At 47.0% G+C, this 71,325-nt stretch overlaps 1 protein-coding gene across 1 annotated transcript; it reads right to left on the bottom strand.

Moving 5' to 3' along the window:
- Positions 1–25,462: 25,462 nt before the first annotated feature.
- ATP1A1 (ATPase Na+/K+ transporting subunit alpha 1) lies at positions 25,463–54,478 on the bottom strand. Its single transcript, XM_044238992.1, has 23 exons — positions 54,249–54,478; positions 43,876–43,980; positions 43,118–43,177; positions 41,118–41,321; positions 39,958–40,071; positions 39,548–39,682; positions 39,339–39,456; positions 38,623–38,891; positions 37,940–38,138; positions 37,571–37,680; positions 35,572–35,706; positions 34,858–35,050; positions 33,355–33,530; positions 32,255–32,391; positions 31,294–31,444; positions 30,619–30,787; positions 30,327–30,481; positions 29,871–29,994; positions 28,727–28,872; positions 28,505–28,635; positions 28,135–28,236; positions 26,194–26,285; positions 25,463–25,819 (listed from the first exon to the last, which is right to left on the bottom strand). Exons 1-23 carry the CDS (start codon positions 54,258–54,260, stop codon positions 25,791–25,793), a joined length of 3,066 nt encoding a protein of 1,021 aa, XP_044094927.1. The 5' UTR covers positions 54,261–54,478; the 3' UTR covers positions 25,463–25,790.
- Between the last annotated feature and the right edge of the window lie 16,847 nt (positions 54,479–71,325).

Below are 71,325 nucleotides of genomic sequence, written 5' to 3'. Positions count from 1 at the left end.
GACTCTCCAAGGCTTGGGTGTAGGGGAGGGTCCCAGAATGGGGAGAGTGTCACAGCCAGGCAGAGTCGATTCAGAAGGGATGTTTCTCAGTTGCCTTTCTGCACCCTTATCCCTGCAAGACCCGTAGGCTCTCTCCGCGGCGAGGGATGGCTTGTCTGCTCATCACCTCCAGCTCTGCTGGAAATGATGGATAGAACAAGTGGTAGTGACATTGATCTGAAGATTCTGGACACCGAGTAGATTCGTACAGTGTAAACAAGAAGCTGGTCTGGGTTTTGGCTTGATTTCTCACTCCAGAAACCCACAGGCTGACGGCATGGTCAGCTCAGCGGTATTTATATGCCTTGGCAGCTGGGGTATATGGTGGCTGTTTGGGGGCATTATCCCAGGATCCCAGGTTATTACTCTCTGTTACCTTGTCATCTGTAAGAGGAAGGATATGGTTATTGGTAGTGTATGATTTGTGAATTATTTCACTTCTAGAGTGAACTGTCTCCCATAGGCCTTGTGACCCTTGGCCTTCATCAGCACTCCCTGCAGTGGCTGTGGGTCAAGTTTAGCCTTAGGCATATGAAGGACAGGTGGCTACCCACTTAAGGTCACCAGAAAAACTCTCCTACCCCCAACGAACTTGACTAACTTGCTTTTGGATGCCTGAAGGCCCACCATTAGGCTTTTTGACTTCAAGCTCTGGTGCTGGGTTAAGTGTAGATGCCCTCAGAAAAGGGTTAATGACATCTCAGTGGAAGTACATTTCAGAAGTTCTTCAGAAAGAAAATCCTGGGATGTAAGTGGTAGCATTCCAAGTGCCCAAAAGCTTCCATGTTAAGCCATTTGACAATAATACTGAAAGCCTTACAAACGTTCACACCCTTTGACCTAGTAATTCTGCCCCTGTGCATTAAACCTCAAGAAACTGGTCTGAATAGCAAGAGGTCTTTGTACACAAGAATGTTTATCACAGGGGCACCTGGATGGCTCAGTGGGTTAAGGCCTCTGCCTTCAGCTCAGGTCATGATCCCAGGGTCCTGGGATTGAGTCCCCCATCTGGCTCTCTGCTCGGCAGGGGGCCTGCATCCTCCTCTCTCTCTGCCTGCCTCTCTGCCTACTTGTGATTTCTGTCAAATAAATGAATAAAATCTTCAAAAAAAAAGAATGTTTATCACAGAATAATTTATAATGATATAAATTGGGAATGTTAACCTTAAACATCATTTTACCAGCAAAAATGAACTTATTCAGGAATAAGAGAATTGCAATTCAGGACATGCATGCTATGATAAAACCATAGGCAAGTTGAACAAACAAAGGAAAGGAACAGTTATTTTATGGAGAAGAAGGAGGAAGTTGGGAGGGTTGTTTTGAAGCAAAGTCCCTTGGAGGAAAGCCCAAGTCCAGGGTGATGACAGTTTCTCATTGGCTGGGTTTCAGGGTAGTCCAGCTCCTACAGAGATGCAACCTACACCTTTCCCTGTTGGGACCTGTAATGGATGACTCTTAACCTCAGAGGATTCTTCTGTGGGAGTTTGTAATTGACAGGCCTTCCTGTAATTGACCTGAATGGTACCAGCTCTCCCTGCTTGTGCTCTCTCTCTTTCTCATTCTGACAAATAAATACATAAAATCTTGAAAAAAAAAAAAAAAGATAAAGTGGAGTTGGGGATGGGAAGGGGGGAAGCTGAAAGGGGGAGCAGCAGGCAGAGAGAGAAGATGTCTCTCCCTCTCCCTGCTCATCAGGGAGGCCAGTCCCAGGATTCTGGGTTCATAACCTGAGCCAAAGGCAGCCGCTTAACCGACTGAGCCACCCAGGCGCCCCTCCCCACTCCGCTTTAATAAAGTTTCTTTTCATTCGATTCCATAGGAACCACGTGAATGCTAAACATTTGAAAATGCTCTGGTCAATACTAGCATATGTGCCCAATGAAAAACTACCCTGTCATTAAAAATGATATGACGGGGGGGTGGGTGCCTGGGTGGCTCAGTGGGTTAAGCTGCTGCCTTTGGCTCAGGTCATGATCTCAGGGTCCTGGAATCGAGTCCCACATCGGGCTCTCTGCTCAGCAGGGGGCCTGCTTTCCTTCCTCCCTCTCTGCCTGTCTCTCTGCCTACTTGTCCTACTTGTGATTTCTCTCTGTCAAATAAATAAATAAAATCTTAAAAAAAAATGGTATGACGGAAATTTTTGTTACAAAGGTGAAAATGACTGTGCATTCACATTTTTATGTGCATTTCATCGCAGCTCTGTCAAAATAAATCTGTATACATCCAAAAGGAATGAAACCAAATATAGGCAATTAACAAGAGTGATATGCTTGGTGGTAAAACTAGAGTAGTTCTTAAAATCATTGCGTCGTCCTCAGGATTTTCAAAACCTGTGCGGGCTCTGTAGGACCTCAGTAAGGCACTGGGTCAAGTTTTAAGCACGGTGCATGCAGGTCGCCTGAATCTCCTGACCGGCGCGTTTCCAGCAGGACTCTAGCTTTAGGACCAGAGACCGACCCTCCACCCGGAATATCCCCACCTTTCCCTGAAGCCTGGAGGCTGGGATGGCTCTGAAGGCCTAGAGAGACTTCCCGCAGCCCCCGCGGGAGGACCCGCCGCGAAGTGCCCGGCTCTGCGGAAGGACCCTCGGTGGCCGCCGTAGCGCAGCGCGTACTCCGCGGGTCCCCCTGCGCGGCGCCTATTGCGCGGTGGCAACCGCCGGAGGCCGCCGGGAGCATCCTCAGAGCGCGAGGAACGTGGCTTCCTCGCCTGTAAGATGGGCTCCTGGCCCACGGGGCGTGTGAGGACGGAGTGAGGCATGCGTATGCGGTGATAAAGCACTTATCACGGTGCGCGTTCCCCGGGTGGGTGGGCCACCAGCCCGAGGAGGCGTTCTTAGCTGCGTCGTGAGAATTCAGTGAGAAAAGTAACCACAAAGAAACTGCTTCTAATTAGGACTTGGGAAGCGGTAGCCATTCCTCCTGAAGTACGGTGATCTGCACGCTGCACCTGTGGAAGCACATGCCCGTAGCGTCTGCTGCCTGTAAGAGTGCAGGTGGGCTGGGAGAAGGCATTTGCCAGAGGGAGCCAGAGGGGAGCCGGCCCGTGGCGCCCAGGCAGGCAGCAGCACCGACCGGGACACGACTGCCCCGTCCCCGCCCCCCTCCCACCGACCCTGGGGCAGCGTGTCTGCTCTAGGCCCTGCCTGGTGTTTGCACGTGCTGTGCCCTTCAGTTCCCACAGCCGGACTCCGAGGCCAGGAGCACAAGTACAGCTTGTCCCGACTGAGCAGAGCGGGTGCCGCACACACTCCTAGTAGTATCCCTAACAGCTAGCTGGGGTTGGCCGTGCAGCCTCCGGGTGAGTGAGGCACTGTGAGGCAGCTTCCTGCAAATAGCCAAGTCCGGGGCCCGCCTGGCTCAGTCCACCCTCCGCTCGGTAAGCCGGGCCTTCTCCAGTGCTACAGAGAAGCAGGTTGACCTTTCTTCGTCGTTCAAGTGAAGGTGTTTCACTTGCACTGAAAGTGCATTGTACTAGCTATGTTTAGCCCTTTCTCTTTGCACCCATTGTACTGAGTGCTCTGTAATCTCACTTAATCCAGGAAGCCAACCTCACAGTGTTCTGTCCGCTTTACATGTTGCGAAGCTAAGACTTCGTTTAAGAGGCATGTTGAAGGTCATAGCAAGAGAGGAGCAGATCCAGAATGCGAATCTGGGCTGATCCTGACTCTTAACCCGTATGCTCTTAACAGCTACACTACTCTAGAGATCTACCCATACTTTCTGCTTTAAACAAAATGCTTTCTGAACCTTAATTTTCAGGGCCTGTAACGAAGCGTTTTTCAGAGCAGGTTTTCTAAGTTCTCCCCTCTTCCCCCCTCCCAACCAGGCTCCCTTCACTAACCTTTTATTCACTGCAAACATGTAATAAATGTGGGCTGAATTTGTGAGCTCAGCACTGGGCTTAGCCGACTTTGCTTAGAGAATTCAGCTGTAAGCCACTTGTTGCCCAGCCAGACCCTCAGAATGAAATCCAGGCGTTCAGGGACCTTGGCTGTGCAGCAGCAGTGACATTATGATATGGCCTCCTTGGGTCCTGCCTCAGATGCTTTCCATCCACCTGTTCTAAGCAATGCACTTGCCCTTCCCCCCAAGTTCTTGGGACAAAACGTCCTATGCTTTCACCTTTATGTGGCTTCAGATGTTGGATTTAATTAACAAAAATTCTGCAGCAGTAATGTGGTTATGAGTCAGGGATGTGTACGTGTGTGCTCGCCTGTGTGTGAAGCCAGTCTCTCAGCACCAGCTAAAAATGTGAAGCTGCCTGTCGGTGCCGAGAATTGAGGACACCATATGCTTGCATTTCTAGGTCTTCCTAAGAGTTACATAACTGCCCCCAAAGCCAGGGGGCAGGAGCAGGGCCAGCCGTGGGAGATGTTTCCAAAGAGGAATGCTGAGGAAGGACTGACCTTGAGAAGACCGGGAGTTCGCCAGGCCATGGAATGTTCCCAGCCTCAGGGCCTAAACAAAAACTGTATTCAGAGAGCGAGTGCTCTGTTGAGAACAAGCTCTGTCTGTCTCCCTGCTTTGTCTTGGGGGTTTATCAAGGTGAGCCCTTACTCTTTGGGGCACTGGCTATTGAATTTAGAGCTGGGCACAGCTGCCAGAGCAGAGCCCTCGTAATCCTCCCAGCCATCTCTAATTAGCAGGCTTTGGGGCCCAAGCATCTTTAGGGCCAGGCAGAGGTGAGATAAGAGCTCCAGCCTCATCTAGTCATAGAATATGGCTCCAGAAAGGCATTGTTGAGAGGAGAGCTGTGGGAGGGGACAGCCGATCAGCAAGGGCTTATCAGAGGCTTGCTCTGGTCATCTTTGCGGGAGGGAGGTATCCAATTGGCCCCTTGCCTTGTAGAGAACTTTCCTCACCACCCTCCCTGCCCTCTGTCGTGCTTGACTAGAGCTTATTTTTCTTTCAAGACTTCAGTTCTGAGGTCTGAGACCTAGAGCTGCATTTTTCAGACTCTGGGTCATGACTGTTAGTAGTGGCTCACACCCAGCATTAAAAAGAAGAAGAAGAAGAAGAAGATGAACAATAAAGTGGGCTATCCAAGCACGTCAGACATAATAAAGATCATAAGCCTCTGGTTAAGAAGCTAGCTATGTTCATATCCTTCTTACTACAACATCAGAAACCCTTGCTCTACCCAGTTTAGGCAAGAAGGGTGTTTATTATATCACTAAAAAGGATGTTTAGAGATGGAGCAGGCCCTGGGGTCATTGATAGAGGCTCTACCATGCGACCAAGGATGTCAAGCCTTCCTGGTGGGTTTTAGCCTCAGGCTGGTAGCAAGATTTGCAGAAGCTCTGTGTCTGGCTGTCCTTGTGTCTCTGCAAAGTGAGGACATCCTCCCTAGACGCCTTCTGGCTACTGTCTCTCTGTTGGTGGAGAATCAGTCACAGCTCTGGTCTTAGACCTGTCACTGGCAAGGAGGGCATGACTCCCATGAAACTCCAGTTGTTGGCAACCCAAACACACTGCTGGTGGGAGTGTGGATGGATGCAGCCATCCTGGAAGGTAGTCTGGTCTTCTCGTCAAGTGATGTAAATGTGTATAGTATATGACCAGCAGTTCTGCTCCCAGGGAAATTCTGACAGAGGCCATTGGGGATGTGTGTGACGATGTTCCCTGATGCCTTATCTGTGGTGGAGGGGATTTTTTCCACAATTCTGCCATCCATCCCTGAGAAAGAAAAGGTCAGGTGGGCACACCAACAAGGTACTATGCATCACTTAGGGGGGATGGATTAGACATATCCATGGCAACATGGATGGATCTCAAAAATGAAGTTTGTTGTTGTTGTTGTTTAAAGAATCTGGTCCTGAAATTTTTAAAGGTCATTTTTTTTTTTTTGAAGTGGGAGACATGTACTGGATTTTTCTGGGTGAAGTGACACGATGTCTGGAATTTGTGTTAAAATACTGAAAGAAAAAAATGAGAGCATGGGGAAGGGAGATCAGAGGGAACAAAACTGAGGAACGTGGGTAATTGTTCAGGCCTGATGATGGATACATGGAACGTTACTACATTGTCTCTACTTGTGTGTACCTTAGAGATTTTTCATGACAAGAGCTTGAAACAACACATTCAAAAAAAAAAAAAAAAAGCTGCACATTAAAAGGGTACCCGTAGTGCAGAAGAACATGGTGAAAGGTGGTTCTGGCAAATAAAAGACAAAATAGAGAAGATCTTTGGTGTTCCATCTGAGAGGCTGAGAAGACTTGCCTCCCTTGGAGCATGGGCCAGGGAATAGGGAAGGACATGGCATTTGCAGGCCTCCGAGATCTGCTCAGTGCCCACCTTTATTTTCTCCAGGAGCCTCCCTCTAATGCCCAAGGCTTGGTTAGGCTTCTCTTGTGGGTTTCTGCAGCACTGGGGGCTCTCCTATTCTGCCATTGACTCCGCGGCATCTTTGTGCACCCTCTTCCGCAGCAGATGTGTGTAATAGGGCCTGGGAATGTGCATTGTGTTTTGCTCAGTGGTCTGTCCCCAAGATGTGGCACAGGCTCTACTGCATTGGCTGGTCTCTGTAAAATCAGTTGAATGGAAAATAATAATCACGGTTTGTTGGTCATGATCTCATTTTATTCTCACAACTCTGCGAGTTCGGAAATCCTACTTTCCCTATTCGATCAGCAAGGAAATGGAAGCTCTAAGACATTAAGAGATGTGCTCAGTGTCAACTAGCTGAAGCAGGGCAGAGCCCAGGATCCAGTCAGACCTTCTGCCCTGAGAACTGATATTCTCCATCACTGTACTATACCGTCCTGGGGGAGGGATCACAGCCCCTGAGGTTGAGAGGAGAAGCTAACTTACCTGAAGCACTTTGAGAGCCCCGGAAGGTACTCCCAAACCAGGAGCCCGAGGGTGGTGGTACAGGCTCTGGAGTTAAAGGCATGGCTGAAAGGGAAATGGTGTGATCAGGGAAACGGGAAGCAAAGGAAGAGAGCTTGCTATAACAGCTGCTAGAGGCCAGCAGGTGATTGAATCCAAGAACACTTTTTCTAAATTGTGCAGGGCTTGAAACTGGAGGCCGAGATCCAGTGCTCCCAGATGGTGTGTCTTTCTTTCTAATAGTTTCTTAATCAGTGGTTCTCACTGGGGGGCGGGGAGGGGTTGTTGGCCCCAGGGGTCATTTGGCAGTGTCTGGAAAGAGAAGGGGTAATTAATGACATCTAATGGGTAGAGGCCAAGGGTGCTGCTAAACGTGCTATAATGGAAAGAACAGCCCTCCCTGCCCCCCAACAAAGAATTATCCAGCCTCAAATGTCAGCAGTGCCAAGAATGAGAAACTCTGCTTAAAACTATGGATTGCCCTTAACCTGTAGATAGTTCTGACCATTCACCCCTTTTGCTTCTTCCCGTCCTCTCTCAGCCTCTAGAAACACTGAGTACAAGGACTTGGCAAAGACAGGGCATTGTCAGGAGAAGCCTGCATGCTGGCAGGGCCTAGGGGGTTTCATGTGTTGGAGGCATCATCTCCCCTGATGGTTCACCGCAGTCCTGGACCACTGCGCCACGCTGCCTTCCCACGCTCTGATACTTAGTCCTGGTTAGTGGTTAACAACCAGCTCTGAGAAAACAAGTCTGGTTTGATAATTTCCACACTGTACATATTCCAACCTTGGCCAATTTCAAGCTACCTGTGTGAAGTCAGCTAGCTCACAAAGGACCTGAAAATTGAACTGTCAGATGAGCTGGAGGTTAGCTCTCACACACCACGGGTTAGACCAAACTTTGGATCTCCCGTATTCTCTCTTCAGTCACACAGACATGCACTGAGCCAATGGCTTATCAAAAGTTTCTTACTCTCCCAATATGGGTATTTCTTTCTTTCTCTCTTTTTTTTAAAATATTTTATTTGTTTATTTATTTTATTGTTTATTTATTTGACAGAGAGAGACAGCAGGGGGAGTGGGAGAGGGAGAAGCAGGCTTCTTGCTGAGCAGGGAGCCTGATGTAGGACTCGATCTCAGGATCCTGGGATCATGACCTGAGCCAAAGGCAGACGCTTCGTGACTGAGCCACTCAGGCGCCCCAGCTCGGGTATTTCTGATACAGCTCTCCTGTGTGGCCCTTCCATGCAGCTCAGGACCCAAGCTCTTTCTATCCTGCAGCTTACCTTCCTCTAGGGCAGTGGCTCTCAGCTAGAGATCTGGAGACACAGTTCCCTGGGGCCCTGATTCAGCAGCTGGCGGGGGCGGGGTTGGGGGGGAGTGCTGAGGAATTGGCATTTTCTTATCAGTCCGCAAGTGATGCTGCTGGATGGGGCACACCTGTTGAGAACCATGTTGGAATCACCTGGAGAGCTTTAGCAAATCCTGATGGCTCTGTTCCACGTCCTGACATCCTGATCTGATGGGTCTAGGAGGTAGCCAAGGTGTAGAGATAGATAGGAAAATTCCTGGGTGATTTCAGTGTGCAGCCAAGGATGAGAACCCCTGTTTTAAGGGCCTTACTATGTCTTTTTTTCACTCAGCAGATGGATGTAGAAAGAGAATGAGGACTTTATGGGCAAGGGCTTAGGGCCAGGCCTGGAGGTGATCTTTGTATTGGTCAGCTCATATCTCATTGCATGCCTGCATCCACAGGGGAGGCCGGGAAATGTGGCCTTACTGGGCCCACGGGTGGAAAGTGTGCATAGTCTTTGTTCAACAACTAACGAGTTGCTGCTGTACCTACCCATAACTACTACGTTGGAATGGTTATGAGTGGGCCCACAGGTGTCGGTGCGTCTATGTGAGCTGTAGTAGTTGCTGGCTTTAGGGTAAGGTGAGATGAAAAACTCCCAGTGGCAACATAGGGTGTGTTTGAGTCCCTAGAGGGAGGCAGCTTGATGTAGTGGAAAAACCAAGGCTTATGGATCTGTGCTCAAACCCTTCCTCCACCACCTTCTACAAGTTACTAACCTCTCCGAGTCTGTTTCCCCTCTGTAAAGTGGGAATAATTCCTACTTCTGACTGCTTCATAGGATTAAATGAAATGATCATTAAGCTGCAAAGACATAGTACAGGTCCCACAAATATCTGTTCCCCTTCCCTTAGAAGATACTGTTGTGTTGGCACCAGAGCTCAGGGCACGGGGGCAGATGACCTGCAAAGACTCTGGGCTTCCCTCCTGGCGCATGCGTGGAGAGCTGAGTGTGCTGTGGAAGGGCTAGCTGGCTTTCAGGGTTCTGCTCTGTTCTCTGGGAGAGGAGGAACCCACCCACAGGCGACTCTCATTGTAGCATATGTTTCTGGGACGACGTTCAGTTGGCACAAACATCCTGGGATGTCTCATTTTAGGAAGACTTGAAGACCTTGCAGCCAGTTTTAAATGGAGGAATGATCTGTATTACAGAAAGGTTCTTGACGTTACTGAACTACTTCTTTATAAACCGTAATGCTTTCCAATGCATAAATTACACCAAGGCAGCCCTGAATGCGGGAAGGGCGGGGAATCCTTGCTCCCTAGAGAAGGCAGAGGTAAGGGACTTGCTACCCTCCAGCTCACAGCCCTGCCACCTCCTGCATACAGGATCTGTGGCTGCATAGCTGGCCTGGGATGAGAGCCACCTGCCCTCACGCTTCCCAGTTCCACAAGCTGTGGGGTTGGTCACCCAGCAGTGCCTGGGGGGGGGGGGGCAAATCCACTAGAATTCAATGGCCTATGCTTAATTTCCAAGAAACTTTCCATGATCTTATGTTTTAACACTGACTCTGACCTTCCCTGTTCTTTTTCATAAAGCCACTGCCTTTCTCTGGTCCTCGGCCCCAGCGCCAGCCTGCTGCCGCTAATGCCAACGCTTGCCTAGTGTTTGCTTATAAGGTACCAGCCGCGAAGTTTTAGGAGGCTGGACTCTGAGCTCAGCTGTCTGGGTCTGAGGCAGATTCCCCTACTTCTGCCACTTTTTAGCTGTGTGACTTCAGGCAAGTCACCCCACTTGTCCGAGGCTCACTTTTCTTGTTTTGTAAACACTGGCAGTTTAGGACATTGCCTGGCACAAGTCACTGTTTATGGGACTGGGGAACACCGGGTAGGCTCTCCTAGATTTTATCTTCAGGGGACACTTGGAGCACAGCTGCCATTGAGATGTGTGGAAAGATGGGGGAGGTGGGGGCTTAGGAAGTAGGTCACCCGTTAATGAATCCTGATGAAGAGCCAGGCGCTGTGCCAAGCCCTTTCCACGAGTTACTTCACCTTACTCTTCACAGCACCCCATTAGGGAGGAATGGCAGAGGCTCGGGGAATATAAATGCCTTGCCCAGATTGCCCACCTATTAAACTGAGGAAGCAGGCTTTTCTGACCACTGCTGAGGCCACTCCGCTCTAGGCACATGGGGTCAGGGGCAGGAGGAGCGGACATGGACCCTGTACATGAAACAAGCAAGCCTGAGCCCAGCCAGGAGGCTCTCTACCCTATAAGTCTCTGAAACTGTACATAGCAGGTCGGCTTCCAGGAGGGCAGGAAACCAGAGCCCACCAGCTAGAGCCTTGCCTTCGGAAGCCACATGAGGTTGTGGACAAGTCCCTATGCCTCTTTCCCCTTCTGTTTATGTTTTTTATACAGTGATTTTATTGTAATTTTTAAATTGAGGTATAATCGAAACCCATATTCATTTCAGATGTACAGTTTTTGTATATATTTCAAAATGATCACAAGAAGTCTTGTCGACCTCGGTCACCATGCATAGTTACACATTTTTTCTAGATGATGACTTTTATGATGTATTCTCTGATCCTCTCAAATGTACAATACAGTATTATTAACTGTAGTCACCATGCTTGTATATTATATCCCTAGGGCTTATTTATTTTATAATGGGAAGCTTGTACCTTTTGAACTCCTTCAGCCATTTCGCCCACCCCTCCTCCACCCCTGCTTCAAGCAACCACCAAGATATTCTGTGTATCTGTGAGCTTGGGATTTTTATTTGATTTAGAATCAATGTAAGTGAGATCATATGGTATTTTTCTCTCTCTGATTTATCTCACGCAATAATGCCCTCAAATTCCATTTACTGGGTCTCAAATGGCAAGATCTCATTCCTTTTATGACTGAATAATATTCCAGAATATACCCCATCATCTTTATTCATTCAACCGTTTGATGGACACAGGTTGCTTCCATATTTTGGCTATTAGAAATAATGCTGCAATGACATGGGGGCAGAGAACGCTTTTGGAGTTAGTGTTTTCATATCGTGTGGGTAAATACCCAGAAGTGGGCCTGCTGGATCTCAGAGTAGTTCTAGCTTCTTTAGCTTTGTTCTTGTTTGTCAGGATTACTTTGGCTATTTAGGGTCTTTTGTGGTTCCATAGAAATTTTAGGATTTTTGTTCTAATTCTGTGAGGAACGTTATTGATATTTTGATTGGGAGTGTGTTGAATGTGTAGATTGCTTTGGGTAGTAGGAACATTTTAATGATATTCTTCCAATCTGTGAGCATGGAATATCTTTCCAATTGTTTGTGTCATTTTAAATTTCTTTCATCAGGGCTTTATAGTTTTCAGAGCACACGTCTTTTACCTCCTTGGTTAAGCTTATCCTCAGGTATTTTATTCTTTTTCGTGCAGTTGTAAATGGGATTTTTGTCTTAATTTCTCTTTCTGCTACTTCATCATTAGTATGTAGAAGAAATGCAGCTGATTTCTGTATATTAATTTTACATCCTGAAACTTTACTGAATTCATTGATTCTGATAGTTTACTACAGGAGTCTTTAAGGTTTTCTATGTATAGTATTATGTCATTTTCAAACAGTGACAGTTTTACTTCTTCCTTAGCAGTTTGAAGGCCTTTCATTCCTTTTTATTGTCTGATTGCTGTGGTCAAGACTTTCAGTACTATGTTGAATAAAAGTGGTAAAAATGGACACTCTTATTCCTGATCTTAGAGGAACAGCTTTCAGATTTTCACCATTAAGGATGTTGTTAGATGTGAGTTTTTCATATATGGCCTTTATCATGTTGAGGTGTATGTTCCCTCTCAACCCACTTTGTTGAGAGTTTTTTTTTTATCATGAACAGATGTTGAATTTTGTCAAATGCTTTTTTTTTTTTTGCATCTATCGAAATGATCATTTGTTTTTATCTTTCATTTTACTTATGTGGTGTATTGTATTGATTGGTTTGTGGATATTGAACCATCCTTGCATCCCCAGAATAAATCCCATTGGATCCTGGTGAATGGATCCTTTTAATGTATGTTTAAATGCAGTTTGCTAATATTTTGTTGAACAGTTTTGAATCTATGTTCATAAAGGATATTGGACTATATTTTTACTTCTTTGTAACGTCTTTGGTTTTGGTATCGGGTAATGCTGTCTACAGAATGTATTTGGAAGCTTTCCATCCTTTTCTATCTTTTGGAATGGTTTGAGGAGATTAGGTATTAAATCTTCTTTAAATGTTTGGTAATTCATCTGTGAATCCTTTTCATCCTGACTTTTGTTTCTTGGGAGTCTTTTGATTACTGATTCAATTTCATTGCTGGTAATTGGTCTGTTCAGATTTTCTGTTTCTTCCTGATTTAGTTTTGGGAGGTTATATATTTCTAATAATTATCCATTTCTTCTGTGTTGCCCAATTTGTTGGCATATAATCTATCATAGTAGTCTCTTCTAATCCTTGTGTTCCTATGATGTTGATTGTTCTCTTTAATTTCTGATTTTATTTATTTGAGTGCTCTTTTATTTTTTCTTGATAAGTCTGGCTAAATGTTTATCCATTTTCTTTATCTTTTCAAAGAACAACCTCTGGGGTTAATTTATGTTTTCTATTTTTTTTTAAGTCTCTATTTCATTTATTTCCACCATGATCTTTATTATTTCCTTTTTTCATACTTTCTTTGGGCTTTGTTCTTCTTTTTCTAATTCCTTTAGTTGTATGATCAGACTGTTTGAGATTTTTTCTCAGTTCTTGAGGTAGGCCTGAATCATTATAAATTTCCCTCATAGAACTGCCTTTGCTGTGTATATTTCCTGTTTGATTTCTTTGTTGACCCATTGGTTGTTTAGTAGTATGCTGTTTAGCCTCCATGTGTTTGTGTTTTTTCCAGTTTTTTCTTCTTGTAATTGATTTCTGGTTTTATATTGCTGTGCTTGGAAAAGATGCTTGATATGATTCCAGTCTTCTTAAATTTATTTTTTGTTTTGTGGCTTAATGTGTGATCTGTCCTAAAGAATGTTTCTTTTGTGGTTTAACCTGTGATCTATCCTAAAGAATGTTCCATGTGTACTTAAAAAGAATATGTATGCTCCTGTTTTTGGATGATGGAGTATTCTGTATGTATCCGTGAAGTCCACCTGATCTAATGTATCATTCAAAGATACTGTTTCCTTATAGACTCTAGGGCGCCTGGGTGGCTCAGTGGGTTAACCCTTATAGACTTTGTACCTGGATGATTGATCTATTGATGTAAGTGGGGTAGTAAAGTCACCTAATGTTGTACTACTGTCAGGTTCTCCCTTTATATCTGCTAATGTTTACTTTATGTGTTTAGGTGCTCCAGTATTGAGTCCATACATATTTACAGTTGCTATCTCCTTTAGTTGGATTGATCCTTTGATCATTCTGTATATATGGCAGCATAGATCGCTCTTGGGCTTTTTTTCCCCCATTCCATCACCCTGTGTCTTCTAATTGGAACATTTAGACCATTTACTTGTAAAGTAATTAATAAGGTTTACTTACTGCCATTTTGTTAGGTGTTTTCTGGTTGTTTTGGTAGTTCTTCTCTGTTCCTTTCTTCTCTTATTCTCTTTCCTTGTGACTTTAAGGTTATGTTTGGCTGTGCTTGACTTTCTTTCTCTTTATTTTTTGGGTATCTATTATAGGTTTGTGATTGCCCTGAGATTCCTATATAACATCCTAAGTATATAGTAGTCTATATTAATTGTCACATAAGTTAGAGCATATTCTAGAAGAACTTTATTTTTACTCCTTCCTCTACATTTTGTGTGCATATTGTCATATTTTACATCTTTCTTATTGTGTGAGTTTAAATTTTTAGATATAATTGATTTTTATTACTTTTAAAAATCTTTATACTAACCTTATAAGTGATTGCTCTGCTATCTTTACTGTATGTTTGCTTTCACTCATGAAATGTTGTCCTTTCTAATGTACTTCTTTTCTTTTTAAAGGTTTTTAATTTATTTCTTTGTCAGAGAGAGAGAGAGAGTGAGTGAGTGCGTGCACAGGCCAGCAGAGTGGCAGGCAGAGGCAGAGGGAGAAGCAGGCTCCCTGATGAGCAAGGAGCCCCATTTGGGACTCAATCCCAGGATGCTGGGATCATGACCTGAGCCGAAGACAGCTGCTTAACCGACTGAGCCACCCAGGTGTCACTCTAATGTACTTCTAATTACGGCCTTTTCCACTTAAAAAAAGTACCTTTAATATTTCTTACAAGGCCAGTTTAATGGTGATGAACTTTTTAGAGGCTCGTTGGGGATAATTCTTTGTCTCTCCTTCAATTCTGAATGATAACTTAGCCAGGTAGAGTATTCTTGTTTGTGGGATTCCCCCCTCCCCTTTCCGTACTTCAAGTATATCATGCCATTCTCTTCTGGCTTACAAAGTTTCTGATAGAAAATAAGCTGATAGCCTTATGGCATTTCTCTTGTATGTAACCACTTGCCTTTCTCTTGCTGTTGAAAAAAAATTTTTTTTTACATTTTAATTATTATGTGTTATGGTATGGATCTCTTTAAGTTCATCTTGTTTGGAACTCTCTGTACTTGCTGAACCTGGATATCTGTTTCCTTCTCCAGGTTAGGGAATTTTTCAACTATTATTTCTTCAAGTAAGCTTTCTATCCCTTTGTCTCTCTCTTCTCCTTCTGGAACTTCTATAATGTGAATGTTTGCTTGCTTGATGTTATCCAAGGGATCCCTTAACCTATCCTCATTTTTTAAAAAATTCTTTTTTCTTTTTGGTGTTCAATTTGGTGCTTTCTGTTCCTGTTTTCCAGATCACTTACCCATTCTTCTGCATTCTGTAATCTACGGTTGCTTCCTTCTAGTATATTTTTCATTTTGGTTGTTGTATTCTTCAACTCTGATTGGTTCTTTTTTATATTCTCTATCACTTTCTTGAAGTTCTGAGTTCATCCACTCTTTTCTCCAGTCTGGTGAGCATCTCTCTCTTTTTTTTTTTTTTTAAAGATTTTATTCATTTATTTGACAGACAGAGATCACAAGTAGGCAGAGAGGCAGGCAGAGAGAGAGAGGAAGGGAAGCAGGCTCCCCGCTGAGAAGAGAGCCCGATGTGGGACTCGATCCCAGGATCCCAGGATCATGACCTGAGCTGAAGGCAGAGGCTTTAACCCACGGAGCCACTCAGGTACCCCTCTGGTGAGCATCTTTATGACTATTACTTTGAACTCTGTTAGATAGATTGGTTATCTCCATTTCATTTAGTTCTTTTTCTGAGGTTTCATCCTGTTCTTTTATTTGGAGCATAGTCTCCTCTGTCTCCTCATTTTGGTTGACTTTCTGTGTTTGTTTCTATGAATTAGATGGAACAGCTACTTCTAAATTTGAGCCCCTATGTGTGATCATCCCATGTATGAACTGTGTGTCCATGGTGACTTTGGCTGGGTGGCTGCTTGGAGATGTGGCTGACATTGGTTGAGGGTCCTAGGGCACCCCATGCTGGAACTGCCCTGGTGGGATGGCTAGAGCTGAAGTGGGCCTGGGCCAGGGAAGTTTCAGGGCTCTTTGTGCAGAGGGTACCCTGGCAGAATAGCTGAAGCTGAAGTGAGTGCAAGCTAGAGGGCCCTGGGGCACTCCCCACAGGGGCACACTGATAGGGCAGTTGGATCTGAGGCAGGTGTGAACCAAGGTTTGCTGAGGCACTCCATGCTGGGGGTGCTCTGGCAAGTCATCTGGAGCTGAAGTGGTGCAGGCCTAGAGTGTTTCAGGGTGCTTTCTGCCTGTGTCACCTTGAGGAGATAGCTGAAGCTGTAATGAGCTCTGACCAGGGATATCCTCATGTGTACTACACTGGGACCACGTTGGTGGGATACCTGGGAGCCTGGGGCTCCCGTGGGCTAGGGGCTGAGGCTCACTAATGTGGCAGGCCTGGGGCGCCTGGGTGGCTCTGTTGTTAGGCATCTGCCTTCAATTTAGGTCATGGTCTCAGGGTCCTGAGATTAAGCCCCAACTTGTGCTCCCTGCTCAGCGGGGAGCCTGCTCCCTCTCCCTCTGCTGCTCCCCTGCTTGTGCTCTCTTGTTCTCTCTGTCTGTCAAATAAATAAAACCTTTTTTTAAAGAAAGATTTTTATTTACTTATTTGACAGAGATCACAAGTAGGCAGAGAGGCAGGCAGAGAAAGAGGAGGAAGCAGGCTCCCTGCTGAGCAGAGAGCCTGATGCGGGGCTCGATCCCAGGACCCTGGGATCATGACCTGAGCCGAAGGCAGAGGCTTATTAACCCACCGAGCCACCCAGGGGTCCCTCAAATAAATAAAATCTTAAAAAAAAAATGAGCAGCAGGCCAGCTAAGGTGTTGGATTCTGCTCCTGTCCATGTTATCAAGGTAGAATAGAATATATCCCTCTGACCCAGAGGGATTACCAGCAGCAGCCCTGTCATTTTGGGGCTGCTAGGCTAGTTTCTTTATATTCTGGCTGCACTTTTAAACCATGGCTTTTTTTGTGCCCCAGAGTAGACAGATCTGCTCATGGCCTCTCTGTGTTATCCCTCCCCCGCTATAATTCATGGTGGGCTAGAAGGGCTAGAAGTTCCTTTTGTTACCATGTTTCCATCTCTCTTGTCATTCTCTATGTGGGCTTTCGGTTGTGGTGCAGAAGCTGTTCAGCCAGCCCTCAGTTCTTTTTCAGGGGGAATTGCTCTATATGGGATGGTCTATATTTGTTGTGTCTGTGGAGGAGGTGACTTCTGGACCTTATTTGTCACCATTTTGGACCAGAACCAATCTTGTTTCTTTTTCTTACCTAATTGCCCTGGCCAGGACTTCCAGTACTATGTTGAGTAAATGGTGAGCGTGGGAATCCTTGTCTTTCAGCTCTTGGGTTTGTGATATATGGCCTTTATCATGCTCGGGTATGTTCTCTCTGTACCCACTTTGTCAAGAGGTTTTTTTTCAAATCATAAATGAGGGCACCTGGGTGGCTCAGTGGATTAAGCCTCTGCCTTTGTCTCAGGTCATGATCTCAGGGTCCTGGGATCGAGTCCCGTATTGGGCTTTCTGCTCTAGTGGGGATCCTGCTTCCCCCTTTCTCTTTGCCTGCCTCTCTGCCTACTTGTGATCTGCCTTTGCCAAATAAATAAATAAAATCTTAAAAATAGATAAATGCATAAAAATAAAGTAATAACTGAATGTTGAATTTTGTCAAATGCCTTTCTGCATCTATTGAGATGGTCATATGGTTTTTATCTTTTATTTATTAATGTTGTATATCATGTTGACTGATCTGTAGGTGTTAAACCAACTTTGTATCCATGGAATAAACCCCATTTGGTCACGGCATATGATCCTTTAATGTATTTAATGTAATACATCATAGTTAATGTACGTAATGTATATTTATTTTTTGCTAATATTTTACTGAGGATTTTTACTTCTGTATTCATCAGGAATATTGACTTGTAAATTGTTCTTGTGGCATCCCTGTCTGGTTTAGGTATTGGGGTATTGCTGGCCTCATAAAATACATTTGGAAGTGTACTCTCCCTTTCTATTTTTTGGAAATGTTTGAGAAGGATTAGTGTTAATTCTTTAATGTTGGGTAGAGTTCATCAGTGAAGCCTTTGGGTCCTGGGCTTTGTTTTATGGGAGGTATTTGATTACTGATTCAATCTCCTTATTAGTAATTAGTCTGTTCAGATTTTATTTCTTTATGATTCAATCTTGGTGGTTTGTATGTTTCTAAGGAATTTATCCATTTCTCCTACATTGTCAAATTTATTGGCATATGATTGTTTATAGTAGTCTCTTATGATCTCATCTATTTCTGTGGTATCAGTTGTAATGTCCCTTCTTTCATTTCTGATTTTATTTAAGACCTCTTCTCTCTTGTTTTTCTTGGTGAGTATAGGTAAAGTTTTATCAATTTTGTTTATCATTTCAAAGAACCAGCTGTTGGTTTCATTGATCTTTTCTGTTGTCTTTTTAATTTCTGCTCTGATCTTTGTCATTTCCTTCCTTCTGCTAACTTTGAATTATGTCCCTTGGGGTAAAGTTACATTGTTTGAGATTTGTTTGTTTGTTTTTTTAAAAATTTTATTTATTTATTTGACAGACAGAGATTACAAGTAGGCAGAGAGGCAGTCAGAGAGAGGAGGAAGCAGGCTCCCCGCTGAGCAGAGAGCCCGATGTGGGGCTCGATCCCAGGACCCTGGGATCATGACCTGAGCTGAAGGCAGAGGCTTTAACCCACTGAGCCACCCAGGCACCCCTTTTTGTTTGTTTCTTGAGGTAGGTATTTATCGGTATGAACTTCCTTCTTGGAACTGCTTATGCAACATCCTAAGTTTTGGTATGTTGTATTTCCATTCTCATTTGTCTCAAGGTAACTTTTTTTCATTTATTAAGTTTTTTATTTTAATTCCACTATAGTTGACATAAAGTGCTATATTAGTTTCAGATGTACAATATAGTGATTGAGCAATTCCATACATTATTCAGTGTTCTTTATGGTAAATACACAGTACTTTTTGATTTCTCCTGTTTTCTTTCTTGATGTTTTAAGTAGCATGTTGTTTAATCTCCACCTATTTGTGATTTTCCAACCTTCATCTTTTTTTTCTTTTTTAAGATTTTATTTATTTATTTGACAGAAATCACAAACAGGCAGAGAGGCAGGCAGAGAGAGAGGAGGAAGAAGGCTCCCCATGGAGCAGAGAGCCCATTGTGGGGCTTGATCTCAGGACCCTGGGATCATGACCTGAGCCGAAGGCAGAGGCTTTAACCCACTGAGCCACCCAGGTTCCCCCTCAAGCCTTCATCTTATACTTAATTTCTAGTTTTCTACCATTTTGGTCAGAAAAGATACTTGATGTGATTTCAGTCTTTCATTTTTTTAAGACTTGTTTTTTGGCCTAACATATGATCTGTTCTGGAGAATGTTCCATGTGCACTTGAGAAGAATGCTGCTTTGAGATCATATATTCTCTAGATCAGATGAATTTTAACAGATACATAATATGCCATATGAGACTGATGTTTCCTTATTGATTTTCTGTCTGGGTGATCTGTCCATTGATGAAAATACAATATTGAATTTCCCTACTGTTACTATGTTACTGTCTGTGTCTCTCTTTAGGTCTGTTAATATTTCCTTTATATATTTAGGTGCTCCTACACTGGATGCATAAATATTTACAATTGTTAAGTCATCTTGTTGGACTGACCCCATACCATTATATAATGCCCTTCTTTGTCTCTTTCTACAGTCTTTGTTTCAAAGTCAGCTGTGAGTATAGCTATACCAGCTTTCTTTTGGTTTCCATTTGCATGGAATATCAAATATCTTTTCCATCCTTTCACTTCGGTCTGTGTGTCTCTTATAAGCAGCAATAGATCGGTCTTTTTTTTTTTTTTTTAATTGTTTCAGCCACTCTGTCTTCAATTGGAGAAGCTAGTCCATTTATATTTAAAGTAATTATAGACAGGTATATACTTACTGCCATTTTGTTCATTGTTTTCTGGCTGTTTTGTTTTTGCTATTTTCATTTGTGATCTGATGAGTCTGTTTAGTGGTATGCTTAGATTTTTTTGTCATTGGTGGCTCTTCTGCAAGTTTTTGCTTTGTGGCTACCGGGAAGTTTACACATAACAACTGATATTTATAACAGTTTATTTTAAGTTGATAACAACTTAAGTTTGAGAATGCATTCTAAGGCTCTATATTTTTACTCCCCTCCCCACCCCCATGTTTTAGGTTTTTAATGTCACATTCTATGTCTGTTTATCTTATGCATCTGTTAAACATCGTAGTCTTTTAACCTTCATACTAGCTTTAAATTGATCCACCATCTTTACATTAGATTATTCTAAATTGTACTATATAATTACCTTTACCAATGAGATTTATATTCTTATATTTTTGGTACTTTCTTATATTTTCTATCTCTTGTGAAGTTCTCACTGTGTTCATTCATTCTTTTCCTGAGTTTGGCGAGGCTGTTTCTTGACCATTACTCTGAACTCTTTATTGAATAAATCATTTATTTCTGTTTCATTAAGTACTTTCTCAAGGCTTTATCTTGTTTTGTTTGATAAATGAAACACATTAGATAAAACAACCCTGTCTTCCCATCTTTAAGGAGTGGCTTCATGGAAGAAATGAACCTTAGAGTTCAACCCTGCCCGAGCCTTGGATTATCTCAGACCTTTGTGACTGTCTAAGCATTATTTTTGGTGGCTCCCAGTAATTGAGGGTGAGCCAAGGTCTGCCAGTATCCAAAGGGGAGGAGTTCAGTCAGCACCTAGGTTCAGGCTGATTGGAAGCTAGACCCTTAGGCAGCAGCTTTTAAAGAATGCAAATACATACGGTTCTGTGGAACTGCAAGCTTAAGTCCTCCTGGGCACCAGGGCACCAGGGCCAGGCAATCTTGAGGTGTCCTCTGGGTAGTAGTCCCAGACATTAGGGTGCCAGACAAATGTATGAGTTCCTCTCTGGGAGATACTGACAGTTTGGAGCAAGGCAGGGGGACCGTGCTTAGATGATCTGTCCACTGGCCTCTATCCCCATAGCGCATCTTAGTAGACCCCTAGATATGTACCAAACTGGAGGTCTGCCCCTCAGGCTGAAGCTCCTGAATGAGCAAATGGGTCTGTCACAGAGAGACCTGGTGTGTCTTTCAGTTTGCTGTCTGTGCAGTGCCCTGCTGGTGACAGCCAGACAGGAACCATCCCCCGAATTGTTAAGAGTCCCATGGGATCCAGGAACACATGCCCTGCGGGTCACCAAGTGCTCAGTGATTGAGGGGCTTCCCCTGGGTGACAGCCATAAAAGCTGGAGCACCAGACACATGGACAAGCTCCTCTCCAGGAGCTACTGGCACTCTGGAGTGTGGTGGGGGTAGAGGGAAGTGAGAAGTCAGCACCAGCTGCTGAGGTCTCTGGAAAGGATGACACTAGGGTGTTAACTGTGGCTTAATTAGAAGGTGGCCCCTCAGGCTGATGATTTAAGATCAGCAAACAAGCCTCTTTCCCTGAAAGCCTGGGTGCCTCTGAATCAGCTGTTTCCGTGCTGGTCCTGGGGCAAGTAAGTCTGGGCATAGGCTTTTGAAGAGCAGTTTTACAGTTTGCTCTATAGCCCTAAGGGTCTCGTGAACAGAAACCCATTATTTTCAATGTTCAGTGTTTGGGGGGCTTGTGTTTTAGAAGCTGGAGTTGCCCAGTGTAGAGTACAAAACATTTGCTTCTCAGGAAAAGCTCTGGGTTTTGAGTATCTGCCTTTGTGGGTGCTCCTGCCAGGGGTGGAGTTAATGGCCAGATTGTGTTTCAGCCTCCCATAGCTGCATCAGTGTGGGTTTTTCTTGTTTGCCTGATATGTGTAGGCCTCACTTTAGCTTTTAGGGTTGTTTTTCCAGAGGAAACTGTTCAAATGCAGCTATAGATTTCATGTGTCTGTGGAGGGAGGTGAGTTCAGGATCTTCCTGTGACGCCATCTTGAACTGAAACCTGCTTTTCTCCTTAAATAGGGAGTACTGGCCACTGTGCTAAATGCCAGCTTCTTTTTAAGGCACTGAGCCGAGTGTGCAGGATGAAACAGAAAAGGTAGGTGCCTGGACCTAACAGAACTTACAGGTTAGCAGGGGCAAGTGAATATGAAATTAATAATTACCCAATAGAACAGCACTGTGAGTTCTGTGAAGGAATAGAGTACTAATCAATTATCTAATAGGAGATAGTGACCAAGTTGGGGTGAGGGCTGGGGAGTTTTGGAGATCATTTGAGGCCCAGGACAGGGATTCACATGCTCTGGGATGCAGGCATGTCCAAGGACCTATGTCCTTGGTGTCTCTTTGTCTGTAGATCTCTTTGCCTTCTACCATCACTGGCCATGGTCTCCCACCACTTCTTGACATCTTGATTCTATGCATGTCCTCTTCTGAATCTTCTTAATTTCCAATTTTAAAGTTTTAGGAGAGGCAGAGGCCCTAACTCATAGATTGCTGGTAGACCTGGGCATGGATTTCCCTTGGGCGAAGTGTCAGCCCTGATTTAAGAAACTGAGATTCAAGGTCAGGGTGAAATGTTAAAAATATGGGGGTGGGGGTGAAGTCTGGTCATGAACATTCATTCACTCAACAAGTACTGAACGTGCCAGATGTTGGGGAGGATATGGCCTGGACTGTACAATTACGAACTTGTAGTATACCAAGGAACACACTAATACATAGGTGTAAGTGCCAGGTGTGCAAAAAACAAGGGCCCACTGAGCCTTCCTGAAGAAAGAATTGGGCCTGAATGACATCCAGAAAGTTGAGTCGATTAGCCAGCAGAATGCAGGGTAGGCCAACACGGGGATGGGGGTTACTAAGGGGACTTGCAGGATGCTGGGGGCAGCGTTGTATAGCCGAGGAACTTCCCGGGAGCCTGAATGGGGGAGCAGAGATGTGCGTATGTGCTAGAGTCGAGGGTGAAGACATGGACGGCGGGAGAGGCAGCCAAGTGGAGCTTGGAAGGTGGGGCAGAGCCATGGTTCTCAGATTCTGGCATGCATCAGAGTCACCTGGAAGGCTTATTGAAACAGATTGCTGCATCCCACCTCCAGTTTCAGAGTCAGTCTGTAGGAGAAGATGCATTTCCACAAAGTTCCTGGGTGATACTGGTCCAGAGACAACATGCAGAGAAGCACTGGGTTAGAGGAAGGCCAAGAGTGAGGGGACTGGCCAGGAGTGAAGGGAGGCACCTGGAGAGAAAGGGATTTATTGGCAGCCACTGTGTTCATCTTTTTACATATTATCACAGTCTTGAGATGTCATCCTTATTCTAGAGTAAAGGAAGCACAGAGGCAAAAATCTGTGCCCATGGCCAGTTAGTCAGTGACTGTGTCTAGATTAAGACACAAAGCCTGTTCCCAGCCACACTGGAATGGACAGTGAGTGGTGACTGACAGCATGGTGGCAGGGGCCACAAGTAAGGGAGACAGAAACTCCATGGGACTTCCAGCTTTCTGTTTGGGCAACAGGGTGATAGACAATTGCCTAGAGCAGGTTCAATTTGGGAGACCTCAAACTCGGGTTTGCCTTTGGGGTTAGGACTGCTGTGTTATGCTTTCTAAGTACAGATGTCCGATAGCCAAGTGGATGCAAGAGTCTGGGGACTCGGGAGAAGGGACCAGACTGAGGGGTTGGAAAGCATCATGTGGGTGACATCGTGTTGGGAAGGCCCAGGAATAGGAGGTAGGCAGAGGGAAAGTATGGGGACCTCCCTGAGGACATGAACAGCCAAGGAGCAGGCGAAAAGGGGGCTGAAAGCTAAGGGCTGGGCAGTGATGTTGATGATAGTTTCAGGAAGTGTGTGATGGAAGCATTGCTGCTGTAGAGGTCAGGCAAGGACTGGGATGTGCTGCTGGATGTAGTAAGCAGGTCAGTGGTGACCTCAAGCAGGCCACTTTCAGGGGACAGGTTAATGGGAGGCAGGAGGTGGCGGAGGGATGATTGGGAGGTAAGCAAGTCACGGGAAGAGGCCAGTCGGGATGGTTCTATTGCAGATTTATAGGTCTGAACAGGAGCTGGGGTCAGTATTCAGGAGCAGTTTCTGTCACTGTTCTGGAGCCTTCCTTAGTGACTACGAACAGGGCTTAAGGGAGAAACCAAGTGCAACACAGAAATGAGCCCAAGTGTTGTCTTGCTTTTAGAAAGCTTAGAAAGATCTGGCCCCTTAGGAGGGCTGATCTGGGTCCTAGTTTTACCTATCCCTTAGCTGCTTCCTCCAGAGCAAACTTTGGGCTATAAAACTTTTTATTCAGAGGATTGTCCGAAGGTAGAAATATTTTGGTGGGAAGGGGACAGGAGGTTCAGAGCCTCCCCTTGTCCTGCTCTGTTCCACCCTCCCTTCAGGTGTCTCAAAGCCTAGGGCTGCTTAGAGCAGTGAGAAGCCCCAGCCTGGAGGCCACCTGGGGTCACCCCCAGCCTTGACTATGTCAGGTCACTGACCATCATCATAGTAGTGTGTGTGTTCCCTGCTCAGTTCTCGGGGATGCCAGAAAGCAGACACGTGGCGATTAGGGGCGGGGATAGCAAGCCTGCCAGGGCTGTATGGGTTTAAGCACATGGCAGGGGTCTCTTGCCGCCATCACGGCAGTGAAGCCCAGCATGTCCTCCAGCAGCTAGTTACTACCTGTCTCACGGTCCAGTAATCCTGACAACTCTCTCTGTAGCTTCCTCCTGGTTTCCTTATGTCGGGCTGAGCAGATGGCTGTCTTTAAAGATGGCTGGCTTACAGGTGCAGAGCTCATCCCAGGGGAAGGGGCCCCGAGAAAGGAAGAGCTGCTGGGTTAAGGGCAGACCACCCAGCCCTCCCAGTCCCTCCGACTGGAGGGGGTAGGGACAGTTGACAGCCAGTATGTGGGAATGGTCTGTCTCCCTTCCCCACCCAACTGCACAGCTTGGAAGTGAATCGCAGGCAAGAGGCAGGACCGATGAATTAAACTTCGGAGGAGAAAAAATACTTGAACAACTTCTCTGATCACACGCAGAGCGGGATCAATCTGGGGCCAGTGGTTAAGGACTCCGGACTATTACCTGCTTGAAGCAAGGACAGCCTCGGAGCAGGGCTAGCGAATAGCACTCGGGCTGGAGTATGGAGCAGGAGACCGAGGAGGGCGTTTTTCTGCTCCCTCTTTGAAAGCAGACCTTCTCAGACTTGACCCCGAAGTAAACAGATCTCTTACCTCTTTTCCTTAAGTGCCTTCTGGCACAGAAGGGCTTTCTGAAATGGAGCCGTTCGCTGCCACACTGGGAACGTGCTATGTGAAAAAGGAAGCACGTGCAGAGACACACATGCCGCTGAGACAGTGTGCACGGGGGCTTCTGCCGCTCAGACCCACCGAGGCCTCACAATGCTTGAGGCGTTGTGGCGGGGACCCGAGAGACAGCAGGTGTGGGCTGAGGGCTGGGACCAGGCTGGCAAGAGTGTTATAACACCAAGTGACTTCATCTTTCACAGAGCTTGTTTTTCCACCAAGAAGCAGAGGATCGGCAGCAGCTGGAGTTACACCACCCCCAGCCCCCCCCCCCCGCCCTAAGGTGGCCCCTACAGGAGAGAACAGGTTGGGTAAGGCCATTTCCTCACAATGAGAGGGAGCCTGGGCAAAAAGTGTCCCCTGAACAGTGGTTCTCCACTGTGCCTGGGACTCCAAATTGCCTAGAGAGCTGAGGAAGCTGCTGGGAGCGGGCTGTGTGCTCGGAGAGTGGCACTCAGATGTCCAGGCCCCCAAAGGGAGGAGGGCACGAGACAGATTCCGTTATAATAGCCATCTTTATTTGTAAAAATCCAGATATAAAATGTATTCTTTCAGTCTTTCCAAGTTTTCCTTTTTACAAAAACAAAAAGGCACATAAAAACCATCCCCGCTGTCATTCCCATAGACGAGGTTTTTCAGGCAGCCCTCCCCCCTCCCCCCCATAGAGCTACATGCTTCATTCCGGGACGTCTCGCTCCCCCACATGCTTCGGTGCTTTCCTACCAGGGTAGAGTTCCGAATTCCAAGACTGAAGTACACAAAGGGGGTGGGGGTGGGTGCGAAGTGTGTGGCGCGATGCTCCGCGGCGTGCAGGACACAGGGTCTAGTAGTAGGTCTCCTTCTCTACCCAGCCTGGAGGCAGCACAGACAGACAGACACATGGCAGTGAGGCCTCCCAGCTCCAGCGCAGTGGGAACGACAGGAAGCGACTGGGGGTGGGGGTCACCCAAATTCAATACTGGGCTTCAACTGTTCTTATTGCAAATCTTTCTAGAAAGGACTTGTTAATTGGGAAGATGGCTCCAATTTCTGACCAGCTTTCCACTCTATCATATTGGGTTTGAGTTCCATTCAAAATAGGATTGCTTCTGAAAGCCTTTGGGGATGGTAACTGTGGCTGTAGGCAGTCTGGGTTGCCTTAGCCCACCCGACTGATGCAACAGAAGCCACGGAACTAACTACAGCCTCCCCCACACCCCAGCTGAAGCTAAAAGGTCTGGAATTACCTCCAGGGCGTCGCCTGATGATGAGTTTTCGGACTTCATCGTACACGAAGATGAGAAGAGAGTAGGGGAAGGCACAGAACCACCAGGTAGGTCTGGAAGGAGAAGCAGGTACCAGTTTAACCCATAAACACAATTCAAAGGCAAGAGAAGGTATATCACACAGTGGAAGAGTCTGGAAGGAGCCAAGCACGGTCACAACTAACCACTAAGCCCTTAGTGTGGACCACACAGGAGGGTCTTAGGAACAGAACGCTGCTCCCTGTGCCCAGGGCCTAAAGAGAGGCAGGGCAAAGCCAACCACAGACTTTCTTCATAAGTCCCCTTCCCACCTTCAAGTCTGGTTTTTGTAATTTGGTCTGTAGAAGGAGTTGAGATTTTTTGTTTACCATCCCACAGCAAAGGCACATTTTCTTTCCTCCCTTTCCAAAGTTTAAGAAGCCTGAGTGTGACCTGTGTCTATGTCCTGGTCTATGTGCAGATCAAGACTGCCAATGTGGGTCAAAACCAGTTTCTCTATCCCTTGCATTTAGTCAGCTGTGTGTTGAATCCCTGTGTTGGGGAACGAAAATAGCCGAGCTCTTAAGAGAGAGCAGAGGCCTTTGGGAGCCTGGCGGGCCGTAGCCACAGTCCCCAACCTGGAGACAAGGCGGCTGGGGCAGCCTCGTCAGAAAGCTGTGCTTTCCTGACGACCAGCTCCTGCAGTCAGTGCGTGAGGGAGGCTGTCCCAAGACAGAGGCCTGGCATTCTCCTTCTTCCTGGTGCTAGGCATCCTCCTCCCCAGCTAGGAGAGGACCTCCTGTGACTTAGCCACAGAGTAACTAACCCACCTTTCGAACTGAACAGAACCTGTTCAGGAACAAGCTCCCTAGTCAGAACAAAACATGGCCTGAGGCACTACTCCATTTCAGTGACTTTCCATCTCAGCCTTTTGGAGAGCTGGGTTCTCCTACCCTCTTCTCAACAAACAATGGCTCAAGTTGATGGGGCAAGCCTTGTCTAAGTTGCATCCTCCTAATGTACGCCAGCTCTTTGTAAGGTGCTGCAACAAAGATCCCATAACCCATGCCTTAAAAGATTACAACCTAGTGGGGAGCAGAAATAACAAGTAATAGCAAAGAAGGGTGCAGATGTACATGTCCAAGAGGGCAAGATCACACAGGGCTAGCTCCAGGAGATAGGCCCTCAGGGACTCTCTGGTGTCAGGAATGGGAGGGAGCAGCCTTACCAAGGACCCATGCAGGGAGAAAGAGTCCTGAATTCTAACAGAAGCTTGGATGGCTATAAGAGAAGGCTGAAAAGACAGGCTGGACAGTAGCAGACAGACCCCTGGACGCCCGGCCACCCTTGCACAGAAGGGATGTCTGTATAGACCCAGCAAGATGCTGGTGAGGCCCATGGGGCTTGGCTCCTTCGGGGATGGGGTCAGGTTACTGCAATTCACGCTTCTGATAAACCTGTGTTTTTCACCTACAGGGTTTACCACCAAGTCCCTCACTGCTCCGGGCTGGTAGGTTTCCTTTGGTCTACCTCTACCTATGACCTACCTCCAGCCTGCTTCTCCCGCCTCCTTCCTTTGAGAACAGAGGATTCAGGGGCCCACAGAGGTGGGGGCCTGACAGCACACACAGGGGCTAGGTAAGTAAATCAAGATGTGAACCCCGTCCCCAAACCTCAGAATACCAATGACAAGTGGGACTGTTGCTGTGAGGGACCCGAGCACTCACACAGTTAGCTGGTGAGCCATCCCAAGGTACCAGAGCCTGTTGGGCCTGATCTCAGCCAAATCCTAAGCACCCTGGCCAGTCCTTCCTAATTTCCAGTGCAGAGGAATTCTCATACAGGCCACCCCAAACTCCTAAAAACACCAGCTACTAGTGCATGTCACGAGGGAAGTCCCACTTCTGTTTCACGCTTTGGGGAGCTGGGTGAGGAGCGACTTACTTGAGGGGGTACATCCTCAGGGCAACACCCATTCCAGGGCAGTAGGAGAGGAAAGCAGCAAGGGCCGTCTCTTCAAAGAGGCCAAATATTAAGATCTTGTTCCTAAAATCAAGAAGACAGAAAGCTTAAGAACACAAACAGAAGTTTATGTTCTAACACTGTTCAACAGCAGATCAATGTCTTTATGTATTCGTTGCACTTAGGAACTGGAGGGCAGATGAAAAGAAAGGCTGGAAAATGACACTGGCTCCTAAATTGTGCCAAAGGAGAGATTCCAGAAACTGCCATGTGCCTCGGACCTGGGTCTTACAAAGCACTGAGAGATCACCAGAGCCCAGGGGTCTGAGGGCCCCAACTGTCCTCTACTCACTTCATCCCCTGTTGGAAGACAGAGTTCCTCCTGGTCTTACAGATGACCAAATCAGCCCACTGCACCACGACGATACTGACAAAGAAGGCTGTGTGGCAAGTGAACTCCACGATCTTCCTCTGTTCATAGGTCTGAAACACAAAAGGCAGACAGATGAGCCCGGCTCTTGGCCCTCACGGCTGGTGGCCTGAGGAGCTCCCCATTGGTTAGGCCCTCACTTACCCACTGCTGCCCGTAGCTGTCCTCCACATCGTTGATCCAGCGGTCATCCCAGTCCACGCGGATGCCCAGCAGGTGGGTCGGGAGGAAGCCATTCTCAGCCAAAATCACAAAGTATGTGAAGAAGCCGCCCAGGGCCTGGATCATACCTGCAAGGGTGGGAAACAATTCTAACCTGGTTCCAGGGCACCCGCACACTTGTCTGACTGCCACAGCAGGCCCGGGATGGTACGTATTAGGGGCTGTCTTTGGCACTGGCTAGGGGAGGAGTGGGAAGATGGAGGACCCCAGGGACACAGCCCTTTCCCAGCAGCCTCTTCTTGTTTCTGAGCCACTGTTTTAGAGCTTTAAAAGGGGAAGACACACAGGCCTTGCTCTGAAACACCCACTGCTGTCATATGATCATGTATCTACCAGGGCAGAGTCTCTTTAGGGGAAAAAGGCTTCCCTATTTTTTAGATTTCTGCTACAATGTGACTTTTCCCATCTCTGTTTTCACATTCCTGATAGTCAGTGTGGCACCTTCTGACCAACCGCTGCCCCTCACCCCCTTCAGGACCCTTCTCCCCTGGCATCTGATCCCACCACACCACCCTGAGTTCCTCAGGGCCAGGTTTCCATCCTACGCTCTGGCCCTTGTCCCCCTTAGAGTGAGGTCTTCCTGGCCATCAGCCAACTCCTTGTCAGCAGCTGTTAACCAGTCTCTGCCGTATTTCCACCAGACACTCCTCTGTTCCGCTTCACATAAGTTGAGTGATGTAACCCATTGATCCAAAGGCCTGGGCTGCTCCTGGTGGCCTCACTGGTTTCTCCTGAAGGCCACTAGGCAGAACACGGAGGATCTAAGGGCATTTTCACGGCCCATCCCCTGAAGACCACCTGTTAGCTGGTCATGCTTCAGGTACCGTGGGAATCAAGTCTTGGGGTGGGGAGATGGGGGTGCAAGGCCCTTTGGTGGTGACCCGCCCGCCAAACCTTCAAGCTCGTGCAATTTCTTCAAAGCCTAACTCTCTACCCAAATTAGTGACCGACACTCGATCCCCAGGAAACACGGCCTCTGAGTGGACTGTGCCTGGCATGAGAAACCAAGCCCATTTGAGGCCTCCCCCCATGCTCCCCTCTCAGGACCGGGGGCGCGGCGGCTCACCGATCTGCCCGTAGGCCATGCTGATCAGCCGCTCATTCACAAGCTTGTCTGTTTTGGGGTTTCTGGGCTGTCTCTTCATGATGTCGCTCTCAGCTTGCTCGTAAGCCAGGGAGATGGCAGGAACCTGGGGGAGAAGTATCAAAGTTGTCAGATACCAGGAAGCTGACAGCGTGAACGTTTTATTATAAAGTCCTTGCCACCGTCCCCTTTAAAACTGGTTTTCATACCATGAGATGCTATAACCAGTCCTATTATAAAACAAAACAAAACAAAACTTCCCTTTCATATAATGTTGCTATCTGATAGTCGGGTGTTGCCAGCTGCCTCGAGGACTGGGGAATGCTGCTTCCTGGGGGCTGAGGCCGTGACACACGCCGGGTGCCCATACGCCCAGCCTGACTGGGTGTTGCAGCACCAGGTGAGCGAGGGCCTGAAGCTGCCACGCCAGGCACTCACCATGTCCGTGCCCAAGTCAATGCAGAGGATGGTGACGGTCCCCAGTGGTAGTGGAATGTTTGCAATAATAAATATCAGGAAGGGGGTGATCTCCGGAATGTTACTGGTCAGGGTGTAGGCAATAGATTTCTTCAAGTTATCAAAGATCAGACGACCTGGGAAAGCAAGAGGTTGGCTTTTTTATTTTTTACTCTAGAGGATCAAGGAATGGGCCGGCTAGGAGTAGACACAGAAGGGCAGTACTGGGATGAGGTTTTGGTGAACACTGTTAACCACAGTGCTGCTCTCTCACCTTCTTCTACTCCAGTCACAATTGATGCAAAGTTGTCATCCAGAAGAATCATGTCGGCAGCTTGCTTAGACACATCGGAGCCAGCGATCCCCATAGCAACCCCAATGTCTGCCTTCTTCAGGGCTGGAGAGTCGTTCACGCCATCGCCAGTTACAGCCACGATAGCCCCCTGCCAGAAGAAGGGGGGGTGGGTAAGAGCCCCGAGGTCCAGGGATGGAGGCACACCAAGCACACACCTCAACTTGCCTCTCCTCGCTACGACCCTGCCCCTTTCCTCGGAGACCCTCAGTAGGCGCAGAACCAGCTTAGCCACCCACGGAATTAAGGAGTGCTGACGATCAGATCCCCTCCCCATACCAACAAGGGCTTAAGGACTTCTCAAGGGATGGGACAGGAGTCTCCTGCTGTTCACATCCTCTAGAGACACAGCAAGCCTGGACTGGTCTTCCAGGCCAAGTGTGGAGCCGGACTCTGGGCCACAGTGAAGACGTGTGTGGCCAAGTACGGGGCTCTGTTGGGTCGTTATCAGGTTCCCCTGCCCCGAAGGCACCCGCAGCCTCTTTCCGGCACACAGGCAGCGAGTCTAAGAAAAGCTGGGCCATGTTTCCGGCCCTGGCACTGTGATCACGGAGGTCAGCAGGGCCTGAGAGAGCCTGGCCCTGGCTGCCTGCTAACCTGTCTCTGGCAGCCTTCCACGATGATAAGCTTCTGCTGAGGAGAAGTCCTGGCAAACACGATCTCCGTGTGGTACTTCAGAATGTCATCCAGCTGCTCAGAGGTCATGTCCTTCAGGTCGCTTCCATGAACCACGCAGGCCTTGGCGTCTCTAGGATTGGGATGGGAAGAAAGGTCCCCCACTGCGTCACCTGTGTGATGCTCCTCACCACAAAGGATGTTCTACTACACGGGAGGCTTTGTACGACAGCCCAGGGTTAGACACGATCTTCCCCATCGCGTTAGAGCTACCATCTGGGCAGTAGTCCGCAGGTTACAAGCATGATCCTACATACTAGATCTCGTTCAAGACTCACCACCACCTATGGGGCAGCCTGCCTTCACCTTCCTTATAGAGGACATGTTGAAATGATAGGACCAAGTTCTAGACAGGAGACCAAACCCTCTCGTAGCCCAACGCTGGGGGAAGGGGCCCTCACACTCCAACGAAACACCAGAACAATAATACCGCTTTGTCTCTGTTGCCTTCTGTACTATACTGTCCAAAATCCTTTTTGGCCTGAACTACCTGGACAAGTTGGCGTGGCCCAGAAAATGAACTTGGTGCAAGGTGGTGGGTCGCATGCTCTGTGGTTAACAGCATGAAACTGAAGGCTCGACTACAGAGTATACCGTATGACAAAGCTTCAGCTTCCCTGCTCTGCAGCGTGGGACTGATGCCCACCTTCATAGGTTACTGCGTCAGTGCTAAGAATATGGAAGCACCACCCAAGTGTTGGCTACAATGACATGCTCTCACCGAAACCTTCCCCTGGAAGGACAGGCTGCCTTCTGGAACGGCAGGGGCCTTTCCTATTCAGAGCAAGCCCAGAAGCACACCATCATGGAACCAAGCTGATGATCCCCAACCACCATCATTTGCACATTCAAGGCAGAGCAGATTCTGAGTTTCCTGCCTTACCTGGGGTTCACCTGGCTCACTGGGATGTTGAGGCGGGCGGCAATGTCTTCCACAGTCTCATTGCCTTCTGAGATGATGCCCACACCTTTGGCAATGGCTTTGGCTGTGATTGGATGGTCTCCAGTGACCATGATGACCTGGAACAAGAAACAGGGCAATTTGTTTGAATGCAACTGCCTAAGCTGGCAAGAAGAAATATTAAGGATGCTTCATCTTAGAATATCAAGAAAGCAGGAATGCAAACCTAAAATGGGTAAACGTTAACCAAAAATACAAACATGCACCTGTTTATGAAAACACAAAGCAACATCCAGATCCTATCTTGGTATATGACAAGATGTGTAACGTCTGTTTTTCCTTTTATTACACAGTCACAAGAAAACTCAAATGTACTAAAAACAGCCCCCCCACCAATCTGATGCTGATGGGACCGTAGGGCAAAAGTGCCACATACTGCCTGGGGAGCATCCCCAAAGTGGCTCAATTTGGGGAGAGAACATAAATACGTAGAAAGAATTCAAATCTTGTTACTGCTTTTCTGACCTGATGATTATATTCAGAAGACTACACTTACAAGTATAGTCAAAGTGGTGGGGGGGGTATTTTTACAAAGCTTTTCAGGGTGGTATTACCAACAAGAATGAGAGAGTGGAAACAAATCAGACAGCCAGCACCAAGGCAGGCTCAAAAAACCACTTGAACAATGTTCCGTGACTTAGAGAGACAGATACAGAGGACACCAAACATTCATTAAAAAACCAGTTAACTGAACACGGAGAAGATCTCCTGCTCGCTACATGAAGCAGATCAATTTAGAACGGGAGTATTTCAAATTTAAGACCTTACGCCAAATCTTTTTGCTCTTTTCAATGATTTTCAGGCTTCCGGTTGTTTCCCCCCAAATGTGTGTTTTTTAAATTTTGAATCCCTCATCTGCTGTGTACACCAACATTTTAATACCATTTGGCCTTTTCTAGTGGTAACCAAAGCTTTAGAGGTAAGAAACTCATCCTTCCAGTGAGAAAACAAGCTGGCCACATGGCTCCTGTGGGGCCACGTGACTAAGACAGGGATGTTAAGGAAGCACACTACACACTTACCTTAATGCCAGCACTGCGACATTTGCCCACAGCGTCAGGGACAGCGGCCCGCGGAGGGTCAATCATGGAGATGAGGCCCACGAAGCAGAGGTTTTCAACAGGGAAGTTCACATCATCTGTGTCAAACTGGAACCCTTCAGGAAACTGTTCATCAGGCAGAAACAGGTGGCAGAAACCTGCAAGGGGGGGTGGATGTCTGTGAGGACCTCACTGCAGGCGACAGCCCAGGACAGTAGCCACCGTCATTCGGATGGTCTACCCCTGGCTCCAAGCGGAGTTTAGAATATTGTTTCGAGTTTTAAAGCCGTGAGGTTTTATTTAACAGGTACAGATGCTACGGAGTCAGAAAAAACGTGCAAATGACAGAGGCCATGACCAAACCTCAGCGGAAGCACCCTGTCCAGCGCAGAGAAGACGGACAAGGACAGGACTGCTAGGCACTGGGACTGCAGGGTTCTAGACCTGCCACTCAGGTGCTTGTATTGGGCAAATCATGTAATTATTGGTCTCTGCTTCTTTCTTTAGAAAAATTGAGCTCCCATCTCTGCTTGCTGTTCATCTAACCACAATACATCACTGCCCACCAGCAAGGTCCAGCCTGCCAGCCAAGCTGAGGATAAATACGCAGCAGACACATTCTGCCCGAGGTGCTTATCACACAGTATCACTCCTGCAAGATCAGGACATTCCAGAGGCTCCCGCAATGTGGTATGAAGGTTACAATGTTCCTTAAAGTGGTAGGAGGTGGCAAGTAGGTTCGAGGAAGAGAGAACACTTCTACTCTGGGCCCGCAGACACAGGGAATGGGGAAACAACACTGGACAGTGATTTTTCAGTGAAGAGAGACTTATAAGAGAGATACCTCAGATCGGATGAGGGAACCAGAGGACAGGCCCAGGCAATCAATTCTGAGTTACTAAGCTAAGCGGAACAGGAATACATCAATGATGGCTTTGTACCTGTCCACCCCCAAAAGAGTGAAAATGTCTCTTTCTCAATTACATCGTACAATGAGTGCAACATACTTCTCATCTGCCCTCGCTGACCTACTCGGAAGGACAGGTGGCTCTCTAGATGAAAAGTTTGCTGCCAACATCATTTGTGAGCAGACACGTATGGTCCAGTGTAAATTCACAACAGTTGGGTCAGTCAGGAAATGATTTTACTCTAGGCATTAATTTTAATTTCATTAAGTTTGTAGGTCATAGTCCTAGCAACAAAGGTTTGGTAATAAAGCTCTTCCCTTTTTATCTTTTCCCAGGCAAACAGAACTGACCAGCCTGAGACCAAAGGTCTAAGTACGAATTGGAAGCAAACCAACAGGGTTTTGTTGCTCCGAGGCCCCCAACACACCAAACATCTCTCCAGCCCTTCCTATTTTCAGAATAGCGGAACAGATCGAGGAGGAGGAGGAGGAATCTTCTGGAAAGGCTCAGGGGAGGTCAGGACACTGCAGAGGCGGACCAGACCAACAGCCGTGCGGCTGGCTGTCCACGTCCGTACCTAGCACACGCTCTCCGAGGCCGCCGAGCTCCAGGTAGGCATTCTGGAAGGCATCCTTCAGCTCCTCATCCAGGGGCTGCTCTTTGCCGTGCAGGAGGATGGAGCTGCAGCGGTCCAAGATCCTTTCCGGGGCACCCTTCATCACCAACAGGTGTCGGGGCTCAGACGTGTTGGGGTTCTTGTGGATGGACAGCTGTAAAGGACGGTGGAGACGTGAACACCGGTGGCTGCAGGGAGCTCAGCTCACCTACAGCTGGAGAGGGTCAGGACAACCTACCCAGGTCCCCTACTTCTTAACTTTGGTGTCCCACACCTTGTAGCATACTTTGAATGCTACCTGAAAAACCAGAACGGCGATGTCGCCCTAAATCCCTGGCCTGTGTTCCTACGGAAACCTTTCCTGAAGGGAAACTGGGAACAAAAGGACAGCCCCTACGTGGATGCCTGGCCCCCTCCCCACAACCCCTCTCCAAACCATAAGTACACCAGAAGGCCCCAACATGTTAGGAGAGGGTTTGTTTTTCCTACCGAAACACAAATTAGCATTTTCTATACCTAATTCAGGGTCAAATGTAAAAGCTCACAGAAAGCTGGGAGAATTCATTTTTTGAAGCCATTTAAGCTTCTAACATTTCAAATGGGCAAACAGCTCTCCTTCTGGCTTCCAGCCCTCCCTGCCTGCCCCCTGGGCTGCCGGTACCACCGCTAGGCCACCTGGTACTTGTTGGTGGAGTTGAAGGGTATCTCCACGATCTTGGCGTATCGCTCTCTCATCTCCTTCACAGAGCCGCAGCACAGCTCGATGCATTTCAAGAGCGCGGACTCCGAGGCGTCGCCTGCCACTGCCCGCTGTGCACAGAGATGTCACCTGTGAGTAAGCCTGCAGCGCACCACTGTAAACACCTGCAGAGTTCTGCGGATGTCCTCCGCGCTTGCTCGAGGTGGAGGACAGGGCAGGCGAGGGGGAAGCAGTGGTGGCGGCAGGGACCAGCCTCCCTCTGCTCAGACACACCCCAGCCTTTTCCTATCTGCCCTCCTGCCCCACCCCAGTTCCAGCTCCCAGTAGAAGGGGGGTGCCTGAAGGGGTTACCCACCCTTGAGAGGAGCATAACACACTCTTCTAACCTACTTTAGCCTGTTTTTTGTTTGTTTGTTTTGTTTTTTAAAAATCTTCCCCTGTTGCAAGGTCTCAAAGCCAACACTATTCCGAAGGATGGACTCCTGGTTGTAAACCTGAAAATACCAAGTGAGAGTCCAAATATTTAGAGCACCTACAACTTAGAAGAAAATCCCTTCAGTTCCCAGGACTGAGGGCATACTGTTTGTGTCAAGGGCAAAATAGAGGGCTTTAAACATTATTCAACTGTGCAAAATTATCTTGGCCTGAATGGTGTGAATGGAAAGCTATTATTAGCTCCAACAGTCATATAATCAGCTAACATTTTAAGTTAAAGCCCACACTCAAGGTAACACATACTTCTCTTCTGTGTGATATACTGGGACCCACTAAGAACATTTTTAGGTGTAGCCAACTTTTATATAAACACTTGCGAACTCCAACTGCTTTAAGACTGCACAGGCAGATGAAAAGATTAATGCTCACAAACACAGTAGCCCCATTTAATAAGAAAGGTGGTTAGGTTTGTCAAGGAATGTGGAATCAGTGGGATCATTTTTAACAAAGGCCAGTAGAGCAGTATGCCTTTTGTTGCGGGGGGGGTGGAGGAGGGACAGTAATAATGCCACTGACTCGGCCCCGTCCCCTGAAATAGTCAAATACAGGCCATGCTCCCTCTCTGGCACTTTTAAGTGGGGAAAGATCTGAAACCTATTACATCCTATACTGAAAACCTAGAAATTTCCACTTTGAGGTAAGGAAATACATGAAAGCAGGCATCTCAAGTTCTATCCCAGGATAAACAATATCTTCCTCTAATCAACATTAATTCAATGCCAAGAATGCCTCCTTCAAAGGATACAGGGGCCCCATCTTCCCAGGAGAAGCCCTCTCAGTTCCATCTAAGTGCGCCTGCCTTCTCTCAGACAGCCTGGTCTCTACCCAGAACCACCCCCAGCAGCCCTGCTGAGAACAGGAGCCCAGAGGGCCTCTTCACACGTCTTCCGCAGCCTCAACAACCCTGTGCAGCTATGACCTTTCCAAGATTGTCTCCACAGGCAGCACAGTGAAACCTCAGTCATTTCGCATTTCACATGAATTCCATGAGCCTGAGCTTATTTTTGCATCATTAGTAAGCAAGCGGAGAACAAATAAGATAAGAGAAATAGCTGGGCTATTTTAAGAAAATAAATGGCTTAAGGGATTTACTGGAATCTACTGTATCCTAATATGCAAATACGATTATCGAGTCACAAAAGCAGCCCTCACTGTCTGCTAGGTTAGCAGAGATCATACTCAGAGTGGCAAAACTGGGTTTTTACTCATTCGGTTTCTCACAGTAAAGACTGCTTCCCACTTCTGGTCAGTTCTTAGAGCAAAGTCCCTCTTCTTGAACCTCTGCAGACTGAAGGTAACCCTCAGGGCTTTGGGATCCCCAGACAACACTTCACAAGGAGGGTGTCCCATGAGGAGCAATCCCCTTACTGAACCCAGAGGGCACATGCTTTCTGAAGGAAACACTCAGGTGGTGGTTCTTGTGGGGTACCTACACCCCCACACGGTGGCCTAACAGTAAACAGGAACTTCTGAGCATACCTTAAGGATAGGTAGATTTTCCTGGTTTGCCTGAAACACCGCCCTGTTACAGAGGCCCGCAATTCTGGACAAAGCGAGCCAGGTGGCTGAACTCTTGTCAAATGAGACACCTGGCGGGGGCAGGAAAAAAAAAAAAAAAAGAAAAACAATGCATTACCTTTGTGTTAACATCCCATAAAAAGGTAAATGTTTCATCTCATTTCCCAACTAATGAAACTAGTCAGGTTTCAGGGCAAAGTCAAGAGAAATCTCAAACCCATTCCCTTAACTCCTTACCAAATGATAAAAAACAAAAACAAGAACTTTAAAAAAAAAAAAAAAAGGGCCACATGAGGTGAGGCTATGGTGTGGGGTGGGCCTGGGCCTTACCACTCTGATTCTCTGTCGTGTCGGCTTCATGGATTTGATTGTCGAACCACATGTGGGCCACTGTCATCCGGTTCTGAGTCAGAGTTCCAGTTTTATCCGAGCAGATGGTAGATGTGGACCCCAAGGTCTCCACGGCTTCTAAGTTCTTCACTAAGCAGTTTTTCCTTGCCATGCGTTTGGCAGTAAGGGTCAGACATACCTAAAAACCATTAGGAACCAGATTATTTCAATCTCAACAAGAATGGAATTCTATAGAAACTCTGGGTACTTCCTAATATGAAAGATGCTGGTCTAAAATTAAACCTCTCTGGCCATCCTCTGAAGTCTGAATAATAATGGGAACATGTATAGAGGGCTCCCCGCTTCCCATAAAGCAACAGATTAAGAAATGTGAAAATAGCCAGGATTTACTGAATTATAGTGCCCCTGCTCACCCCCCTAACTGTCCTCCTCTGTTATACTGCTGTGGATCATGTGATCAAGTAAGATCAAGACTTTGGCCTATTTAGGCTTTGGGGTTACTATCTTCCATGTAAAAAACACGCCACGCCTCCCTGCTATCTAACCCTACCACGCACAAGCACGTGGCGATCAACCCTGAATCAGCGGCCACTTGGGGGGAGGGGCGGCTCTCAGGTGCCAGCTGATGGAAGAGTGTGCGCGGTTTTCCCCGAGCGGCTTACCGTGACAGTGGCCAGCAGACCTTCGGGCACGTTGGCGACGATGATGCCGATGAGAAAGATGACGGCCTCGAGCCAGGTGTACTCAAGGATAAGAGAAAGGATAAAGAAGGACACACCTAGGAACACGGCCACACCCGTGATGAGATGGATAAAATGCTCAATTTCAGCAGCAATGGGAGTCTGTCCTCCTTCCAGCCCGGAAGCAAGTGTGGCAATTCTCCCCATCACGGTGCGATCCCCGGTGTACACGACAATGCCACGCGCGGTACCTTAAAAAAGGAGGGAGGGGGAATTGTACCATGTTTCATCAAAGAAGTCACAGATTTGGACGATTACCTGTCGCAGTTAAAAGAGACAAAACTACACGTTTCCAAGGGCCAGCTCTTTGGTGGGTTATGCAGTTTCACAGCACGGAGACTCTGGTGAAGGGCATTATATCCAGGAGCAGGACAGCAGCTCCCAAGGCCACTGCCAGGTCAGCACGCCCAACGGTAGAGGCGTGTGGGAGGTGGAGGTGAGGACAGCCAGCCAGCCAGCCCCCAGGCTTCCAGAGCCTTCCTGCCAATGAGTGAACCGCATCTGCTGTTCTTGACCACAGCAGTCAGACAAAAGGCCAACAAAACCAGAACAGGAATTGCGTTTCTGGTTTTTGTTATTAATGCCCAAGATAAACAGCACGCTGTGAACACAACAGTGCCTTAAAATGGTCTGCTTACCTTCCACACAGTTGGTTGAAAAGAAGGCAATGTTCCTCGTTTCCAGGGGGTTTTCATTTGTGAAGTCTGGAGACCTAGTCTGGGGCTCTGATTCACCAGTGAGTGAGGAGTTGTCCACCTGTCCGTGAGACAAGTAAGAGGGCTGTGTGAACACACGCCGGGCTGCCCTGCGCACTCCGCCTAAGCCCTGGGGACCCCGCCGAACCCACCTTGCAGCCGTTGGCAGAGATGATTCTGAGGTCAGCAGGAATTCGGTCCCCTCCTTTCACTTCCACCAGATCCCCAACTACAACTTCCTCTGCGTTAATGCTCATTTTTTCACCATTTCGAATCACCAGGGCTTGCTTTGGGAGAGAACAGTTTACATTATTCAATCAGAGAAAAGAGGCTGCCAACAAGGACTGGACAGTGTTGAAACAAGAAAGCCACTCCAAAGGGATCTCTAATATGAATTATACAAGTACACGACAAGGAGATTATTGATCTATTTATACAAGTTACAAAAGCTTGTTGGGTATTCTGCGAGGTGGCCCTCCTGCTCCCATCAACTCAGAAACCTTAGCTCCACACTAGCTCTCATCCCCGGGGGTCTCAATGGAGAGGGCAAAGCAATCGGTACCTGGGGGACCATGTTTTTGAAGGATTCCATGATCTTGGAACTTTTAGCTTCTTGATAGTAGGAGAAACAACCAGTTATGATGACGACAGCTGACAGTACCACACCAAGATAAAGCTGGAAGGGAACAAACAAGTTAGAGCCGCAGGCTTGTAGTAAGGAGCTGGGACCATTCACTTTTGGCCAAATAAAAACCAAATTTTTAACAGGTCAAGGCTTCAGAAATACAGAGCTAGTGTCTTCAGATTTATCTTCCTAGAGACTGAGTACAGGCGGGCCAGAAATGGGGGTCCCAGGGACACTTGGTCACAACACCTTGACTGACTTTTGAAATGTTCTACATGAATCAGTTTCTCCCACCTTATTAAAATAAAGATCTTTTGAGGTGCCTGGGTGGCTCAGTAGGTTAAGCCTCTGCCTTCGGCTCAGGTCATGATCTCAGGGCCCTGGGATCGAGTCTGGAGTCGGGCTCTCTGCTCAGCAGGGAGCCTGCACCCGCCCTCACCTGCTTGCCTCTCTGCCTACTTGTGATCTCTGACAAATAAATAAACAAGTAAAAAAAAAAAAAAAACCTAATATAAATAAAATAAAATAAAGATCTTTTCAAAACAACTTGTGACATCCGAAGAGGGGCTACCAAACGCTTCAGGATGTGTGTTATGGGCCAACAATAAAAGCCGTGCTCTGCGGTGTACATGGCAGCTGGTCCCGGGCCAGGACCTGCACAGAGCTGCCTGTTCACTGCAGCCACATGTGCAGTGATGTCCAGCTTTGAAGAGCATCTAGAAGGTGGGAGATGGAGAGACAAACTGGAAACGAAGAAGAAAGAATGGATGGGCCTTGAAGGCCATAGTTGCTAACACTGCTTTCCCTCGTGTTTGTTTGCTTCTAAAGACTTCTGTGAGAGAGGGAGAGAATCCTAAGCAGGCTCCTTGCTGAGCATGGAGCCCAGTACATGATCTCATGGCCCTGAGGTCATGACTTAAGTGGAAATCAAGAGTCGGGTGGATGCTTAACCAACTGAGCCACCCAGGTGGCCCTCTCCCTCCTGTTTAAGATGATCAGCTAACCAGTGGTAACCAGTGGAAAACAAGGGAGTGGCAAGGACGAGAAGGATACCTCATGCATACTTAGTAATCTAAATGAGGAGCTACAGAACTCACATTATCATTTTGAGGTTCCTCTTCCGTGGCAGCCTGGATGCCGTAAGCTAAGAAACAAAGAATTGCTCCGATCCACAGTAACATCGAGAAACCCCCAAAGAGCTGCCGACAGAACTTGACCCATTCGGGAGTGGTGGGAGGCGGGGTGAGAGCATTGGGGCCGTCTCGAGCCAGGATCTCTGCAGCTCGAGCAGTTGTCAAGCCCTGAGAAGCAGAGGAATGGAAGTTAGACACACTGCCCCAGAACGTACAAGCGCATATATCTACCTGGTGGCTTGAGAGCCCCAGTAATGGGTTTGGGAAGAAACAAAATCCCCCAAGCTAGAGAACCTAGAAAACCTGGCAAGTTCTGATAAGGACCCTCTCCTGGTCCAGGCACACAGCTGTCCAAACTTCCTGAGGATCCTACGACACCCAAGACTCGTTTTACGTTGATCCATGGATAGATCTGCATCCAGTCTGATCTAAGTTAGGTAAGGGACACAGGCCAAATGGTATTTTTACCAAAAAGATACAGCAGTGTTAACTCATTGATTCAGTTTTGCAAATTAAGAGCTTTGGGTTCTTTTGCATACTCAATCTGTCAGGGACGGGAAGGAAGAAACCCTCTGTAGGCATCAAAAAAAGAGAAAAACCTTCTCTGTAGGAATCCAGCCTCTGTAGGAATGGTTTAATAGCTAAGGTTTCAGTATAGAAGTCTATCCTGTGAATGGTAACTAAAAGGACGGTCTGGCTGGGAGGGTTCACACAGGTGCACATTCCAGCCCACCCCCAGGAACCTGCCAGCTTCAAAGTATTCACTGAAAAAACCTCACTGCACTAAAGCCTCGTGCTGCTCTAAATGGGCCTTAAAACCAAGATATGTGGATGGCACACGGTAGATACAAGGCTCCTATGATAAGGGGAAGAAAATGCGATTACTTTTGTATTATCAAAATACCCAAGCGGGGTGGGGTGGGGGGGAGAAGACAAAACCTATGTCTGCCCAAAGTATCTATTAATAAAGAATTTGTATTCATGTTATTTTAAATATTGGAGTTACCTAAGGAGTATGAAGAATAGGGAGATGAAAGCCAGGCAGTTAAGAGAAAGTGAGGACTTGGCTGGGACCCTCCCTCAAGTTCCTGGCGGAACCCCAGGGCAGAGTAATGGACACCCACCATCCGAGCGCTCCGTGCGTGCCGGGCACGGAGGCCGGGGCTACCCTCACTCTCCTGAGGCCCCCTTCCCAGGCATCACTACAAGGGAGAACACGGGCTCAGCCGCCCAACAGTGAGCGGCAGCTCCGTCAGGGAGTCAGGCCTCCCCTCCGAGCGCAGGGCACCCATGCCAGCAGCGCTGCTGACAACTTCTTGAGGATGCGTTGAAATAATGGGTGCACGGTGGCTGGCACCCATGTGAATCCCCAGAGTTTTTACATTTTGCACAGAAATAACAAACTGCACCCTTCCCCGACTGTTTACTTTTATGTCATTCGTGCGGCAAATTTAACACCAGGTTACAAGGACCCCCAACACAGGCTTTGCGGAAAGATTACTTTAAATGGGGTAAAAAGACAAGTTTTGGATGAATACTAGAATAGCCACGGTTCTGGAGCAATGGAGCTAAATGGCAAAAGTGCAAAAACTGAAGTGCTGAAGATTCATCTCACTCAAACATTCAACTTCATGTCATGAACGCGGAAGAACAGGGACAAAGATCTGTAATCGAAAGGTCAGGGAAGGAGCGCCGCTGTGGAGCCACTCCATTTCAAACCCGGATGCTTCCCCTGGTTAGATCTCACCTGTTATAAAACGGGGACGATAATGTCCCCTTTCAAAGTGTCAGGAGCCAAGAAAATACTAAAGAAGAATCCAAACGCCTGAGCGTCACCTGGGGCACAAGGGATACTCAGAGGGTGCCTGTCACCCTACTCCTCCCAGAGGCTCCAGGCTTAGGTCTGTGACATGGGAGAGAGGCCCCAGGGAATGATCCCATACGAGCGAGACATGACAACATACTCGACTCAGGTCTGTTCCGTATTTGCGATGAAGTTCGTCAAGGCTAAGTTTATGGTCATCCTAAGGGGAAACAGAAAATCAAAGAATTAAACACTGTTCCACAAAAAAAAAAAAAAGGTCGGAGGAAAGCATTAATGTCACTCCTGGCAGGTAATGACTCAGCTCAGCTAACAGGCTTTCCTTCCCTTGCAATGCGGGAGACCTCTCACCGATCCCCAGTGGCTTGGCAGCCATACAGCCCTGTGCCGAGAGCCCGCCCCGGAGGATGGTGGAAGCTGTGGGACAAGCCCCTTGCGACCCTCCATGGCTTCAGGAAGGCCCAGGAGTCTCGGCACTGGACAGAAAGCTTGCCGGCCTTCTCGGATGACCAGCACGTTCTAGACAGGCTGTGTCGGCGGAAGCCTCCACAGCTGGAGGGGCTCGAGGTCTCCCCTCGGTCTGCTATCATCCAGAAACAGAGAAAAGTGGAGGCCCCCCTGATATCAACCACAGTTCCTTCTGTGGACCTTTGGTTATGCCAGGGCGGTGGATAACCTTCCCAATGCTCCAACAGCCTGGAAAGTGAAAATGTTCCATATTGACCTCTACGGCTTGGTAAGGTCTGTAGAAACAACCACAGTCATGGCTTCACTTTTCAAATAAAGCCTCTGACTGAAGGATTCAGGGGGCAGTGGGTGGGTGGCTATCGAACACCCAACAGATAGGGTTCAATTAACTTAACAAGGAAAACAGAAAGCAACCTGCCTCCTAATACTCACCATAGAAACTTCTTTCTTCAGTTCATCCATATCCCGCTCTTTCTTGGCCTTCTTCTTGTCGCCGTGCTCTGAAACGGCTGCGGGTTCATATTTATCTCGTCCGACCTACAGGAGATGTGGGAGAGGCGAGGCTGTGTATGATGAACACACGGGAGATTCTGGAGCAGGGGATTTCAACAGGTTTTAGGACGGCCAACAACAAGACAGTACTCGTGGAAACGCACGGGAATGTAGGTGCACAAACCACAAACTGAACAAGAGCGACCACGACTGTAAGTACTGTGCATGCACGACACGCCACCTGCACCCAAGGGAATGAAGACCAGGGGAGAAGTCACGGGAGCCACAGAAGGGTCCCGCCAGGTACTTCCATTTGTGGTGAGCAGGGAGAGGGTGGTGCAGCCGAAATCTCTGCACCACCCCCTTCCATCCACCCCAGTGAGAGAATGCAACCATCTTGACATTAGTAACTGGGGTGCTGATGCCTCTGTGTTCTGAACCAGCCAAGTTCAAGGTAGACTCCTGCTCTCTATCCTCGGGTGAGTCCCTGACTCTCAGGCTTCTGCTTTTTCCTCCCTAGCATGGAGAGAATCACTGTGCCTACCTCCACGGAGCGTTTTTGGGAGAACCAATTAAACAAAACCCTTAGATGCAAGTCACTTTTATCATTATGTTTAAATTCTCAGCCTTGCCAAGAAGCCATTAAAGATCCAATTTAATTTTTTTTAGGTCTTACATAAGAATAGTGACCTGTTCATCTTTTCTTACATATAAAAAAAGAAGTTAGCCTAAGAATACTTAAAGTTATTTAAATAAAAGAGAGAGAGAGAGAGAAAAAAGTCCTCTCCCCAGTCTACATCCTGAAAATAAAGCCCCCAAATGAAAAGTCCCTGGAAATGTTTTGACATAAGCAGGGTGGAGGAAAGCATGTGCATTATCACACAATTCACAGGATCCACCTACGCCCTCGTGAAAACTGGAACAATTTTTAGAGAAAATGGTGATTCTATAGTTTAAATTTAGAGTGTTCCACATTACCCCCCCCCACTCCGTTTAAAATGCTGGAGGTTATCTAGACAAAGCCTGAACTTGGTGCTTCAGAACTTGGTCAGCCCAGAAGACGCCTTCTCTCCAGACACCCCCACTCCACAAACTGCCTCCCGTAACTGTCACCTTAGAGGGAGCAGGGGAAGGAGAGAGCAGCATTTTTCTTAAAACGGATGCTCTGTGGTGCTACTGCTCCATTATCTTGTAGCTTTCCCTTACTCACTTCCAACTAGCAGAAGTGCAGGGCTAGCGATGAAAGCAATGAACTGAGAACCTGTGTCCAGATCCAAATTTTACTGTGCTTATAAAAAAAAAAAAAAAAAGAAAACAACAACAAAAAGGACACGGGTGTATCTCAGTCACAGCCAAGACGGCTGCAAATAAAATACAACACTCACTTGACTCTGGGAAACATCCTCTCTTAAGACTCTAAAGAGAAATCCTGCCCCAAATGAGTTGGTGCGGCCCACAAGCAGAGACATTTTTATTATTCATGCTTGTTCAACTCCTGTGGTTCCTTCTGCAGTGTTCCTTGACTAACTTCTCCCACCAGAGTGGAGTTCTTTTGTTTCTATCTTATCTGTTAAGAATGAAGCAGGTCTAAAGATAGTCAACATTCTTGAAATTCTCTCCACTGTGGAGCAACCACATTTGTAAGTGCCTCTTTGCAGAGAGCCCTCCGTGCCAGTGTTAAAATGGAAAATAATCACACACTGAAAGCAAACACACAAATAAAACAGAAAGAAAGGACAGGGCTTCCACCAGACAAGAACCACAGCCTGAAGTGGCTTTCTTTGCCGTATTTAATGGGAAAGCACATCACTTAAAAATCATTTTAAAGGCATTGACCGGGGAATCTCTAAAAAAGACTATGTGGTCAGTTTGTATTGACTTTTAAAACAAGAGTTCACAATTTCTCTTTTAAGCAAGATATCATTAATTCAAGTTCAATTTATATATGTGAAAACCAGATTTAAAAAATCCCTCTGCCTCACCACCTATAGGCTTGATGCTCAGACTTTCAGTATTTTCCACTCCAAAAAAGGGGGAGAGAATGATTAAGAGTGAGAGGCCCTGGACAGGCTCCAAAGTTGTATCCCCATTTGCAGGAAAGTATCCTGCCTGCAGACTCAGTTATCAATGGTTAAGCTGGCTGGGAGTTTGACTTCCTAATAGCTCCTCCCATCCTCCCTCCTCATCAATTCATGCTATATAAGGCCGAGTTTTAAATGAGGACTTCTGTGAGAGAGACATGGCAAGTATTAATATGTGGAATTTCTTCTCCTTTAAGATCTTAATTTTTGGGGGGCACCTGGGTGGCTCGGTGGGTTAAGCCGCTGCCTTCGGCTCAGGTCATGATCTCAGGGTCCTGGGATCGAGTCCCGCATCATGCTCTCTGCTCAGCAGGGAGCCTGCTTCCTCCTCTCTCTCTCTCTGCCTGCCTCTATGCCTACTTGTGATATCTCTCTGTCAAATAAATAAATAAAATCTTTAAAAAACAAAAACAACAAAAAAAAGATCTTAATTTTTTCAATGGGCAATGTTTGTCCAGAAGACAAGAAGTCATTTACAATTCAGTTCTTCCCTACAAGTAAAACAATGATTTAATATCCACTTATTGTGACAGAAACGAATTATTTCTTAAGTCTCCATTAAGACTCGATTATCATAGATTTGAAGCAGAAAAATATGTGTGTTTGTGTGTTTGGGGTAGAGGGAGTGTAGGGTAGGATGGGGAACAATGCTAAAAATTGGGTGAGACAGCATTTTCTTTATTATTTCCTTTAAAAACATTTGGGAAAAATGAGAGAAACATGGTTTCCCCAATTGACTACAAGAACCTTTCCTGCAGGTTCTGAGCAGTGGGCACACATTCTTACTTCTTCAATTAGAAAACTCAGATCACTTCTCCTACACCCACCATGCTCCCTGCAATGGCACCCCCCCCCACACACACACCCCAAGGTCTCTGAGGGAGGATACAATGGGAAGCTCAAGGTTCCCATGAGGCCCCACATAAATGGGACACTGACTAGTGAAAATGATGAAGTAAGTTAGGTTCTGGTTTGTGTGTGTGTTTTTTCCATTGCTAATTTAGGAAGCGGGAGGTCACAAGGAGGGCAGGGGCGTGCCCAGTGTGACACGGCTGAAAATGGGTCCTTACTTCATCCTGTGCTTCCCAGGGATTCCATTCTCCCAAAGATGCCCTAAGGAATTCTGCTACTGTTGGATCTGGGCAGTGGGAAAAGGTACCCAGGACATGGGAAGAGAAAACTCCCGACAAGAGAAACCAAGGTGAACACAAGTAATGAGGTTCACTCATGTAAAAACATGGACCACCCCCTAGATGTGCTCCTTTGTCTCTGTCAGTAACGAAAAGCCTAAAGAGGGGACCTGTCCCACCACAGCAACAGATGACCCTGGGGACAGCCGGGAGTTCCATGAGCTTCAGACTTCTAGAACTGCTGAAGCTGTCTCTGGGCTACTGGGAAGCACTGGACATCCACGCCCTTTCAGCTGGCATGGCTGTCATGGTTGAGGTAAGCCACCCCCCCACCCCTCCGCCATCCTGGATGGCTGCGGGACCCTCAACAGTCAGCCTCAGCTGCCTGTCCCTCCGGATGGCAGTAACATTTGGTGTGATGACTGAAGAGTCCAGAAGGCATTCTGACCATCTGATTCATCAAGGGGCTGCTGAAAACAAAACACCTAAAACCCAAGCCTACACACAAACCAATAAAGCTTTGGACCAGCAAGAGGGGCCAGAAGGGGCGCTATGCCTTCCATCATGTGGGGGGAAAAGGGGGGGGGCATGGGCTTGTCCCATCTTCCTGGGATCGTGCATTATTAAATCATGCTCAAACACAACGGTGTACTTAGAGGTACTCTGCAAAGCACAGGACCATGGTTATTATAGAACTGGGTTTTAATTAACATATAAATTACTGCCATTCCTCGCCTCCTATGAAAACCCCTTTTAACCTTAAAAAAACAACCCATTCAGGGTATTTTTTAAAATCTCATCAGTTAAAACTTAAAGTATCAGAAATGATCAAGCCCAGTTCATTACAACCCCAGTTGTGCCTAAATGACTAAGTGGTTTAGTTTACGTGCAAGGAATTTTCTAGCTGGGGACCCAGGGCTCTGAGGTGGCCGTGGCGGGCGTTGAGGGAGGACACACACTGCCTGAATACTGCAGCTGCTCTGTGCCTGGAGCAGCATTTAGGGCAGTTAAAGAATGAATTGCCTTCTTCTGCAGGAGGTGACCCAGGGGACCACCACGCTACGCCTTCATATTCCTCATCACTCACCTGAACATGCAGCAGGCTGGAGAAGGTCATGAAGCAAAGTCAGAGCAATGGGTCCCTTCATGAGACCAGCTCAGGACCCCCATACTTGGACTGTAGCCCACCCAGCTGGGCGTGGGGAGAACCCAGCTCCAGCTCCAGCCAGCAGGCTCCCTCAGCCGCCCAAACAAACTAGGCATAACCTTCCTCCCCAATATCTTAAGGAAATTCTTAAGGAGCTTGCGGGCCCGCCCAACCTGCAACAGTGTACACCCATAATCAAAAAAATATTGTAGAATGTCTAAACGATCTATATACTTTAGATTTACTCTTAGATTTACCTCTTTTAAAATTCTTAGTTCTAATATTCTTAGTTCCTTCAGTGATTGAAAAGAAAACAAAACAAAACCCAAGCCTGTTTTTTCACTGGGGTTAATTAACTCAGTTAACCTCCATCATTAGGCACCGGGTTATGAAGAGTTAAAACTTTCTGCCTGTTCCTTCTATCCGCTGCCCACCTCACCCCTTTTCTCATTTTACAGAACACTCTTTGGCTAGTGCTACTCAAAAGATGCTGTCAGTTTGAGAGACAAGGAATACTAGCTGGCACCAGCGTTCCAAGGGGACTGAATAAATTCCCAGTCATCATTCCTCAGTTGGTACACGAAGTGTAGGGTACAAAGTAAACCAGCTGGCAGGCTGAAGAGGACAAAGGCAGCACAAGGCTCCAGACGCAGGTCACCCGAACTGAAACAATAAAACCAATATGGCCCCACGGAAGGATCATGTGGAAGATGTAAGAAAAACAGAAAAGGATATCGCCCCAAAGTGCCCAAGGGCCTTGGCCACGATGACAGCCTGGAAAGATAAATCCGACACCAAGACCCACTGATCCCCACAACTGGCACTCTCCACTTTCAGGCCCCCAACAATACAAGCCCCAAAGACAAAGCACCAGCCGCCACGAACCAACGCTTGGGGTCACTACTAGAAAACACCGAACAGTTGTTACTCAGTAGAGTTTGCATAAAACCAGATTCAGAGATAATTAACATTCAGATATAATTCATTGTAGAGTCACAAAGGAAGTAAGGAATGAGGTGTACTGGCCCCAATTCCCAAGGCTCAGGATGCAAATGAAACCCAAGAGAAAAACTGCAGGGTGGGAGGGCGGGTGGATGGATGGGGGCTCTCTTCTCGCTGATCGAATTTGCTACCCAAACATCAGTCAAATAAATGTGAAGAACTTCTTGTGGATTCCTGACAACAGATTTCAGCACAACTAATGAGGTGAGTCATATGCAAAGAACAGTCTCTCTGAGATTCCAGCCAAAGAATACACTTCCTCTCATACACTCAATTCATAGCAACGTGAGAAAGTTCAAACCTGACTTGGTTACGTCTCCTCTTCCAAAAATACAGAAACGAAGGAGAGCGTTAAAAAAAAAAAAAAAAAAAAATAGCCAGTGGGCTTTCAAATTCTCTTTGCTTCGCATTATCGCTTACTGGCCATGTATTTTCAGAGTAACCCAGAACTGGACAGCTCTGGCAGGGATGGGGAAACATTCTGCCCAGCGTCATGCTGTCCAAACGCAGCCACTCTGATTACTGTGAGCCCATCTGATCTGACACTCGTGTTTCTTCTTCTGGCCTGCTAGCTGGCAGAGAGCCCTGGGCAGCTAGAAGGCACCGCAGCACAAATGTTCACACTCCCTTCCCATCACAGAGGGTTGAAAAGCAAGCCCTCCCACCCCCCCTTTTTTCTTTCAAGTCTTACAAAGACTTAAAAAAAAAAAAAAAAAGTCAAGTTCCTTGCTTGAAAAGTGAAAGTAGACGAAAGCTCTAAGATGCTGTTAAATTAGGAGGTCAGCAATGTCGAGGGATACTTCCACTTGGCCTTCCTTTGGAGGGTAATTAATAGTAGTTCCTATTATTTTCCATCCTTAATATGTTTTTCAGGTGAAAGAAAAATTCTTGTCTGGCTTTGGAGGCCTTAAGACTAACCGATGAACAGGAAACCTATAGTTTATAAAGATCTGATCTTCTCTCCATACCAAATCCTTGGTAAGCCTGACCATAGCTGTGATAGGTGCCTGCACTGCACTCACTTTGGACAGAACAGAGATGACTGCATTCGGTCCTGAGGGCCAGGAGCCTACTTAAAGGGCCAGCTGAAAACCTGAAGCTTAAGGGCTTTAAAAAAAAGAAAAAAATTATATATACATATATCTTTGTTTTGTTTTGTTTTTACCTTTTCGTTTTTAAATGAACAAACTGATTTTTCTTACTTTTGCCTACAAAATCCTTCAAACAGTTAAAGCCTTTATCTAATTCCCAAGTTTGGATTATCTTTAAGACAACACAGCCTGATTTTGAACAGAAAGTCACTTAACCGTTAATTTGTTGCTAAAATAATCAGGAAACAAGGACTTGGAAAAGTTCTGGAATGGAGCATGTTTGGGTACCAAGTCTATTGTGCTTTCTAATTCTGGGTTCACTTTTTACTTTTAAATGCAACTTAGTGGTAACACTTCCAGAAGTTTACAAGAAGCTGGGTGGGGGTGGGGAGGAATGTCACCCTCTATACCTTTCTTCAGTTTTAGCTCTCATCTGAATGCGCATTTACGGAATTTTTTAACCCCCCTGCAGGGTGCGGGAGGGAGGTTACAGGGGTTAGCCTCCTCTCAGCCTCCTCGTTGACAATGCAGACCTCCCCCTTCTTTACCCTCCCACCCAAAGGTGAGTCACTAGAGTGTTACAAACTTACTGGCAGAGAACACTACAAATTAACAAACAGTAAGTTACCAAAAGAGGATACACCCTCAGAACAGGGTACAGAAAGAACCTTGAGCCGGGAACTGTCACACTCACACACTGAACACTTCAGAGGCAAAAAGAGTGTGATGCAACCTGGGCCCTCTGGTGCCAGCCCTCTGGTCCGGCCCCCCCCCCCCCCCCCCCCCCCCCCCCCCCCCCCGGGCTGGTCAACAGTTCCTCCTGTAACCGCTCTCCACTTGCTCCAGGCCAGGCCTGGGCAACTTTCCACTCTGAGGACTCTGCCTTCGGAGGTTTCCAGTCTAAAGTACTCGCTTTATAGCGGCCAGAGGGGATTTAGTCACACTTTCAAGTTGAGCTCCCAAAGGGCAGCTGATAATGTCACCATAGGATTTCTGCTGACATGTGTATCCCTTGTGCAACCTTCACCTGAAATCTTTTTCCCCCGGCTCCTCTTGAAATCACCACCCATAAGCTAGGATTTATTTTCCAGGTAACTAAGTTAATATTCAAACAATGGGGAACCACACGGAAGGACCTGGTGACATCCCTCCCACCCCCAGCTTCTGTAAACCTGAGAAAAGAGAAAGTTTTTTTTGTGTACCTTTTGGTGAGCTAGTTGTGGGTGGCAGGCCTGGCTGTGGCTTTAGGCCAAGTCACTGGCAACAACACCCAATATGAAAAAAAAGGGACAAAATCCTATTTCATCCAGGAATGATTCAGCAGGAGCTGAATCTTTCATTTTCTTACCGAGAGCTTAGAAACTAGATTTTTAAGGAGAAATAAAATCACCTGAAATACCATCCAAACTTAGGCCCCCAAAGCAGTGGGAAGAGGAGGGGAAGAAATTAACAATGACCTTAAAAATTAGCTGCCAGCACAGGCTTCCTGGTTAACCAATTATCATGAGGGCTTTAGTCACCACTCCACCCACATTTTAATCCCCATGTGGAAAAATCCCAACATTTCAGCATAAAATATCCTTCAGAACATTGGACTATCACGGTAAGTCACTGGGGACAGAAGGGGTGACTTTATCTCAGGAGAATCACCAACACACATCTCCCCCCTATTTAATATTCAATTTACCAGAGTCCCCCAAAACGCTTACTATGACCCAGCAGATAAGGAGCCTATCATCCTGGGAACCAGCTGTAATTCATTTTTGTGTTTGCAGCCACTTGCTTTTTATACTAAGATCCCTAAGACATCCTGAGTTCAGAACCTCCACAACCCAGGTGTTGTGCATGGGTTTGGTTATAAGAGACAGGTAACAGTGGCTAGAACTTAGTTACTCAAACAGCTCTTAGAGACATTAATTCAATTATCACAAATACCCCACTTTCATCTGAATGAAGAATAACACTGGAGTTCTGCATATAAGGCAACGTTAAGTGGGTGAGTGTTCAGGCTGGGGAGGCCACAGGCTGTTCAGGAAATCAGGCAGGCTGGTGTGTCACTAACCAACCATTTGACCTTGAACAAGTCACTTCACCTTCCTAGGCCTTGAGTACATATCCCCAGTCACTACACCTCCCCCCACCCCCCAAGCAGGAATGTCCAGCTCAGGATATCAACTCTTCTCTTTTTTTGAGGGAGGGGAGATAAAGGGGTGAGCTTAAAAGGTCTTGTTTATGGAAATGACCTAGGGTCTGTCAGTGTGGCCTTGGACCACTAACCCACTTTTATATCGTGGGGAGTATGCTGGCTGGTTCTCAGCTCTTTGCCTCCAGCTTTGTAACCAGGGCCATCCTTCCCTATTCTATGCTTTTAAAAGATACTGGTGGTACCTGCCACTTCTCCCTACCCTCCCTATCCGGTTCAAGGCTTTCTAATCACCTCCTTCAACACCCAAAATTAAGAATCCCCAAAGAACACACCGGGCCTCTTCCCCCACCACTCCCGCCATTCTGCGGAGCCCTGAAAATCTCCAAAGACCTACTAGATGCTCGCATCCTGCAAGCCCTGGAGATAACGGAGCGCCTTTCCTCCTGCCCGTGTTCTCAAGACCTGGTCATTTTCTACCATGAATTGATACTTTGTGGGGGGCGGTTATCTTGTATAAACTTTTCTCAACTTGACTTTGGCTCCGTTAGGGTCTGATACTCGGTCTTTTGCCGTGGCTACAGGTTATCGCAGCTACGAAGCACAGAGACACAGAAACGAGCTGTGGCTCTGGTCTCGCCGGAGCTTCGTGGATTCTCCGTCCCTGCCCCGGAGACCCCCTGGTTCCTTCGGGAGCCGCTCTCTCCCTCGGGTCTGCGCTCCTACCACCTCGTCCCGCCCGCCCCCGGCAGTCCTTTTTCAGGTTTATTGTACCCAAAGGCCCTGAAGAGCCAGCCAGTCCTCCTTCCAGGCTCACCCCTCAAAAAATAAAACAAAACTCTACACACCCCTCCCCACCAGGGAAATGACCACTCCAGCCGCCCCAGGGCGCATCCAGTGTTTATGGAAAGCGGCCCATTAAAGCTCTCAAAAGTATACCTTAAAGGCCATCTTAGGGCGGTGAAGACACACCCTTTCTGGCACCAGCCAGCACGACCAGCTCCGCAGTAAAGGGAAGCCAGTTTTTGTTGTTTTTTCCCCCCCTCTTTGGGGAGGGCGGCCGCCTCTCCGGGTAACTGGCTAAGCCCCAGCGCCACCAAGAGTGGGAGCCTCACCCCCTCAGGGCCGCCCCCGCGTCGGAAGCCCCCGCGGGCGCCCGGACCCGGGCCGCGGTGGGAAGGCAGCCCGGGAGGGGCCCCGGCGGCGCGCCCCAGGGGAAGGGGAGGAGCACGCCTTTCCTCCGGGCACTGAGGGCGGAAGGAAAAGGGAAGGCAAGAGATGGGAGGTGAGGGCGGGCGGGGGGAGGGGATGGGAGGGGAGGGGAGCCGGCTTCGGGGATGCCGCGGCCGCCAGCTCCTTCCCCGGGCGGCCCCGCGCGGTCCGCCCTCCTACTCCGGGCCCTGCGGCTCCCGAGCGCCGCCTCCAGGAGCCCCCGGCCCGCAGCGCGCCGGGACCCGGGGGTCCGCGGCCAGCCCCGCGCCGCCGCCCGGCCCGCCGTCCCCCCGGCGCTCCCTCCCCCCGCCCGCCCTCCCGGCCCCCATTGCTGCGCTCCCTCCGTTTCCAGAGTGCGTCGTCTTTTAAGCCCGGCCGCCCTGCCTGCCCGTTCCACGCCGCGCCGCTTCCTCCTCCGCCGCCTCCTGCTGCGGCGGGCGCCCTCCTGACTTCTTCTTCCTCCTCCTCCCTCCCGGCGCCCCCTCGCCGGACTTGCCGCACACTCACCCCTTTCCCCATGGTGGCGGAGGTCTGTGCGCGCCGCCGGGTCCTGTCGCTCGAGAATCAGGAAAGAAGAGAGCAGCTCCCGGCCGAGCTAGCACGGCCGGGGGAGCGGAGAGGAGGGAGCTAGGGCTGCCGCGGGGCGGGAGGGAGGGAGACCGGCCGGCGGCTCGGGCCGATGCCGCTGCTGAGGCTGCTACCGCTGCTGCTGCCACGTGTCCGCCTCCTCCCGCCGCTGCTCCGCGCCCCAGACCCCGCCGCAGCTCAAGCCCGCGCCTCCTCCTCACTTCCTAAAATATGCAACCTGCGTGTTTGCCCCGCCCACGCCGCAGCACGTCACCGTTACCGGAGCAACCTGACACCGGCCGCCGGCCTGGCTCCGCCCCCGCCCCAGGCCCCGCCCCCCGGGCCCGGGCTGGCCCGCTGCCGCCCTTCGGGGCTCCAGGCAGGGGGGCGCCGGGACCCGGGGCGCGCGTGCCCAAGTCCCGGGAGGCCGCGGTCGCGCCACTGCGGGGCGCGCTGGCTGGCTGGGCCGCAGGGACTCTGCGGCCGTGCGGCTGCCGCGCCCCTCCTCTGGCCGTCCTGCGTGACACCGGCCTGCTTTGCAGGACATGCGAGGTCCGCAGTGGGTGCGGGTACGCTTTCGGAACTGGCTCCCCGAATCTCCGCGGGCCGTGGAATGAAACCGCAGAGGGGCCTTTGCAGTGTTTCAGGGAGCTCCTGTGGGATTAAGGATCGAGTCGGGGTGGGGGTGGGGGATAGGGTGTGATTGCACCCGGCGCCCGCCTGAGGGACTCCGCCTCCCTCGCGGTCCAAGCCCAGCGCCCACCTGCAGATGGCCTGCCCAGTTTCTCGCTGCCCTCCCAAATGCCTCCTTTGCTCTGGGACTCGCGTGATCCACTTCCCACTCGGCCCCAGGAAGAATGGGTCTGGGCTGGCCTTGCAAAAGGTCCCAAGCGCCCTCCCCCTGCTTCTCTTCGTGACCCCAGCGACCGCCCAAAGGGCTTCCAGTGAAGTTTTTCACGATATTGTGTGAAAGAAAGCTGTTTGCCGTTTGGGGGGATTCGGTTCTTAGGGAAGAAACAAGAAGCCCAAAGGAACGCTTGTCTTTAGCAAACGGGGCTGTCTTGATGGGGAGATGTTCCAGGACCTGCCTGGATCCTCTCTGTGCCTCCCACCTGGCAGGGCAGCGCCCTTGCCTGCCCGGCCTTGGGTGCTGTGAGGGACTCCGGGCCTGGTGTGTGATGATAAGCTCCAGAACCCCCAGAGAGGCAGGGCCTGGTTGTGCTGTGGGACTTCCCTCCTATTAGAGCTTCTTAGCAGAGGCTGCTGTGGTTGAAGGCCTCCAGCATTGAGAAAGCAAAGTATTATTATTAATAATACTTTCAGGGAGTCAGATATACTCTGGGAAAGCACAAGATTTGCAGGAGAAAGTCTCTATGCGTCTCTGGGAATTCCTACAAGAAATAAGGAAAATATTAACTTCCTAAGCAAGTTAAAGCTGACCCTCTGAACTCTTAAGTATTAATTTAACATGGACAAATAAGGTGCAAAGCTTGAAAGAAATAGAGAAGGAAGGAAGGAAGTGAAAAAGGAAAAACTAGCAACTGTATTATCAGTACAAACATTAGGGAAATTTTTATTACTTCTTCAAAGATAACTGTTTCTTACAGGAGTCTCTTCCTCTTGCCCAAGAATGCATTGTTAAAGGCTAACATCTCTTCTAGGGACCATCAGGCTTGGTTACATCCTTCCAGACCATGAAAAGCAGTGTAATTGTGACCTGGATTCAGATTCAAGACTGCTGGGGAAAGAGCCCTCAAGACCAGAACAGAGTTCCCTACCCTGCTAATTCAAAGACAGTTACAGTGTGTTACCAGTGCTCTGCTCCAGGGCTCTAGAAAGTGGTCCTTTCACAAGCCCTGAGAGCCCCCATGACTGCTTACCCCTAGAAAGCATTTGCTGGCTAAACATCTCTTAGACTGTTCAAGATTAATCATCCCATGGGCTCCAGTCTGAATGGGAAAAGTACAACAAGAATGGCAACAAAGTGTAGAAAGGAGAAGCCTGAGAGATGTAGATTTTTCCTACCAGCTGATCTCCTTTTTCTCCCTTTCTAAGTAAAATTATCTTTTTTTTTTTTCTCTTCCATTCAAGACTATAACCTCGACAGATCAACGCATTTGCCTTTGTCTCTAGAGCCGTTTATCTGGCCACTGGAAGATTGCTGTAGGTCTTTCCAGGAGGACCTCAAAGTTCTAGCTGAATTCCAGCATGGGGGAAAAGGCATAAAAATATAGGAAATGTTAACTAAAATCTTAATGTCGCCTTGCCTTTGCAAAGCGCTTTTCCATATAAAAGCCCCTTACGGCATCATAAGTCAGGAGGGTAAAGGGTTTTAGCTGCATTTTACAGAGTGGGAAACTGGAGGCTCAGGGACTTTCTTCTTACCTGAAAGCCATTCAGTTAGTGGGAGCCATCTTCCTGCTTCTAAAGTTTGTTCTCAGCACAGCACCAAGGAAGTTCTGGTGGGGGAAGAGCAGTTGCTTCCAGCCCTGCTGTCCTCACATTTTTCTACATGCTTCTCTTTTGTAATCAAGAATACCTGCACTAGAGCCTTTTACTCCCCTGACCTCGCTCTTCCAAGGTCTGCTGTGGGGCATCTGAGGCAGAGAGCCATTATTTTTGTAGAAACGCCTCATGTAGATGAACACACACTCCCTCCACCCCACTTCTGAACCCCTGGATCCCCCCTGCCAGAGGCAAATCCCAATCCATTCTCAAGGTACTTGATAGTGTGTCACTTTTCATTGCAGTCTTGTTGAAAGAAACGTAATTTAATGAAAAATTTCAGCATATCAGAAAAGGCTTTACTATTACCCCGATAAATTTGATGCTTTTTCTCAACAGCACCTCCCCCAAGTGCTATGGTCTGGGCACTTCTGGGCAGTCTTCAGGGGTGTTTTTAGGAGTAAAGTTTATTGCCAGGAGTCAATGGCGAATTTTAAGAGGTGAAGGAAAAAACTGTGGTCAAGAAGCAAGTGACTAAAGAGGAAGGTCCTTTTCTTGGGAAAGCTTCTTTCTTCCCCTTGGGAGAGATTCTGAATGGAACCTTAGAAATTGAACACTCCCTCGTTTTCTGATGAAGAACCCAAGGCCCAGGGAGCAAGTGACACTGTTGTCAGCTGTCCCAGGAGATAGGCTGAGTTTTGTGTTCATTTTCAAACTCCCAGGGCAGGGCAAGTTCTGCCTCTCCACTGTATCTGCCTCTTGTCCTATCAGCTCTTTTTAAGCTCCTCACTCGGGACACAATCAGCCCAGAGACTCGGGCATTCTCAGACCCAAGACTGCCAAGTGTGCGTGGCCTAGAGGAGAGGAGGATTTGACACAACCATGGAGGCTTGGCCCAGCCATTGTGAACCGTCAGCAGATGTATGAAAAATATGATGCAAGCCCGTATTTTGAGCCAAGAATGCTAGCGCTTTGAACAAGCACTTGCTGAACTGAATAAACACACCATTGCAATTAAGGGCTTTAGAACATGAGTTGGAGTATATACCAAGTGAGCATTTTCCATAGGGAGCAAGAACTGGGGGAGATCCCTGAGCTGGGGATCTTCCGCCCAGCTTGCGCTGGAGCCGGTGTGGAAACAATTGTAAACATGCATCTTTATCTTTCACCATTTCCTAGGTTCCCCAGAAAACCACCTAGCCACCACTGTCACCGTCACTTCTCGCTGTCCCTAAGTTCCTCCTAGACCGTTTCTATCCCACCATTACAAATCCACTTTTTCCTGCCCCGCAGCCGACGGCTCACTTCCTACTTTTAAAGCACAGTTCTGGGCACACCACCAACATAGGCAATCTGTCGGTTAAATGAGTCTGACCCCCACCCCCGCAACTTTTCCTCCCAGCCTCCGTTTTCTGCTCATCTCTTCATTTCCTTTTAAGGCTCTTTAGGACTCTCTTGAACAGATCTTCTTCTGTTAATGATTTTTGAAGCCCTCAAGTTTTGCTTCTGGAAATTCAGAAGAGTCAGCATTTCCTTGGTGCTCTTCCCGGGAGCTGCTATCAGCCGTAGAGCATTGGATACTCAGTCTTCCCCTCGGCCTCCCTTTCCTCTGCCTGCCCCTCAAATCAGTTGTTCTTCTGAAGCGGTCTGTGTAAGTCAGAGGCTAGCTGGCTGCCATGGCTTTGATGCAGCATCCTGAAATTCAGAGCCGGGATGTGCTCCTCTCCTCCACCATCCACCCCTCGCCGTGCATCCATCCCCTCGTTGCAATAAAAACTCTATTGAGTGTTACTATATCCTGACAAAATCAACATCCACAGGGGCATTGCCGACAAAAATGGCAACAGAGGAAAGATCTAGACGGGAAAAATATTCTATTGCCCGAGTCCCATCTGCACTCTGATGGCGGAGACTTGGCGTCCGGCAGGCCTACAGCCTAACCCAGCGTGGGGAAGCCTGCCCCAGAAGAGGCAGCGGGAGAGAACGGCTGTGTAACCCTTCTTGTTCTCGGGGGAATATAGTCAGGACCACTAAGGAAATGAGCGCTACCATGGGGGGTGGATCGATTTGCTCTTCCTGGCCTTTAAGTCTTCCATGGAAAAACAATTGAGGAGGTTCTGTGGAGAGCATCACTCTTCCATAGATGCTTGGTCACAAGAGCTGGGTTGCAGGGACTGTGCCAATTTTCCTTGTGGTAGAGTGAAAAGGAAAGAAGACAAAACCATGGAAAAGGCGTTTGGTTCATTTACAAAAACTCCCAGAGCTTTTCTACAGCAGTAGAAAGTAACCAAAAAGTAGGTCAGGTACAAAAATAGTAACCAGCTCAATTCATTTTTAACAGCTTAGGTTTTCTCTAGAGGCTGCCATTTTGGCTGATGGGTGACCTCCCCATGTGGACTCCCACTGATAAGCCCACAAATAAGGAAGGTTTCCTCTCTTTCCTCCCATCTCACGGAGATGCCCCTAAGAAACCCCAGAGCAGCCCTTCTTGGGCATCTCCTTTGAGCCTAGCACTGTGCCTGGTGTTTGCAACTAAAGATGACCGAGACACATTCTCTGCCCTCAAATAGTTCACCAACTGGCATAGAAGAAAGACACACAGAGATACTGGTACCACGCTGAGAGGGGCTGGCAAGGATCTCTGATGGAGGCATGAAGGGAGAAGTGGTCGGGTCTGTTCGCAGAGGTGGAAAGCCTTCTCTGGCTGGGTCTTGAAGATAGGTAGGAGTTGATGAAGTGGAGCTGTACGTGTTGGGGTGCAGGGCGGGCGATTGCAAGCAAAAGCAACAGCGTAGGCAAACTCTTTGAGACATGAACTTCGTGTGTTGGAGGGCAGTTGTTTCAAATGGCTAGAGCATGGGTAGTGAGGGAGAGCACAGCAGGAGAGCAGCCTGGAGAGGTAGCAGAGTCCAGATTGTGGAGCATCTGGATGCCAGTCTGAGGGCCCGGACTTTATCCTGTTGGCCCTGGGGAGACGCTGCCAGGTTTGGAGCAGGGAAGTGGCATGATCTGCTTTGTGCTTTGCAAAGATTTCTCTGACCATCTCCGAGCACTGGGGTAAGCCTTCACAATCAGTCCATTTATCAAAGCTCTTCGGACTGTATTATTGAATTCAGCTTCCCAAGACATCTATGTCTCCCCATATATCTTTCAGATAGCACACTAATTTTATTTTCTTCCTTTTCTACGCACACCCATGCATGCTTCATTCCTATTATCATTCCCATTGGCCATGACTTCCCCCAAACAGAAGCTTTAAAATTGCTGGATATGAAAACCTGGGATTTCAACCCGATTTTAACAATCTGTCAGCACATGACCACCTGACCCTGGAAGCTCAATTAGCTGGGAGGGTGTGGGCATCTCACTCCGCTTTCCTAATAGTTTTTGTAAACCTGAATTCCACGTAGGCCAAGGACTCGGTTGGCTTCCCTTTCTATCACAGATCAGTTCTTGAGGCAATTCCCCAGACTAAGAAAAGTTAAGCCACTGGCTCCCAATTCCACGTGAAAAGACTGGGACCAGAGAGGAGAAAGAGAACAGTGTAAAAGGCCAAATTAGTGAAAACTTTAGCTTCAATTGTCCAGATAGTTCAAGTAAACGATGTTCTCGTATAAACAAATCCCAGCTATTTGTATTTGGGGGGACAACACTGTCCATCTGACATTTAGCATCTGGTAGTGGACGTGGCAGTAGAGGTGGGGGGAGCTGGGGCAGGAGGTGGGAAGGGACGTGGCAATGATGGCAGAGAGTTGATCAAACAACAGGACCCCCATCAGATACCTCTTTCAAGCAACAGCATTTTCCTTCTTCACATGAAACTTTTGAACCTTTCTATCTGTAACTAGATTACCAGGCTGCCAGGACCATCAAGTGACATGACACACTTGAATAATTAAAACATTGTCTGCCACATAGTAACTGTTCAAAATGCCTAAGGAATTCTCCTGATTTCAACTTTGTCCTCAGTCTGGGAGAAACAAGACCTCAAGAAGGAGGAAGGCATCCACAAGAACGTCTAGAGGAGAAGGGAGGGAACACAGAACCTACTCGACGCTGGCTTTTCTCTTCCTCCACCAACCTCCTTTCTCCAAGGGCAGGCCTGTCTGCAGACACACAGCCAGCCCGTGGCCGTGGCTGTAAGCAGAGTGCTGAGTGCAGGAGTGGGGTGGGTGGGGATCGGTTAGCTCTCCACCTATCTGAACTGCTAATCCCCCATCCGCAGGTGGGGACCAGGCAAATGAGCTCACTAACGCACCATGGCACCAGCCCAGCAAGGCCATTTGCAGGGTCAGAATCAGAAGCCCCAGTAACTGGTCTGAACTGCTGAGACCTATGATACAGCACAGCCTCCTTAGAAAAAAGAAGGCATTGTCTCCAAATGTAATTTCCTTTTCTGATTTTTCCTTTTCACTTAAAACAAAACAAAACAGAACAAAACACAAAAAGAAAGATACCACCTGCTAATGCAATCAGGAACGAGTGGGGGAGCATTCTCACAGCCTCCTAAGAGCAGACCTGGGAAGAGGTCAGGGCTTCAGAACCATCACTCCTGCTCCTGGAATAAAGCAGCCGGGGCCACTCGGCACTATGCTCCAGACCAGAGCTGCAGGGAGCTGGCAGAGGCCCGGGATCCACTGCCCTACCATACCTCTAATCTCATCAGCCAGAGTGCTTGGATATTTTCTTCCCCTCTCATTTTTCATAACAAGAAAAAAAAAAAAAAGGCCATGTTAAAGTTTTGAATGAAGAAACAGTTGCCATCTGGGTAATTGAATCCTGCTTGCAGCAGGCCACCTGGTTCACATCAGCAACTCCTGGCAGGTATGGATGTGTCAGCTAAAGTCCTGCGTGGACTGATTAAACACGGTCCACGCGCAGCGCGGCCAGGTCGCTTCCTAAAAATCGCATGTTGTTTTCCAGCGCGCTGCCTCGGTGCCTGGTGGATTTCTTAGACTGCAGAGATTTGAAATGACCACGGTAATGTTGGTTTTGTCCATCCCCAGCCACCTGGTGCCTTAAAAAAACAAGATTTGAAAAACCAGTTCCCTTTGGTTTCCTGTTTGGACATCCGTGTCATAGAAATATGTGGGACTGAAATCACCTTGTTCTCCTAGAGGATTCAGGAGGCTGCTTCCAGCTCCTCACACAGTGAAGAGAGGGGTGCGCGATTTGGGAGGAATGCCCAGGGTCTGTCTATGGGCCGGATGCCACACCCTACCCTTCTCTGCACCTTTCTCTTTTGCTAGCCACTCCTGTTCCCCAAAGTGGCAGGGGCGGGGGGGCACCATCAAGTTGCAGTCCTGTTCCCCAACCTCCAACACCCACCAAGAGAAAAGGAACCTGGAGCATTGCACACGCACCTCCCAGCCAGGGCCCAGGGCATCTTCCGTTTTTGATATGCATAGACAGAGCTGGTGTCCGGGGGCAGGGCTGGCAAGGACAAGATGCAGAAGGAACAAGACCCAGCCTCTTGACTTGCCACTGGACTGTGCTGTTTCCTTAGCCTAAGGGCCACTAGAAAAAATGTCAGCTCGAAGGATGGAAATGCTTTTCTTCCAAACAAACAAACAAAAAAAAATGAACAGCAAAAAAAAGAGGGTTATCCAAAACATGTAATTTAAAGGGACAACTCTTTTAAAATAGAGTTTTTCACGATGCCCTGGGTACTCAGATAGGTTGCTCTTAAAAGTCCCTCTCAAGAATTCATCCTTATTTCCAGGGAGCCGTATCTGAACACACACAGGCACACAAACACTCACAGAGATATACACATGTGCGTACATGTAGACAAACACACACACTTACACTACTGTTTGGAATTTCAGAGAATGTAAGGATGCTTCTCCAGCTCTTTGCAAAATGGCATCAAGGTAACGTTAAATTAAAATCACTTGCAGGGTTCTTAGCTCAGGAAGAGCCCCCTCTCTTTCTCTCTCCAGGGACAGCACCGTGGGTCCTATGTCACACCTGTTTGGGGTCTCCTCAAGCTACTGGGTGATGTTACCCAGCAACGCCTCACAGCCATCTTGGCTCCAACGTTCTCAGACTTTTTCCTCTGCCAGCTGCTGGAGGAGGACAGTTCTGAAGAGAATATGGAGGCAGAGTGGGTGGTTTGGGGTGCCCAGACAGCCTCCAGAAGCCCGTTCCAACTCCCTACAGGCTCACTTATGCGCCTTTGGCCTCAGATCTCTTTTCTTAATCCAATAAGGTGGCACTTGCCTACGTTTGAAAAAGTGCCATAAGATTATTTTATCCACAATATCCTGTCCCGAAGGAGTCAAATTCACCAATTTCCTCTTCAAAACTAGTTTTGGAGAGGGCTCCTTTGATATCGATCTAGAATCATAAATCATTTACAGCCCCTGGAAGCATTATTGTCTTTTTACTCTCCCCTCCCTTGCCAGATGGACAATGTCTCCACTCTCCTTAGCCCTTCGTCCACTTCGTTTCTCTCTCTGTTGCTATGTCTCTGTCTTGACACAGAACAGCCTCTGCCCCCAGCTCCTCTGAAAACGAATCAAATAGACTCTGTCTTCCCGCGTCTGGATTCACGCATGATGGTCCGAAGATTGGGTCCCCACACTGGGGAAGAGGAGGGGGTTAGTGGAGAAGCACTATTCTAGACCCAGTTGCTGGGAGGCTGGATGGACCTGGGAGCCCCAGGGCTTTGGGGGTGAGGGCTGCTGGCTGGAGCAGCGGGATTCTTCCCTTTCAACATAGGATCAGAGATTTCTTGGGTAACTGCGTTTTCATTTTTAAAGGCTGCTCTTCTTAATGTGAATCATATCCCACTGATACCAAAGAGTTGGATTTTTTTTTTTTTTTTTGTCAGAGAGCTGCATCACCATTTCCCCTTCGTGTGGTCTACAGGCTCTAAAAACATGAAGAAAACAGATCTGGTGAAATATTGAAAATGTTCCCTTGGAGCTTGGGAATGAGGGACTGATAGCCATTTCCACCACTTCTACCCACGATCACAGAAGTCCCATCCTGCTCGGTTAGCTGCTCAGCCCGTGCCCTCAGGTAACTTCTTCCTCCATGCCCTGCTTGGCACTGCTGCAGGTCAGCTCAGCCCACCTCTCCCCCCACCCCATTTCTCCATCCCTGATGGATGGCGGCTTCCCATGGTGGCCGTGCCACCTCACCTCCTCCAGGGAGGACTGAACCTCAGCCTTGGTGGTGGGGAAGGGGGTCCTTTTACATTTCCAAGTATCTTCACTTATTCACTCTCCCACCATCCCCCACGATCCAGAGGGAGTCGCTACTTTTGCTCTTTCTGTACCCCTTAGAGCCATCTTTGACCCTCTTAAATAGATGTCCACCTTTTTCCTGGTTGTACTGGGTCACACAATTTTTCTATTAAAATTTCCTTGTTCAAATGACTGGTCTGGTTTCTGACTCCCCATTGGACCCTAACTGATACAAGGGCCTAAATAAATTCAGGAACAAAGAATATTCGTGGTTTGGAAGACACAATATTGCAAATAAGTCATTCTCCCTGGTTTGAGCTATAGATTTAAGGACATGAGTTTCTCCTAGGTGTTTCTTTTGAGGGTAATAGACAAACAATGTGTCCAACAGTACTAGATTGTTGCTGCAGTCCATTTCTGGGAACTTCATGGGAAATCCTAAATCTGATCTTACCCATGGGATCTGTGTTATAATTGGATGTTGCATTCTTGACCAAAGACTTGCCATTCAATAAATCAGAGATACTAAATATGTTGTAGAGTCAAAAATTCAGAGTTCAAATTAATAGTTCTCAACCCTGGCTGAGCATTAGAATTATCAAAGGATATTAAACAACAACAACAAAAAAAAACAATGCCTGGGCTCCACGGGGGATCTGCTGAAGCAAAATCTCTATAGGTGAGCCCCCCCAAAAAACAATTTTTTTGTTTATCAAGAGCCATGACCAAAAGAAAGAAATAGTTACCATTTGCACTTCCAAAAATTAAAAGAGCCACTTGAAAGTAAATCACAAGATATATTGACTTTCCCAATGGATATTTAGAGCTCCCACGTTGAAGGATGAGTCATCCCACATGGTAATAAGATGTTGAACATTGCATACGCTGTCCATCAGGGCTGAATCTGAATCAGTGCCCTCAAGGTACAATGTTCTAAGGCCAATGGTTAATGAGTTAATGAGTATTTAAAAAGATTACGACAAGTGTCATGTCTCTGTTTCGGGAATTTGGCTGGGAGCCTTTGGAAAAGAAAGACACAGTCTCTGTTCTTCAGTGTTCAAGGAGAGAAGAGCACAATGTATCTGAAGTTAGGCTTCTGGTAATTTAGGAACATGGAACTGTTGTTCTTTGCTGACAACAGCGTTTGTATCTGAAGTGATTTCCATCAGATAGAGCCAGTTATTTGGAAATCGTGATAATCCAGAGATATGTTTCAGGATTCTTCCTCTCCCTTGGCAGAAGAAAGGAAGAAAGGATTCTTCCTTTCCTTTGGTCAGAGAGCTGACCGGGGAGGGGAGTCTCGCTCCCTCCTCGGGTCTTCTCCAGGTTCAGTCAGTACACGGAGGAAGACTGCCTCTTGAAAGCTAGCCACCAAGAGGCTCGGAGAAGAGACCAGCCCTCTGCATCTCTCACCAGGTTTCTGGAAGTGGGGCCAGGACAGAATCCACGAGGTTGGTTTCTCTTTCAGATTCCAGTTCTTAGTCATGAATTATCTGATCTCTGACAGGGCACTTCACGATGTCTTGGTAATCCACTATTAAAATAGAAAAATGGTGTCTATTTCCTATCAAAGAATATCTTCAAGACAAATTAAATTGTATCAAAAAAGACATCTGAGTACTTTTATCATTTTTTGTCCTGCTTGTAAGAGAGGGATTTATCAGAAGAGAATTTGGAAATTACAGAGAATGGTTATGGAAGGAAGAAAATAAAACCAGCCTATATCCCATAATCATTATTTTAAACATTAAAAAATACAAAAAAGAACATTGTCCAGATGTGGGTCTGTATCTTGTTTTTTAATATAAGATTATATAATAAACATTCCCAGCTATCTTAAGATGCTTTAAAATACGATTTAATAGCTGCATAATATTCCATTTTCTGGCAAAATGTGATTTGCTTATTCATGGTCAGATATGCAAGAGGAGTATTTTTTAAATATAAGGGAAAGTTAATAATCCAAGAAATTTTGATCACTATTATTTATAACTGTACATTTGGAGATCTTAAAAATAGACAGATAACAGTTGGAAACCATCTCAGGAGCACAGAAAATGAGATTTAAAAAACAATCAAGAGCAATTTTATTTTTAAAGGTCAATTCGCTTATAAGGGACACAGAGAACATACAATAATTGTCTATAACTGCATTTCCATTGACTTCTGAGTGGTAATTTTATCTTTAACACCCCCTACTGGTTTGCCTTATGGTTTTAGTGTTACCATTTTCCCTAAGAAAAGGGGAAAAAAAAGAAAGAATTGTGATTTCATTAGAAATCTGCCACCTTTCCAGCCCTAAACTCTTCATTCCTGCCCTCCCACCAAATAAAGTGGGAGGAATAGGAGCCCCAGAAAAACAGAACAACTGGTTATTACTTTATATAAATTTATCCCCTCAAGTCTACCCACTAGATACAATGAATAGAGAGGCTGAGAAAGCCGAAGAGCCCGAAGAGAATAAGGAGGGGCTATCTTTCAACCTTCCTGTAAGAACTTTGTAACTTGTTACATTACTCATTCATTCAAGACCATTGCCATAGGCTCTATATCTCAGGTTCCTCGGTTCATCAGAAAGATAAACTCAGGAATGTGTGGATTTGCTGAAACTGAGAGGTTAAGTCAGGTCAGAGGCAGTGTAGATTCATCCTTCTAACTGTTGGAACTCCAGGCAGATCAATTCAAATCTCTCCTTGAGATGGCCGCGAACTGGGCAGTCCTTTGCACCATCAAAGCACTTTACAGTCAGTTTCATCCAGGGACTGGACTTCTGCCACAGAGGCTGGTGGATGTGTATGTGTGTTGTGAGTTTCTTTTTTTTTTTTTTTTTTCAATTTATTTATTTTCAGAAAAACAGTATTCATTATTTTTTCACCACACCCAGTGCTCCATGCAAGCCGTGCCCTCTATAATACCCATCACCTGGTACCCCAACCTCCCACCCCCCCCCCGCCACTTCAAACCCCTCAGACTGTTTTTCAGAGTCCATAGTCTCTCATGGTTCACCTCCCCTTCCCATTTACCCAAATTCCCTATTCCTCTCTAACGCCCCTTGTCCTCCATGCTATTTGTTATGCTCCACAAATAAGTGAAACCATATGATAATTGACTCTCTCTGCTTGACTTATTTCACTCAGCATAATCTCTTTCAGTCCCGTCCATATTGCTACAAAAGTTGGGTATTCATCCTTTCTGATGGAGGCATAATACTCCATAGTGTATATGGACCACATCTTCCTTATCCATTCATCCGTTGAAGGGCATCTTGGTACTTTCCATAGTTTGGCGACTGTGGCCATTGCTGCTATAAACATTGGGGTACAGATGGTCCTTCTTTTCACGACATCTGTATCTTTGGGGTAAATACCCAGGAGTGCAATTGCAGGGTCATAGGGAAGCTCTATTTTTAATTTCTTGAGGAATCTCCACACTGTTCTCCAAAGAGGCTGCACCAACTTGCATTCCCACCAACAGTGTAAGAGGGTTCCCCTTTCTCCACATCCTCTCCAACACATGTTGTTTCCTGTTTTGTTAATTTTGGCCATTCTAATTGGTGTAAGGTGATATCTCAATGTGGTTTTAATTTGAATCTCCCTGAGGGCTAATGATGATGAGAATTTTTTCATGTGTCTGATAGCCATTTGTATGTCTTGATTGGAGAAGTGTCTGTTCATATCTTCTGCCCATTTTTTGATGTGTTTGTCTGTTTCGTGTGGGTTGAGTTTGAGGAGTTCGTTATAGATCCTGGATATCAACCTTTTGTCTGTACTGTCATTTGCAAATATCTTCTCCCATTCTGTGGGTTGCCTCTTTGGTTTTTTGACTGTTTCCTTTGCTGTGCAGAAGCTTTTGAGTTTCTAAAGGCATGTGTATTTCTGATGGCTCTGGCTTCCCTTCATTCATTCGAAAAGCATTTATGAGTGTTCATTCTGTGCCTGGTACCAAGCTCAGCCCATGAACGAGATAGACACTGTTCCCTGCACCTGTGGAGCTTCTAGCCTGGGACAAAGGTGAACAATCACAAAATGAAAAGAGGGAGTCCTATTTGTTTCAACTGTGCTTTTCTATATGTGCAGCGTTTGCATTTGAATACAGATAACTCTCGGTACTATTTGGGATTCTGCTCCCCAGATCGCTATATAGTTCATTACAAGTCCAATCAAAATCACAGCAAGAATTTCTGGGCTTCTGATGAACTGATTTTAAATTTTATATGGGGAAACAATGGCATTTGAGGAAATGAGCAACTTTGAAAAAGAAGAACCAAGGGATGGGACCATTCTACTTGAAATTAAGTCATTTGAGAAAGACGTAGCAATGACAAGTGGAAGGCTGACATGCAGAACCAGCAAATAGGCTAATGGAAAGAATGAAATAAAGCTATGCAGCTGTGAGAAGCAAGTAGATGATAAGGACAGACTCATGAGCATCATGAATAGTATAAGGATAGATTATTCAGAAAATTTTGAAGGAGATGGTCTTACTAAAATGGAGAAAAATAAAATTGAATTCCTATCTTGATGCTTCAAAGTACCTCTAAATGCAGTAACTTCAAAATGATCAAGTAAAACTATAAAGCTAATCGAAGAAAACATTGGGGAATATTTATTTGCCTTTGGGTAATAGAGAAACTATTAGGTAGAAACCTCATCAGCTCAAAATGCCGAGATAAATTGATGATTGACAATAATAAACAATGGAAGTCTTGGCGTCGATAAGGACATCACAAAGTTGATAGTGACAGGTGTCTGCTGACAGTCTAGAAGGTATTTGCAAAACCTAAAACTTCAGGATGTGATGAGCCGGAATGTATAGGGAAATTGTGCAAGCCAGCAATAATACGACGGAAACAGCAACAGAAAGAAAAGGACAATGGCTATGCACAGGCATTTCAATAGAAGGGGAATCCCAAGTGGCTGATAATCTTGTCAGGAGACAGAAGTTCAGCCCAACCAGCAGTCAGAGAAGACCCGAAGGCAACCCCACTGAGATTGTATTTCACAACAGATTGACAAAAACCGTAAAGTCTGACAATACCAAGTGCTGGTGAGGATGAGTTAGAACAAAAAGTTGCACAACTGGTGGGGGAAGGTAGTGACTACAGCTCTCTTAGGGGACAATCAGGCCATTTCTATTGAAATTATATATTCATGACCCTAGGACTCAATGATCTCCCCCCTGGGTACATACCTTAGAGAAACTGTAAGAAGAAACTGCACATGTCCTTCTACGGATGGCTCCTCTGACCAGCACGGAGAAGAGTTTAAGTACAGGAAATTTACATGGAAGTTCGCAGAAATGTTTTGGCAGCAACTTGAGGGCTTGTCCTGAAATATATGGATATGTACAGTTGCTATGTGCATTTGATTGAACAGTATGCAGCAGGTAGAAGTATGGAAACTAGATTTACATGTAGCATATGGATATCTCTCAGAAACGTAAAGATGGAGGATTAAAGAAATATAATTTATAGCACAATATTATTTATGTAATTTTAAACCATAGACCTATAAACGCTTTTTAATGGATGCATATTTCTCTGAATGAATGTGCAGGATGGACTGGAAGAATATACATTAGACACTCCAGAGAGGGTATTGGAGAAGGGATGGAAGTGGGGCGGGGGTGGGGGGAGGCTGTGAGCATGAGGATGATGGGGAGAAAAGAGAGCAAGGAGGAACCCTGTGCAAACTAAGAAGGACATACCGTGGACTGAGAAGAATGAGTAATTCTGTTCTGCTGAGAAACTTCAGAGCTGGGAAAAGATCCTCACGGTTTGAAAAGACCCAAAAGATTTTTCAAGGAAGAGGTGGGATGTGAAGGGGTTCTGGGTACAGTAATTAGCACATAAAATGACAGTACATCACTTCCAACATCTCCAGAAAATATTCCCACTGAGAGTATAATTAGAAAGACTCAAAACATAATAGAATACCCTACATATGAAATGTTTGTGTTTCCATGACATTGTATATACTTTCCCTTCTCATCCATCTCATTTTTTAAAAGATTTTATTTATTTGAGAGAGAGACAGAGACAGAGAGAGCACAAGCAAGGGGGAGGTGCAGAGGGAGAGAGAGAAACAGGCTCTCCACTGAGCAGGGAGCCTGACTCAGGGCTCAATCCCAGGACCCTGAGATAATGACCCGAGTTGAAGGCAGATGCTTAACCAACTGAGCCAACCAGGTGCCCCTCATCCATCTCATTTTTGAAACATAAATTCATTAAAAGTAGCTGTTACTATGAAGCAGAGTTGAATACATACTAGAGATATGTCCCTGTATTGATTATGAAAAATAAAAATATGGAGTTTTGTAGGTCTCCTCCATTAATTTAACTTTTTATTATATATTATTAAATATATATTTAAATATATATATTTAAAGATTTTATTTATTCATTTGGGAAAGAGAGAGAAAGAGCACAGGCAGGGAGAGAGGTAGAAGGAGAGGGAGAAGCAGACTCCCCAAGGATCTGGGAGCCCAATGTGGGACTCAATCCCAAGACTTGGAGATCATGACCCAAGCTGAAGGCAGACACTTAACCATCTGAGCACCCCAGGTGCCATATTACTTTACTTTTGAGGGGCTTACTTTTTTTTTTAAACAAATTTCACACATTGTAATTGAGGCTCCATATTGCCTATATAAATGTCTGAATTCATTTTGATTCCAAAAAAACCAAAAATCATAACGGTTAAAAAAAAAAAAACTACCTTCTTGGGTATTTTGACATCAAGATAGGGTTGCCAGGGAGGTGAAGTGAGGTGACAGACTTAAGATAAAGTATTATTTTTATAGGCGGCAATATTGCGTCTCAACTGACAAGTTAAAATTCAACATGGATAAACGGTAGCTCCAGCATTTAGGCTCAATAAAATCAATTGCCCAAAGAGAGAATGGGAAAAACTGAGCTCTATAATAATCAATGAGAACAGGATCTGGGACATTGCCATGGACCACAGGCTTAATTTGAGGCTACTGCGTAATGCGTCTGCGGAAAAAGTTAGCCCAACATTTTGCCTGCGTTAGTACAAGTATAGAGCACAAATTACAGGCAACTGTGCTTACTGTAGTCTGTGCTGGTCAGATGTCAAATGCATAATTATATCCAGTGCTAGATATTGAAATCTTCTAAAAGATACCTTCATTTATTGTAAAAATGACACAGGTTGCCAAAAATATATATAAATGACCAGTATGAGCACTCACTGAGAAGGTGTTAGATATCCTCAGTTATTGGGAGATGCAAATCAAAAACCATAACCACTCCACGCCTACTGGAATAGCTATAAAAAAGATGATGACAGTAACAAGTGTTGGCAAGAATGCGGACAAATGGGAACACTCATAAATTGCTGGTGGAAATGTAAAGTGGT

This window comes from Neovison vison, chromosome 2, assembly GCF_020171115.1.
Source record: "Neovison vison isolate M4711 chromosome 2, ASM_NN_V1, whole genome shotgun sequence".
NCBI classification, from domain to species: domain Eukaryota; kingdom Metazoa; phylum Chordata; class Mammalia; order Carnivora; family Mustelidae; genus Neogale; species Neogale vison.
This window is presented reverse-complemented; position numbering and strand designations above follow the sequence as displayed.

Coding starts and splice junctions, on each gene's coding strand:
- ATP1A1 (XM_044238992.1), bottom strand. Junction 37,681..37,939: donor CACGACAGAGAATCAGAGTG/GTAAGGCCCAGG, acceptor TGCCCCCGCCAG/GTGTCTCATTTGACAAGAGT. Junction 35,051..35,571: donor ACTCCACCAACAAGTACCAG/GTGGCCTAGCGG, acceptor CGTCCTTTACAG/CTGTCCATCCACAAGAACCC.